Source organism: Physeter macrocephalus, chromosome 7 (genome assembly GCF_002837175.3).
Source record: "Physeter macrocephalus isolate SW-GA chromosome 7, ASM283717v5, whole genome shotgun sequence".
In the NCBI taxonomy this organism is placed as follows: Eukaryota; Metazoa; Chordata; class Mammalia; order Artiodactyla; family Physeteridae; genus Physeter; species Physeter macrocephalus.
In genome coordinates, this window is record NC_041220.1 from 77,964,759 (window position 1) to 78,028,853 (window position 64,095).

General features: G+C 40.8%; 1 protein-coding gene, 1 long non-coding RNA gene and 1 pseudogene across 3 annotated transcripts; 1 reads left to right on the top strand and 2 right to left on the bottom strand.

Annotated features, from left to right (window-relative positions):
* Positions 1 to 11,013: 11,013 nt before the first annotated feature.
* Positions 11,014 to 12,652, bottom strand: LOC112067370 (DNA polymerase epsilon subunit 4-like; annotated as a pseudogene).
* Positions 12,653 to 13,383: 731 nt separating this feature from the next.
* UCHL1 (ubiquitin C-terminal hydrolase L1) lies at positions 13,384 to 24,997 on the bottom strand. Its single transcript, XM_024117960.3, has 8 exons — positions 24,622 to 24,997; positions 24,377 to 24,505; positions 21,436 to 21,586; positions 19,118 to 19,203; positions 18,992 to 19,039; positions 18,064 to 18,130; positions 17,112 to 17,170; positions 13,384 to 13,802 (listed from the first exon to the last, which is right to left on the bottom strand). Exons 1-8 carry the CDS (start codon positions 24,832 to 24,834, stop codon positions 13,716 to 13,718), a joined length of 840 nt encoding a protein of 279 aa, XP_023973728.1. The 5' UTR covers positions 24,835 to 24,997; the 3' UTR covers positions 13,384 to 13,715.
* Positions 24,998 to 25,191: 194 nt separating this feature from the next.
* On the top strand, positions 25,192 to 54,500 carry LOC114486592 (uncharacterized). Of its 2 annotated transcripts, none has more exons than XR_003680595.2 (3): positions 25,192 to 25,368; positions 51,203 to 51,291; positions 52,806 to 54,500. It is a non-coding gene; the product is annotated as an uncharacterized lncRNA (long non-coding RNA). The 2 variants fall into 2 exon arrangements; XR_003680594.2 differs by lacking the exon at positions 25,192 to 25,368 and adding an exon at positions 35,940 to 36,051.
* Positions 54,501 to 64,095: the final 9,595 nt, after the last annotated feature.

Below are 64,095 nucleotides of genomic sequence, written 5' to 3' on the forward strand. Positions count from 1 at the left end.
TCTCTCTCTGTCTGTCTCTGTCTCTCTCTGTCTCTGTCTCTCTCTGTCTCTGTCTGTCTCTCTCTGTCTCTGTCTCTGTCTCTCTCTGTCTGTCTCTGTCTCTCTCTGTCTCTGTCTCTCTCTGTCTGTCTCTGTCTCTCTCTGTCTCTGTCTCTCTCTGTCTCTGTCTGTCTCTCTCTGCTCTGTCTCTGTCTCTCTCTGTCTGTCTCTGTCTCTGTCTCTCTCTGTCTGTCTCTGTCTCTGTCTCTCTCTGTCTGTCTCTGTCTCTGTCTCTCTCTGTCTGTCTCTGTCTCTGTCTCTCTCTGTCTGTCTCTGTCTCTGTCTCTCTCTGTCTGTCTCTGTCTCTGTCTCTCTCTGTCTGTCTCTGTCTCTGTCTCTCTCTGTCTGTCTCTGTCTCTGTCTCTCTCTCTCTGTCTCTGTCTCTGTCTCTCTCTGTCTGTCTCTGTCTCTGTCTCTCTCTGTCTCTCTCAGGGCCTGTGTGCTGCTATGTCTGTGCCTCCAGAACCAGCCCCATGTCCATGCATGATTTTACTGGAGATAAGAAAATCAGAACCGGGAGGTGGGCTTCCCATCACAATCCCAACTACACTACCACTCCTATCTGATGGGGTGTGTATATTGAGGTGTGTTTGTATTTTGTAAAAAGGGCAAGGAAAAGAGGCAGATGTGAGAGGGGAAGTGGGCAAGGACAGTACTGTAAACTCTCCATTCTCCCATCATTCAAACCTGGACAGTATTCACTTTGTACCTCTATTCTGTTTCTCTCTCATTTCCCTATAATCCATTTTCCACCCAGCAGCCAGGGGGATTGTTTTAAAACAAAAATCATGTCATGTCACCCCTTTGCTTAAAATCCTGGAATGGCTTTCCCATCAATCGTCTCACACAGAATAAAGCCAACGTCCTTACAGCAGCCCGCGAGGTCTCCTATGACCTGCCCCCGCCCACGACATCTCTGCTCTCAGCTCTTACTTTTCTCCCCTTTCATTCACTCCTACCCTACTGGCCTCTCAGCACCAGCTCTTCCCCCTGTGGGGAATCCTCTTCCCCAGATGCATCAGTTTTGCTCAGAGTCATTTCCTCAATGAGATTGACCTTGACTGCCTCATTCAATACATTCAAGATTGACCTTGACGTTTCCATTCAACCACTTGCCTCTCCTCCACTTCCTTACCTTGCTCTGCTGTTTTATTTTTTCTTTTTTCCATAGCTTTCATCACCTCCTACCATACCAGATACTTTACTTATATATTTATTGTTTACCCAGAGATTTTTGTCTACTTTGTGGTTATATAGATGTCTTTCCCCTACTTTCCCCTAGTCAGTTATATTGTTTCCTTTTTCACTACTATAATATTGTTAAGAACAACATCTTACTACACACATCTTCACATAGGCCTTTGATTATTTCTAAGAATTCGAGTCACTTGATCAGATGCTACATACTTATAAGACTTTTGAAACCGATTACAAAGTTGATTTCCCACCATACTTTTTGAGTAGTATGTACTTGTTGAGAAGGAATGTTACCCTGTGTTGGGGGCAGTCTGTAAACTTAATTATGTGCCCCAGCAATTCCACTCTAGGAGTCTGCCCACAAGAAATGAAAACACATCCACACAAACACATGTATATGACTGTTCAGAGCAGCATTGTTCATCATAGCCCCAAACTGGGAATGATACAGATGTCTATCAGCTGATGAATGGATAAAAAAGATGAGGTATTTTCATACCATGCAATACTACTCAGCAATAAAAAGGACAGAACAATTGGTACATGCTACAATATGAACAAGCTTGTGTGAAGCATATATTTGTATGCTTCTATTTATATGAAATGTCCAGAAAAAGCACATTGGTAGAGACAAAAAGCAGATCAGTCATTACCTGGGGCTGGGGTGGGAGCAGGAATTAACTGTAAACAGAAACAAGAAACTTTGGGGGATGATGGAAATGTTCTAAAACTGGATTTGTGGGGATGATTTTACAACTCTATTTACTAAAATAATAGAACACTTACAATGGGTGGATTTTATAGTACATAAAACTACACCTTAATAAAGTCATTAAGTGAATTGGGAATAAATGTAATCTGAGGGAAAGATTAGGAAGAAAATTCATATACAATGCACGCTGTGATTTTAAAAGTTTGAGGAATAAAAAGTATAGCATAAGGCAGAAAGAAAGGAAGGGGGGCAGGGAGGAAAAAAAGAGAAGGAGAGAAAGAAAGAAAGAAGGAAGGAAAAGGGAGAGAGAAATGTCATATATATATATGAGGGCCCCTTTTGTGATGGCTCAAGACTATCAGAAGAGACCCCCCCCCCACGGAAAATCCATGAAGTGAGTCGACTTGGCACAAATAATAATGAACTTATGGCCTCTATACTGTCAGCACGTGTCTTTAAAGAAGGGACATGGGCCCATAGCATCCCACAGAAGCAAATAAAGGCACGGAGGTAAAAAAACAAAACAAAACAAAACAAAAAACACACACAAGACTAGGCCTGGTCTCTGAGCCAATTGTTATTCTTCATTTATTTCAAAGAAGATTTTATGGGTCTTAAATGTTTAAATAATAATTATTATAAAGCTCTCAAATGTAGCATCATGTTTTCAAAAGGAATAAAAAAGGGAGCCTTCCAGAGTGATGTGGCTCTGTTGGTGGCCTTTCTGAGCAGTACTGCGGTGGGGAGGGGACTACAGGAGGAGCTATAGAAAAAACAGTCCCAGAGAGAAGCAGGCAGCAGCTCATACCTGAAGGCCTGGAATTCTTCACTACACACAAAATATGACTTTTCAGAATTTCAGTTCCCTGACCAGGGACTGAACCCGGGCCACGGCAGTGAAAGTACCAAATTCTAACCAGTAGACCACCAAGGAACTCCCAAGTACCATGCATCTTAAAGCCTTTCTTTTTAAAATTATATTCATACAGTTTGGATTTATGTGACCTTCCGTAGCAATGCAGTCAAATGTGCAGGCCAGATTTCAGTAAGTGATTAAGGTTACGCATCACCTTACTTGTTTACGCGTCACCCAACTGGTGCCTGCTGAGGACAAGCACCGCAGAGCTGGGAGGGTGCTCGTGAGGCAAGCTCGGGCTGCGGGCTGGACCAGGGCGCCAAGTGGCCTCACACACCCCAGCGGGAGACGCAGACTATAAGGGAGGGCTGTCCTCGCCCGGAATGTCAGCAGATTCTTCACGCCCTCTCGCTCCGAGACGTGGGGAGGGCTAAAGGACTGAGAAGAACCAATGTGACTTGTTCCCGGGGCAGCCACGGGGGTCAGTGGTGGGGACCACGTAGGGGTGGTTTAGAGAGGACGGTCAGGGCAGTCCAGTGACTCTCGAACATGTTGCATCGGCTTATTATGTCTGAGTTTCCTTTTGCCGCATAACAAATTACCACAAACTTAGAGGCTTGAATCAGTACCCGTTTCTTAGCGCACGGTGCTGTAGGCCAGAAGTCCAGCTTGGCCTGGCTGGGTTGTCTTACAAGGCTGAAATTAAGGTGTCAGCTGTGTTTCTTTCTGGAGGCTCTGGGGAAGAATCTGCTTCCGGTTGTCGGCCAGATTCAGTTCCTTCAGGCTCTAGAACTGAGACCATCATTTCCCTGCTGTCAGCCGGGGGCCACTCTCACCTCCTAGAGGCTGCCCACATTCCTTTGCCAAGAAAAGCCTAGTCCTTTCTGAGGGCTAGGTCAGGCCAACTGAGGATAATCTATCTTAATGCCAATTTATTGGGGAACTTAATTACATCTGCAAACTCCCTTTAGTGTTTGATTGAGTGCCCAAGAGAAGGTGTTTACACACCAGGACCTGGGAGGCTTGGGGGCCACTCTGGAATTCTACCTGTGACAAGTTGTTTAGGAAAGCTTCTCCAGTGCAGCTAAGTGATCCTCAGGGTGGGTGGTACCAAGCGCTAATGGATGTTTTGGAAATTCATGGGCAAATATTTTGTTGTGGTAACGGGGATATGTTCCACTGGCATTTCGTATTCGGGGCCAAGTCATAAGAAGACAGCCTCACACAGTGAGGAATTGTGCTGTATGTTACACAGCTTTCAAAGGTCCCTCGAGGCATTCGTGTCCATGAAAAATCTGTGCATAATTGTCTGAAACTCTATTTTGTTTGCATGCTGTTTGCACTGAAGTTTCCATAAATACAATAGCGGATAAGTCAGGGGAAGAATGTAATTACTTTGTTTGGGACTTTACCAAGATTTTCACCATTTGGGGAAAATTGCATGACCGATAACAAGGCTGCTCGTGGAATCTGAACTGTCAACGCACCACCCCCTGCTCCATATGCAGCTGTCCCTGACTTCGTGATTCTAAGTACAAGCCTCACCTCACTTTATGTCTTCTCATATGATGATACCTGAGCACTTACCATTGAAACATATTTTCTTTAAATTGATTTCTTAAGATTATATATATAGGTAGGTTATATTAGCTATGAACTCTTTCAGGATTGTAAAGGGGGCATTTCAACATAGTCCTTATAATAAGGGGCCATGGATCTGAAGAGCTGAGAATCAAAGGTCTACTGCATGCACCTCCTGAAGCTGGGATTGGCCAAGAGTGAGAATGGTGGAGCTTGTGGTATGTAAACTCGTGGAGATGAGGCACTTCAATGAGCTTTGAGTCGATTTAATTATTTTATTTAAAAAAGAGGAAACTGAGGCCAGAAAAGAGAATTGGTTAATGTCACCCTACTACTTATATGTTAATACTGGACCAGATCCAGTTTTCTTGGTGGTAAAGGTCAAATCCATCCATATGAAACTACTTGAAAGGGAATTCCCTGGTGGTCCAGTGGTTAGGACTTGGCGCTTTTACTGTGGTGACCCAGGTTCAATCCCTGGTTGGGGAGCTAAGATGTCATAAGCGGCCTGGTGCAGTCTTTAAAAAAAAAAAAAAAAGAAGAAAGAATCTACTTGAAAATAAAATTAACATTGTGTAACTGAAGTGTTGAGAAAAATATTATCCTAAAGATCTGTTATAACAATTTAATATTATACAATTAAATCTACTATTTTCTAATGTTAAGATGTTGAAAGCCAGATTCTACTAATGTAGAGTTGATTATAGAATTGATTATATCAAATCAATTGTATTTGGGATAATAGCTAACTCAACATCAGCAGAGGAAGCATTTATTTAATGAACTTGTGATTTGAAATTATTCCTGCTCATTTCTATTTATTTTTCTGATAAAATAAATAGAACCTGGGCAAATTTTTGAATAGCCCAACAAGCAATTCACAAGGCTGATTTTAGCCAATCTACACTAGGACTGGTTAGTCCAGTCCAAAACAGTGGGCCAAAATGAAGGCCCGAGCACTATCATACTTCTCCATCTTGCCCAGAAGGGCCAGTCACCAAAAGCTACTGGTTTTTCCTTCCTGGCTCAACTTTGTTCACACCTACTTAGCTTCGAAGTTGCCATAAGCTTTCCTTTGCTGCCACCTACTGGATGTAGTGAGTATAGTTAAATAAAGCTTTTGTCTTCCTATGGATTGTATTTTAATGTGAAATAGGGAATTCAGGTATTGGCCACTGAATTTGGACTCAAACATTGGACATTTAAAGTTGTTTCCTCTAATGACTAGAGCAACTTTAATGTCAAGCAAAGCAAATAAACCTATGAATCTCCGTTTTCAAAGCCCCTCTTCTGTCCTGATAAAGTTATACTTTAAAGTTCAATCATATGATTCCCTTCTTAAAAATCAGTGGTCTACAAGAGGGTAAATATACTTGTATTACTCATGTGTTAATGTGAAACAGAATGTACCCTACTCACTGCAAAGAATGAGGCACTGGGCTTCCCTGGTGGCGCAGTGGTTGAGAATCCGCCTGCCGATGCAGGGGACATGGGTTCATGGCCCGGTCCAGGAAGGTCCCACATGCCGCGGAGCGGCTGGGCCCGTGAGCCATGGCCGCTGAGCCTGCGCATCCGGAGCCTGTGCTCTGCAACGGGAGAGGCCACAACAGTGAGAGGCCCGCGTACCGCAGAAAATAAATTTTAAAAAATGAGGCACTGACGGACTGGGAGCCATGAATTCGGATAATAACTTTTAGGAAAAGTTGCTTTGGAAATGGGCCCTTATCCCAGAAAATGGGGGACATTTGGTAGCTTGGAATTTCAGTTGGATAAAAAGGAGAGATGGATGCAAAGAAGAGGTGGTGATGAAAATTAAAACCATAGCACTTGCTATATTCTAGCACACCCCAAAGCACTTCACAAGCATTCTCATGTGCTTTCACAACAACCCTACGAGGCAGATACTGAACCACTTTACAGATGAGGAAATCGAGGCTTAGGAGGGGTTAAGTTGGCCAAGGCGCCCATCTGGTAAGGGGCAGAGATGATGGCACAACCCTCAGGTCTCAACCGCAAGCTGTGCTGCCTGCACTGGCCCCAGGAGATGACAAACAGTGGAATTGTCAAGAGCCAGAGCCAAAGCAGCACCTTGGATCAACGTAATTGGTTTTAGTTCAATAAATCACAGCCAAGAGGAGCCTAGGGAGACAGGACAACTACATATCATGGGGTATCCTAGATGGGATTCCGGAACAGAAAAAGGACATTAGGGGAAAACTAAAGAAATAAAGTCTGGACTTAAGTTAATAATAACGTATCATTGTTAGTTCATTCATTGTGACAAATGTACTACCATACTAAGGTAAGATTAAAAAAATAAAAAAGCCTGTTTTTTAGAGAATGATGAACACTGTGGAAAGCATCTGATTCCTAAGAGTGAAGAGATGCATTACTATAAAATTTGATTTTGAATCAGGTTAAGGCTATTAACATGACCAGGGAAAGGAAACCATCAAGTGACTTAAATTGTCCAAATCCAGGTATTTTGTACTAGGAGGGAACATTATCCATACTATTTCATCTGCTGAGACTTCTCTACTTCTCTTTCTCTTTTGTTCATAAATATTCACACACACACACACACACACACACACACACACTCAATTCCTACAACAGTTTATGTTACATTAATAAAAATGCTCAAGGCGTGGTCACGATGTGCTGAGCTCTACGTGCCTTATCTTAGCTCCAACCTCCTAATCCTGGGAGAGGTCCTGTAATTCCCATTCTACAGGATTATACCAGACAACCCAACCACATAGGCAATCCACAGCACCCCACTCCTCGCCGCTACCCCAAGCCAGGTCAAGAATGAAAAGGATGAACAACTTAACACTATAATACAAATGAATTAATAAGATCACATCATTCAAGGGACACAGAAAGTAACTCCCAAATGTCAAGTCATTATTGAACATGTCAGGATGTGCAGGAAACTGAACAAGTAACTTGGGGTTTAGGAGAACATAAAGATGATCATTTAAAGTTCTAAAGTAGCCTTGTAATGAAGCCCATTTCATCTTAGAAGACTAAGTTGCACGGACTTCAGTTATAAACTGAAGAAACTTGGGAGGTAAAGCTAAACTAACCAGCAGCAGCTCAGACAGAATTCATTCCGTAACTCATTCATTACAGTCCTAGAGAAAAACTTAAGCTTTTTTACTATAAAAGTAATACAGCAATTTTAGAAAGCTTGGAAAAGGAGGATATAAAGTTAAAATCACTCATAATCTCAACATCCAGAGGCAGGAGCAGACCCACGTGTTTTAAGGATTTGTAAATTTCACAAGGACACAAAAGCCAGGATGCTGGAAGGAGCCATTAAAGTGTGAGGCCCTAAAGCTTAAACGTCATTCACCTTAAGGTAGGTCCACCTCTGCCCAGCAATGATCATTAATATCGTGGGCTCCTAGGGCCAGTCTGCTTGGGTTTGAATGTCAGCAACATCCCTCACTAGCTGAGTAAGATTGGGCAAGTTGCTTAAGCTTTGCTGTGACTAAGTTTAACCTAGAATAGAGTAAACATCTAGCTATTATGGTCCTGTCTTTTCTAAACACATATGCATACACATTTTACAAAACTATCTCACTAGTTTCATGCTTAAACATTTTTTCATGATCATGGGTCTTTAAGACAGACCATATTATACTGAATAGATGTGTAACCTAAATATTCCTCAATTGGACATTCTGGGTATTAGTTAAAAAGGGGGGATACTTAGCATCAGGTGGCTTTATCTATTGAAAGCGCAAGTCACCTTCATTACATTCTCTAACACCATATACAAAAATAAACTCAAAATGGATTAAAGACCTCAGTGCAAGACTGGATACTATAAAACTCCTGGAGGAAAACATAGGCATAACACTCTTCAACATAAATCACAGCATTTTTTTTTATCCGTCTCCTAAAGCAAAGGAAATAAAAGCAAAAATAAACAAATGGAACCTAATTAAACTTAAAAGCTTTAGCACAGCAAAGAAAACCATCCACAAAACAAAAAGACAACCTACTGAATGGGAGAAAATATTTGCAAACAATGACCAATAAGGGATTAACATCCAACATATATAAACAGCTCATATAACTCGACATCAAAAAAAAAACCCGATTAAAAAGCAGGCAGAAGAAATGAATAGACATTTTTCCAGAGAGGAAATGCAGATGGCCAACAGGCACATGAAATGATGCTCAACATCGCTAATCATCAGGGAAATGCAAATCAAAACCACAATGAGATATCACCTCACACCTGTCAAAATGGCTATCATCAAAAAGAACACAAATAACAAATGCTGGCAAGGATGTGGAGAAAAGAGAACCTTCGTACACCGCTGGTGAGAACGTAAATTGGTGTAGCCACTATGGAAAACAATATGGAGGTTTCTCAAAAAACTAAAATTAGAACTACCATATGACCCAACAATTCCACTCCTGGGTATATATATGGCGAAAAAAAAAAACCACACTAATTCAAAAAGATATATGCACCCCAATGTTCATTAGCAGCATTATTTACAATTGCCTAAGTATGGAAGCAACCTAGGTGTCCAGCAGATGAATGGATAAAGAAGATGTGGTACATATATATATTTATACAATGGAATATTACTCAGGCATTAAAAAAATGAAATTCTGCCATCTGCAACAACATGGATGAACCTAGAGTGTATTATGCTGAGTGAAATAAGTCAGACAGAGAAAGACAAATACTGTATGATATCATTTATATGCGGAATCTAAAAAAGTACGACAAACTAGTAACTATAACTAAAAAGCAGCAGACTCACAGATATAGAGAACAAACTAGTGGTTACCACTGGGGAGAGGAAAGCGGGGGACAATATAGGGGTAGGGGCTTAAGTGGTACAAACTATTAGGTATAAAATAAGCTACAAGGCTGTGTTGTAGGGACTTCCCTGGTGGCACAGTGGTTAAGAATCCACCTGCCGATGCAGGGGACAGGGGTTCAAGCCCTGGTCCGGGAAGATCCCACGTGCCGCGAAGCAACTAAGCCCATGCACCACAACTACTGAGCCTGTGCTCCAAAGCCTGTGGAGCCACAACTACTGAGCCCACGTGCCACAACTACTGAAGCCCGTGCACACAGAGCCCACGCTCTGCAACGAGAAGCCACTGCAGTGAGAAGCCCACGCACTGCAACGAAGAGTAGCCCCTGCTCGCCACAACTAGAGAAAGCCCACACACAGCAATGAAGACCCAACACAGCCAAAAATAAATAAATAAAAGGATATGTTGTACAAGGGGAATGTAGGCAATATTTTATAATAACTATAAATGGAATATAACCTTTAAAAATTATGAATCACTATATTGTACACCTGTACTTACATAATATCATACAGCAAACTATACTTCAATTTAAAAAAACAAAATTACTTTCATTGCCAAAGATTAGTAACATTCTAAAGAATACGCCAACTGGACATGATCTTTGATAAATCCAAGATGTCAATTAATAGGGTTTATTGGAGAAACAAGAACCTCTTGAGTTGCACAACTCCAGGGGGTACTGCCCTCACTTAGAATACAAAGTTGATGTTACCCCATGGGGTTACACATGGCTGAGGTCTCAGGAAGAGCAGTAGAGAAGATGCTGGTACTAGAGGGAAACTTCTAGAAGCCAGGCCCTTCCCAGACATCTTCACTCTGTTGTCCATTTTAACGTGAAACAATGAAGACGTGGGAGAGGGTAATTAATTTGCCCAAAGTTACCGAGACGCAGAGTGGAGGTCAAAGACATTTGATAAGCCCTGAAGTCTATAATATTGACTCCCAACCGAGGACAGCTACCTCTAGGTGGTCAGTCCACGGTCTAAACCCTGATTTCCCTAGTAATTAGCAGTGAGAATTGGGGCATGTAAACTAACCTCTGTGCTTCCTCAGTAAAACTGAAATTTCTCTGCACCTCCAGGGTTGCAATCACCCACATACAACAGCTATTACATGACCCTCCATGGTGTGACATGCTTAGGTGTGTTACAGTTTTGAGCATTTTAATAATGCTTCTCATGCATAAAGTCTTACAGCTACATTTAGTGGTATAATTGTACTCCTGAGACCAAAAGCTGTATTTTCACCAGCTATTAGCAGGAAGATCTCCAAGGTGACTGCATGAAAGTCACACACCAAATTAGAACTGAAAATGCATCCCTCTGGCTTCAACTCCAAGCAATTAGAATCACCTGAGTCACCATGTATTTAGTTTTCTACATTAGAAGGAATAGTAGTGATCACTTTCCCCCTAGGAACCAAAATATCCTTCACTTAGAAGTTGGAATCAGAAGTATTATCACCATAGAATAATCAGAGTTGAAAACGTTAAGGCAGCTGAAACCCAAGCTACCTGGGCTCCTGGCAACAGACAGGATAAAGCTCTTCTGTGATGATCACACTAAAAGCAGGAGGTCTGGGGGTTTCTTCCCCACAGTGCTTAATCCCTGTAACTAGAGAGTAACTTATATTCAAGTATCAATTGTTGAGAACAAATGTCATTTAACATTTAATGCAAGCCTATAAGTTACATATTAGTGTATTCTAATCTATAAAATAGTTAAGGTTTAACAAATGGCAAAGACATTTCTTTTTTTGAGGTTGATCAGAAACTTTTATTTGGTCCTTATCATTTATTAAGCAACCTACAAAATCATTTTCTATATCTCTACCGCAAGCAGCAGCAGCTGCATCCAGGCCAGAAATGGAAGACACAAGTAGTGGAAGCCCTTACAGAGAAAAGCTAACAGGTGAGATCTCTGCTTATCCAGGCTTAGGTGAAGGTAGAACAGGAAAAGTGTTTAAGTTCAACATTCCAAAGACTCTTCTTCAAAGCTGAGGCCTGCAGAGGGCCTAGCTGAAGGATGCAGGTACAGGCTCACAAAACTGCCCAGCTCAGCAATCAATCCCAAGTACCTTCCAGAAGAGCAAATTCATCCACAGCTTCTATTGCATTACCCAAATCTCTCCTCTGAAGGGTTTTCCTCTTCCCTTGTTGAGCACAACAGTAAGCATCTTTTGCTACGGTTTCCACAAACTGTTCCACGGCTCGTGCCAAAATGAAGCTGGCTTCCTGTCCCGCGAGCGTCACGGCGAGGTCCGCCTTCACCAAGGCCTTCACTCCCACCAGAGGCAGCCTCAAGACGGGCCCCAGGCGCTCTCTTCGGGAATTGGGGCTGTGGAGCTGCTGCATCCCCACCGGTGCCCTCCTCCTCCCAGGAAGCCCCGTTTCCAGCCACCATCCGGGCCCCCACTGACAATGATTTTTAAAAAACGAATTTCTGGGGCTTCCCTGGTGGCGCAGTGGTTGAGAGTCTGCCTGCCGATGCAGGGGATGCGGGTTCGTGCCCCGGTCCGGGAAGATCCCACATGCTGCGGAGCGGCTGGGCCCGTGAGCCATGGCCGCTGAGCCTGTGCGTCCGGAGCCTGTGCTCTGCAACGGGAGAGGCCACGGCAGTGAGAGGCCCGCGTACCACAAAAAAAAAAAAACAAACAACAACAACAAAAAAACAAAACTAATTTCTGGAAAGTACAGTTAAAAAAAAAATGCAAAACCCACATTGATTGGGGTATGTCAAAGGGACACAGGAGCCAACTGAAATAGCTCTCAATGGCCAAAGCTAGAACAATTTGAACAAAATGTAGTACTGGATTATAACCCAGAGTATAAAATAGCCATGAGTTCATACTGATATAAATGAATAAATAGGGGATAAGAGACAAATCTCCCTTGCAAAAGATTTCCAAATAATTTATATAGATACTCCACCTTCAAGAAGGTAGAGCTTAAATCAACCTCCTACTCCTATAAGAATGGGGAGTCTTAAGTGTGCATAGACTTCTTTCCAGTATATAATAGAGGGCTGTAGGATGGAGAACGTAGCTTTACTCGGAGAAACCTGACAAACGCCATCCAGCCAGGTGATCAAGATTAACATTAAACGTAAGGAACGTTGACGCTATGTACCCTGATATGACGTGATGACACCAGCACTTTACCTATGGTCCTCCTCCCCCAAAACTCATAACACTAGTCTAATTATGAGAAAACATTAGGCAAATCCCAAGAGAGGGGCATCCTACAAAATACTTGATCAGTACTCCTTGAAACTGTCAAAATCACCAAAAGAAAAGCCTGAGAAACTGTCACAGCCAAGAAGAGCCTAAAGAGTATTCTGGATGGGATCCTGCAAAAGAAAAAAGACATTAGGTAATAACCAAGGTAATCTGAATAAGGTATGGACTTTACTCAATAGAATTGTCAATAATGGTTCATCAATTGTTACAAATGTATCATACTAATGTAAGATGTAATGCGGGAAATGAATGAAAGGTATATGGGAACTCTAATATCTTCTCAATTTTTCTGTAAATCTAAAATTTTTTTTTTTTTTTTTTTTTTTGCAGTACACGGGCCTCTCACTGCTGTGGCCTCTCCTGTTGTGGAGCACAGGCTCGGGACGCGCAGGCTCAGCAGCCATGGCTCACAGGCCCAGCCGCTCCGCGGCATGTGGGATCCTCCCAGACCGGGGCGCGAACCCGTGTCCCCTGCATCGGCAGGCGGACTCTCAACCACTGCGCCACCAGGGAAGCCCTAAAATCATGCTTATAGCATAAGGAATATGGTCACTAATACTGTGATAACTTTGTAAGGGGACAGATGGTTACTAGCCTTATCGTGGTGATCATTTCATGATGTACTTAACTGTCGAATCACTATGTTGTACACCTGAAACTAATATTTATTATCAACTATATTTCAATAAAAATAATTGTTCCAAAAAATATTTTTTTAAGTCTACAAGGTACATACAGTAACATAAATGTATAGAAAAAAGTGTAGAAACACACTAAACCGATAATATTTTTATTGTAATTTTCTTACCTGTACTGTATAAGTTCTTACATGGAAGATATATATGTAATTACTATGATAATTTGGGATATATTGGGGGGAAGGAAAAATGAAAACCAGTTGAGGCTCTTCTCTTATCAGCAGAAAAACTTTATTCCTTTTAAGGACAAACCACATCCAAGGCCTTAGCTTACAGATACAAACCAAAGTAGCCATTAAAGCATTAGATACTGAGGTATAAGACATACAATGAGGGGAATGCTTTGCCATCAGAGGCTGACACCAAACTTGCTGGATGGAGCTCTGCTAGTGCGTGGGCGAAGTTGCGGGTAAGTGCGTATCTGCAGAACTGAAGGAGAACAGCTGTGCTCCACCAGTACTGAAGCACTTAGACCACATAGGTAGGGATACACTTTCACGATGAAGGAAAGGGGGAAAAAGCGAGGCGCCCCCACGAGGCACTAGGCTGCCTTGCAGAGGGCCACGGCGGAGAAGCGGACCTCCCCTTGCTCACGCTCGGTGAATTCTCTGCAGACCTTGGCAGCGTCCTGAGGAGGAATGCCACGAATTAAGGTCTAAACAGCAACAGCTCAAAATGAAAGCTTCAAGGGCAAAGTATTAGTAAGGTCTATTAATGCCCAACGTTCACCCTGACCAACTTTAAACCTCCCAGTAAACTTGAAAACCAGAGATTAAGAGGAAAAAAAAATCAGGTGATGGGAAAGACAAGGACCCACATCACAAATCCAGCTCCAGAAGCTTTGATTCCTTTATTCTTTCTACCAAATGCTCTGTGCTTCTGCCACCTTGTGCCTGGTTTTGACAAGAACACTATACTCTTGGTGCTCTTTCCCTCAAATCCAAAGATAGATAATTGATTTCTCTTCCTTAAGGAAAAAGTTCTAACTCAGAAATTCCCAGAGTAAAGACGGACTTATTTCAAGTAAACATTTTACAAAACAGGCTTAAAGTTTAAATATCTGGTATTCCAAGTACACGTAAGTGATGGATTCCTACATATTTAGGGAATGACATGTGTTACTAATTCTAAGACCTAGATTACAAAGATTGGGAATAGAAAACTGACCCCAATGTTACTTGAGAAATAATGGGGTTTAAATGCTTGGGATCAGAATATCAATCACTGTTCAATTTGTAAAAAGTCCAGTGGAAAGAAAGCCCCACCAACAATGTTAAATACGAGACCTTCAAGAGGACAGTGGACATGCTATGACAGAGTACAGTCATGGAACATCAGCTCTCAAGGCCTAAAAATCACCAACCTGATAATGAGTTCTGGCCCTGAAAAAGCATCAACCCCACCCCGGTTTTGTTTCTGCTTTGGAACCACTTAGAAAAACTGAAGAGGATCTAGAGTAACGTCTACACTTTGTTCTATCAGAATTTTTAATATATTGATATCCCAGACCTGCCTTCCCCAAAGCCACTTTCCTTTAGGACCCATGCTGTTGATTAATGCTAAGGGTGTGCCTGTAAAGACAACAGCTATCTCCTACAGAGACAATAAGCAGTGACCTAATTCACTCAAGTTTAGGATACTTGGGTTAAGTTTACGGATTTTCTCACCAATTTAACACGTTAATTCGGGGTATAGTTTAGACAACCTAAAACATCTCTAACCATATAGAACCAGCCTTACTTAGGATAAGAATTTCCACTAATTAAGATGCTATTTTCTAGTCAATTAGTTTAAAATGAGATTGTTTTGTTTTGTTTTTTAAACAAAAAAAGTTTTACCTTCCCCACACCTCATAAATTCTACTCACATAACAGTTTTAAGTATCCTATGCAGAGCACATTTTATGGGACAGGCATACCTCATTTTACTGCACTTCACTTTATTGTGCTTTGCAGATACTGCATTTTTTTTTTTTTGGCAAATTGAAGGTTTGTGGCAATCCTGCATGGAGCAAGTCTATCAGCATCACTTTTCCAGCAGCACTGGCTCACTTCATGTCTCTTTGCCACATTTTGGTAATTCTCATAATATTCCAAACTTTTCATTATTATTATATTTGTTATGGTGATCTGTGATCAGTGATGTTACTGTTGCAAAAAGACTGACTCACTGAACACTCAGATGATGGTTAGCATTGTTTTAACAATATTTTAAATTAAGATACGTACATTGGTTTTTTACACATAATGCTATTGCACACTTAACAGAATACAGTAAACATAACTTTTATATGCAGTAGGAAGCAAAAAAACCTCAAAACTTCTCTTTATTGTGATATATGCTTTACGGCGGTGGTCTGGAACTAAACCCCCAATGTGAGGTGTGCCTGTATTAGGATAGTGTTAGATAGGAGTTGGTAGTACCTAGGAAGCTTTATTAGATGGACCAGAATCTTTCCTCCAAATAGGTCCTAACCAGAAATTCTGCCCCTGTTCTTATTCTCTCCCATAAGTGAATCCTGACTCTCATGCAAATCCCCATTGTTTCTCTAGGTCTAGTTCTCATTCCATATCACTATTCTCATTTACCCCTGGTATATCCAATAATTAGCTCTGACTGATCTCAGGTGTATATGACAGCAGGCTAGAGAAAGTGACTGTCCCTCTTAGGACTGCATAATCTGGTCCACTAGTACCTTGAGGTCATCAGGTCTATGACGTTCCAAAGACAGGTCTACTACAAAGGTAGTATTGTACAGTGGCTAAGAGCACAGACTCTAGAGACGGACTGTCTAGATTTGAACCATGATTCTGTAGTTTGCCATTGACCTTGGGCATCACTTACCTCTGCTCCTCCGTTTCCTCATTTGTAAAACGTGAGTAATGCTAACTACCTCAGAGCATCATTCATTAAAAGGAGTCCGTAAAAGAGGTAACTAACTTAGAACAGCATCTAGCATGGAGTCAGCAAACTGCAGTCTGTGGGCCAAATCCAGCCTGCTGCCTGCTTTTCTTAATAAAGTTTTAGTGGAACACAGCCATACACATTCATTTAGACACTGCCTATGGGGTTGCTTTGGAGCTGTCACAGCAGAAATGAACACCTGCAACAGAGCCCATATTCTACACAAAGCCTAAAATATTTCCTGGCTCTTCACAGAAAAAGTTCACCAACCCCCGGTCTACACACAAGAAGCACGCAAAAAAGTTTAGCTGTTATTACGACAAATGAAATAATTATACCTTAGCATCATTTTTAATTTTATCACAATTAAGCCATTTTCCTTTCTAACAGCAAATTGACTAAACTCTAGAGATTCATTTTTATAGGGAAGAGGACCAGTCTACCAGCTCGTGTTCAGAATTAAGAGATTTCTGCTGTCACTTTTACCAGGACGGTTACACAGTGACCCTGGATCTTAAAGTTCTGGTCAGGCATGTTTTGAATTTGCTTCCTTTGACCTGTTAACAGTGGGCCGACCGTGTGGGAAGAAAACAATCACAGAGGTAACTGCCTAACCAGAATCCATAGTATGCTACCTATAAGACTGACCCAAATCCAGCAGTCAGAGAGGGATTAGGAAAGGCCTGGGTTGCTGTTCCATGAGTCTGAGTCATTGGCTATGATGTAATCTCACAAGAGGACAAGAGTCACCTTAATCCCACAAGGAAATAAACAATGGCTTTCAGGCTAAATCTAACTGTGGGCTAAAGACAGCAGGCGATACAGATTAGGCAGGGCTGCTCTAAAGGATGCTGTTTAAAACTATTTGCTATAAAATAAAGCAGACAGAATTACTGAGATGATCTTTAAGCCCTAAAGACTGCTCTTATTCCAGATGATTGATGCTGCCTGTACCGAAAAAGGTTTGCACTTTAGAATAGACAAACTGGCTAAAGAAATATGGGCCCTAGTGGAAATGGATTCCAAAGACTACCTGCAGCAGTGAGCCCTCTGAACTGGTGCCATGGTTCACCGGAAAAGGCATCCGTCCATCTGTAAAGAAAAAGCCAAGCATGTCAATTTTCTCTGCACGTTTTCTGTCTACTGTGCTTGTCCAGCTTAAAGGCAGGTTTTAGATTCTTCCAAATACCACTGCCACTCCCACGAAGGTTAGGCTGGTTATGAAGCAACAGGCTGGAAATGAGGTTCAAGTGTTCCTCGATACCCGTCCCAGGCAATTCTAATCTAAAGCACCAAGACCACAAGATCACACAAGGCCAAACTAGCTACCCTACTAGGAGGGCTTGTGCCCATCTCTTGGGAAGGACCACAAAGCAAAAGTCAGAAGCAGTCTGTGAGGTACAGGGAAGGTGGAGGGAAGAAAAAGAATCCTTGAGATTTCATTTGCCCCTCAATGACTGCTGATCGGCCCCAAGTTTTCTTTGCCCTTGCCTGCCATAGGTAGTATCTTGGCTTGAGATGACACAGCTGCAAGTCTTTCTCCATTAATACAAAGGAGATGACTCTTCTTAATACAGAGATGGACATGTCTGAATTCTTTTTACACAAACCAGGCTGTGTTTAGGCATTTACCTCCTTCCAAAAGTATCCCTTGCCTGGAAAGGATGGCAGTGGAGACCTTATACTGGTGATGCTATAGTGGAAGGTGGAAAGAGAAAATCTGAACGTGTATACTTTGAACTGGCTGATCAGTTCTCTTTACTGGTTTGTGACTAAAGCCATTCATCAGCAGGCCAGGTTCCTGAGGGAGGTGCTCTGCGTATGATAAAGGGTTAAGTGCCCCCATGAGAATACCTCGGTGTTCTGGCTTCATAAACGGATATACTAAGTGCCGCCATAAAGTCACACACCAGTACTGTAAGAGGAATTATGTCTGAGAGAATGCATGCATCTATGTTAGATTCCAAAACTGGAGTGAAACGTACCAAGTTCATAGAGGTGGCCATCCACGTTGTTAAACAGAATAAAATGAAAGTTCACTTTGTCATCTACCTGCGGAGAGTCAAGATATTTTTTCGAAAATGAGTATTTTTTATTGTATTATAAACTGCATTTAAAAATAAAGCTGAAAGAAAAAAATTAAGATATAAATGACATAACATCGTGTAAGTTTAAGGTCTACAACCTGTTGATTTGATACACATATTTTGCAATATGATTATTTTATAAGCAGAACTTAATTTGTTAAAAATAAATTTTCTAAGTAGAATATGCTTGAACCAACCTGCCTACATATTATTTTAAATGATTATAGCTAATATTTATTTCTTATATATAGGTACTATTCTAAGACCATTAAAGTAGATATACTGTAACTCTCAGAACTCTAAGACTTGCTTTTTACTGAGGAGGAAATTAAGGCTTAGGAAGGATAAGTACTTCACCCAAGGTCAAGACTAGAATGTGAGAGTCAACTGCAGTTATACAGACACTATCACTGACTTAAATCTAATCAACAGTTGACTTGAAGGCTGTGTTCAGATTAATGGTACATTTAAGTCATCTAGAAACTTTTAGTCCTTGTTGGTCCAGCTTGCTCTCCAATAGACTGTGAGAAGAGTATGTGAAATGTTCAGTTATTAAGAGGGGTGCTACTCACTCTATTAGACCCATTTGGATCTATATAAAACACTACCAGCCTGAATGTACTCAAGACTGTGTCAACTGCCAATTAGATATTTTGAAGAGCCACTTTTATGAACAGGTCTGGTCAAGGCATTATTCTGGTAGAATTTTCTGGCAATCATCAGCCTTGGGTGGAAACATGTGCTGTGTTACAGTAAGAGGTTCTTGCACATATTTCTGGGGAAACATAGGTGACACCTGGACAGCCTGGCTCTAACTCGTATTTACCCGACATTGGCCTTCCTGTGCCACAGCATCATGGGCTGCCTGGATGGCCTGCAGAAAACAGAGAACAGTTAGCACGAAAACCTCCAGAGTTATTGAAAATCGATGCTCTAGAAGTTCTCTTCCTACCTCATTCTTTTCAAAGCATTTTGCTCTGTCTTCAGGGGACAACTTCTCTGTTTCAGAAAGAAACTGTTTCAGAACTGACCCATCCTCTTTAAAAAAAAAAAAAAAAAAAGAGAGAGAAAAGGAAAAAAAAAAAGCGTTATGTTAGTACCGGTATAATGCAAATGGCTGCACATTTATTGCTGACTTAAGCCACCGCATAGTCTGTCACGTTTGGCAACCTGACTTTTTACCATGGCCTCTGAGGATATGGATGAGCGGTGCCTCTTCCCCAGCCTCTTTTTCCAACCACTCCCCTCTCACTGCATTCAAGCCAGAGAACTCTCAGTTCCTCCAGCATGCCAAGCTCTTCCTCACATCCTCCCTGTCCCCCGACCCCTCCACCTTCCACCTCACCCTCACCCCTCAGATCTCTTACCACCTCTGTTACAGCACTGATCCACTGGTAACATGTATTTGTGAGACTTTCAGTGCCATAAAGGCAGGAACTGTCTTGTCTACTGCTCTTATCTACAGCACTTAGCAATGCACAATTAATGTTTATTGCATACATGATGTAACAATAACATTCTAATCTATCAATATCAACAGTTCTCAAACCAAGACTTTCATTTCAGGGTAGAAAATGCAATCTTAGTAATATGGTTATCCAGAGAGACATCAACCTACAGATCTTAAATAGAAATACAAAGACCCTAACAGTCTGGCCTAGAGACAGCTAACTAGCTGATGGCTGGCATAAGCATTTTGTCATTGCTCAGGTGGATGAGTCTAGGACACAAGAGCAACCTGTATTTCAAAAGACCTCAATTTGAACTTTCGGCTCTAAACTTAAACAAATTTGTTAAATGGGGACCATTTAAAGATTGGAAATTATAGGAATCCTCTCAACTTGATGAGGAGGGCTGTGACTCAGATTAAGCCAATGGCACCGTCATGACCATGTTTATGGAAGAGTTAGTACCTGTGACCTCAGGAACACAGTATTCTAAAACAGGGCTTCCCTGGTGGCGCAGTGGTTGCGCGTCCGCCTGCCAATGCAGGGGAACCGGGTTCGCGCCCCGGTATGGGAGGATCCCACATGCCGCGGAGCGGCTGGGCCCGTGAGCCATGGCCGCTGGGCCTGCGCGTCCAGAGCCTGTGCTCCGCAGCGGGAGAGGCCACAACAGAGGGAGGCCCGCGTACCGCAAAAAAAATAAAAAATAAAAAAAAATTAAAAAAAATAAAATAAATGATACTTACTGCATAAGAAATAAAAAGGATCAAACTATGACTTTTTAATGACTCACTCAAGTCAATATTTGAAAAAGCAACTTCTTTAAGATCTGGACCTTTGTGGCCAGACAAGCCTTCTTTTTTTTTTTTTTTTAAATTTCAGAAGTATACCAGGAGTAGAATCTTGGCCACAATTCCCTTGTTTAAATTAAAAATTAAAAAAAAAAAGTATTTGACCTGCTACAAGCAACAGCATGGACTGTTAGTTGAACTTATTCAATTCTCAGCCACCCTCATCCATTGTCTAAATCAGGAGTTGGCAGACTACTGCCACCTAATAAGGTTTTATTGGAACACAGTCACATCCACTGCTCTACATCTTGTCTATGCCTGCTCTTGCACTACAAGGGCAGAGATTATACGGCCCTCAAAGCCTAAAAGATTTACTCTCTGGCCTTTTAAGAAAGTTTGCTGACCCTTGGCCAAAATCATACACAATGCCGTGTATTTTAACATATTTCAATGCAGTTACTTGCGCTTCTGACAACTTAAGGATTGAGACTCATCTCTTCTCTACCCTCCATGGCATCCACTGGAGGCGAGCTAAAATTCCTGACCAAGCTTTGTTCACAGATGGATCTCTCAAGGTGCAAGCCTGCGGCTATGCCTCCCTGTGGGACCTGTGTCCTGCTGCTTTAGGCTGTTTTGGTTCCCCTGTTGCTTATGAGACACAGCACCATTAAAGAAAGGTCCTAAAGGTTGGCATTTTATGCCTTAACAGCATCTCTAATTCTTTAGAATTGTCAAGACTGTAGCAGGAGGATCTGCACATGAAGAGCCCAGGCGGAGAGGCAAGTACAAAACTGCACTGTCACCCGCCCCGCCTCTCCAGGCAGAGGACACCACACTATGCTTCTTGGATGCGCTTCCCTTCCTCAAAAGGGAGGAACAATGAGAATTCACCCACTGATTCTAACTGCATAAGTAGATTTTCAAAAAAATTTAAGGCAATGGTTTTGCCAAACAGAGGCTTGGGGGTGTTGGAAGGAAGCATTACAGTTAATTAAAGGTCAACCAGAGGATGACTGGCCTCAAAACCCACTCACCAAACTCCAGTTTGTCCTGATTATTGGCCACTGCATGAATGAGTCCGATGGTTCCACAGGAGTTGCCAATGGTCTGCTTCATGAAGTACACCTTAGGACTTACTTCTTGTCCCTTCAGCTCTTCAATCTGTTTTTTCCTGAAGTTCTCATGCTGCGAGTACAAAAAAACATTTTTACATCTCAAAATGAAAATGCAAAGAACAGACAGCAGCACAGTGAGTTCTAGCACCTAAATGGAAACAGAAGTGGGATATGTGACCAGGAGCCTTGGTTCTAGGTGCTGGCTGGCGCCCAGAGAATGGCCCGTCTGCCACCCACGCCCACGCCAGCCCGTGGGGTTCTGAGAGGTTCTGACACTCCACCCTGATGCTGCAGTGCGGTAGCGGCCTTGGATACTGCCCAAGCCTTTGTCTAGACACCACTGCAACCTTTTAGCTTGAAATGGATGGCGTGCTGAAGTCAGAAAAACAGACAAGTTCGTTATTTTCTTCCTTTAACACTAACGACTTTCACACAGGCATCCCAATCAAGCGCTGGTCAGATGAATGCCCCAAAACACCAGCTAGTTTATACCTCACTATTCTCTGAAGTTCTCTTCTCCCCAAATACATGCCTCTTCAAAAACAAAACAAGACAAAACTTAACTAAAGAAAGGAGCAATTTAAAGAAATTAACTATTCCCTCATCCTTTTTTAGGAAGGAAAGACAACTGGTCTGGGGTGCTGGGCTGTGATTTCACAAAACCTTCTCATCCTACAAGAGGAAGATGTAACTCTTGCTTGTCCTTGACAACTATACAATTTGAGGAGACTAGTTTCTTCAAAGCATTACCTCTTTGTACAGTAATATAGGGGGCTTGTCTGGCTCTTTCACTAACAAGTTCTAAAGACCTTAAAGGCATGACTGCTCAGTTAAAAGCAGGGTGCTGATGCTATAGAAACACTAATTTCTTACTATTGGTATAAACCGTACGGAACCCGAGAAGTACATATATTTCTAATTCTAGCAGCCTTGCATTACTGTACACGGAACTGAAGTAAGCCTTGTCTGTGGTACCATCAGAAGAATAAGCTCTCTTGTCCCACAAGATCAACTTAAACTCCAACTAGTAGGAAGTTCTAGCATCATGTACCTACCTACTGGATCCTTGAATTGAGCTACTCATTGACTGTTAAGGATTTTCACTTTTCTAAAAAGGTTTAATTTTTTTTGTAATGGGATAGCATCATCCTTTAGGGTTGTTTGAGCCCTTGCATGCAGACATTTCTGTAAATATTTCATCATCCCTTAAAATGTGTTAAAAGTAGTCCATTTAGGATTTCATAATATTCTTAGACAAAATTAGATGCTTTCTAAATTAACATCAGCTTGTTTGGAAGTCAACCTATAAACCTCGACTTTTCTTTCAATTTGCTTCAGGATTTAGCCCAATAGGTGTTTTGTGCCACATAGTAGGCATTCAGTAAATCTGACAGAACTGGAGCAAAAAGACAAAGCATCGAGCTCTTTCAAACATAAAACATTCTACCCAGAATGTTCTACTAACCAAGATCTGCTTGATCCAGCAAAATGAGAGCAGTGGGCTTCTCCAAGACAAACACGCTGCACCACTGCCTCCCAAAGGCCTTGCCTTTGAGTGCTGCCGCTCAAAAACCTCCGAGTCATCATGGTTCCTCTAATAAGAAACCTCTGGGAGAGGCTCAAATGAGAGAGAGAAGATTGCATTTGATTTGATCAATGGGGAAGCTAATTTGACTTGCAATTATTTGGGAACTCCATTTTCACCTAAATAAAGGCTTTTGGCAATAACAAACCTGTCAGTGGGACTATCCTAATAGCTTTAGTAAGTGTTTTTAACCCACAATACTTAGCCCATTTATTAGGAGGAACGCCTGGAACTTCCCATAGGGCTTAGTTTATGCTGAGGATGCTTCTAGAACACCCGGAATTAGGATGGTGCTTCAGTTTAGCTCACTCTGTTTGGAACCATGCCGTATATGCTAATGCCCCAAGTTTCACTAAAGCAAAATTCAACCACTCCTCAATCAGGGGTCCAGTGGCAGCAACAGGAGATAGACAAAACCATGCTAATTAGTGGGATTCCATACAACCAAGACAACAATTACCCCAGCTACTTTTTTATATCTGATGCTCAAATCTTTGAGGTACATATATATATACTTGCACACTTGCAGGCGGAAGACCATCTGAAGGGAAATGAAAAAGCATTTCCAAGACTGGTCTAATGCCCACCTATTCAGTTAACTACAAGGTCAGAGAGGAAAGAGGTCGAGAGAGAGAAGGAGGTTCTCACACAGGAACCACACACAAATGATTAAGCTTTAGAAAAACACATTGGAGAAAGTAAAAACCAAGTGTGTACGTTGTAGGGAGTGGAGAGTTGGGAAGAAACCCCTGAATCCACTGAAGACCCAGGCAGCAGAGGGAAAATTAAAGAACCTATTGTTTTCTTGTGGTTTAGGCAAGCCCATCCCCCTCCATTTTACAGCAAAGGTGGAAGTCTTGAGAATCAAACAATAAAACGACACGTCACAGCCGTTAAAGGAGAACAACCAGCCAGCCATTCCTTGGCTCAAACTGCCAAAAAGCCTTGGCTCAAACTGCACTCAAGAGTAGGGTGAACTGTCTTCCTGGATAATTGGGATGATGGAACTGAGATACTGCTTCTCCTCCAAATTCAAGGCAATACTGGATGGATGACTGACCAGGCAATAAACTCTGTTACAACAGAAGCCCAGTGAGTAGGTACCATAAAAGTGCGAGTTCCTCCCTCCATCCGCCACAAAGAAGGGGCAGTGTGCCAGTTCTGGGCGCCCAGGCCAGGACGGGAGGAGAGCCTGAACCGTCCTCAACGCCTCACTCCGGTCTAGGGGCAGCGCGCACAGCACAGCGCCTGCGCACCCCGGGCCCCACGCCCTACCTGGGCCGTGAGAGGAAAGAGCAGCAGCAGCGCGCAGGCAGGCGCCGGCACCGAGCCCAGAGACTCCTCTTCCAGTCCCAGCACGTCCTCGAAGCGCCACTGGCCGGCGACCCCCAGCCGGGCCAGCACCTGCGGAGCAGCAGCAGCGCGCAGGCAGGCGCCGGCACCGAGCCCAGAGACTCCTCTTCCAGTCCCAGCACGTCCTCGAAGCGCCACTGGCCGGCGACCCCCAGCCGGGCCAGCACCTGCGGGGAAAAAACATGGCGGCCAGGCACGGAGACAGGCAAGTGGCGGGCACCTACCGAGAGGCGGGGGAGGCGGGGCGGGCTCTGCATCCTCACACCTCTCCCCGGGCCTGGGAGGAGCCCGGCCCCGCACCGCCCCCACCCGAGCCGAGCGCAATGACACAGCACAAAGCGCGGCCCACACGTGGCTACCGCGACGCCCGGGGCTAGCATCTGGGCGCAGCCTCCTCCATCCCACCTCTGACCGGTTTCGCAGTCACCGCCGCCCCCGAGGCAGGGGCAGAGGGGAGGGTACCCCGGCCGCGCCCCAGCCCCGCCGCCTCCAGAGCGCGCAGGGCGCCGCTCGGTCCCTGAGAAACAGCCGGAGCCGGTGGGCGCCTCCGCCTCGGTGCTCCCGGGGGAGGGGCACAGAGGCAGCCCGAGACGTCACTCACTTTGTTCAGCATCTAGAAGGCAAATGCAAAGAAAAAAAAAATGCAAAGATAAAAGCAGTCATTGATACCGCAATCTGGTGAGGGCTGACCCTCGGCCCTGCGCTCCCCGAGTAACAGTGCACCTGATGCTCACCTCCGGGTTAATCTCCATCGGCTTGAGCTGCATCTTCGCGAAGAACGGCAGGAAGCACAAGCCAGAGAAGAGGAAAAACAGAGAGCGGAGCCGCCCAGGCTGCAGCTATAAAGCACCGGCCTGACGCACTATGGGTGCTTGCGCAGGGGGAGCAGAGGCAAAACCAAGCGAGGAGAAACGGTCAGTCGCAGCCAAATGGGCACGAACCCCCCCCCTTGCGCAGCGCGGAGTGGTACGGCCAAGCCCCCAAACCTTGCAGTCTCACTTGCTGGTGAGATAATCTGGTGGTAGTGGAGATGGGTTTTGTTGCTGGGTGTTCCTTGAGCGTGTGGAGCAGTCCTTTTGATGGAGTCTGATTTTTTGCGAAGTTTCTGGAAACCCACACTTTCGACCATCCCAGTTACCTGAAAGCTTAGAGTCTCTGAAGCACTGAGAAAAAGCCCAAATTCAACAGGTATATATTTAATATGAATATAAATCTAGCAGCAGTTTGCATTTGACCTTAGATAATTCATCCTCCATGTTAAAGCAAACCAGCACCGAGGTTCGTTTTTAATTGACCGCCTAGAATAAAACATTGTCTGTAATATAGCACATATTGCATTAGTGATGCTGATGTAATGTGACTCCCAGGGAAGAATTGGTTGGTCTTGGGGAAGCGGTAGAGACCTGGGGGATGTGGCTGTAATACGACACACCGAGAAGGCAGGCTGTCGGAGACTTTAAGAAACATATCCAGGGAAGAAGACAGGTATAATTTCAAGATGAGAGGCTGTAAAAGGAAACGCATTTTTTTCAAGGAATGGGAGGCTTTGAAAAATAAAACGTTAAGTTCACAATAGAATACTCCCAGTGAAGAAGAAAGGTAATGGCAACTTTAAAAACCACTGTTCTCTAATGATCTCAGGTGGGGTTTGGGTTTTTTTCTACCAGCATATTCAAAAGATAGAGACAAATAGCATATGCCTGAGAATGAATAAAAAGTGGAACAAAATCTGTAAGAATAGTGCAGGAAAACAAAACCTCAGAATGAAGTGGGGCTTGCTGAATCCTAAGAAAAGAAGAAGGTTGGGTATTTTTTCACTTATGCTCAGAATAAGATAATGATGATGGTGAAAGAATAGACCTACTGTTTAGGGGATCCAAGGTTAAAAGATGACAGAGAGAAGGGATCTGCTGTTTTTGAGTTATTACATCTACTGTGGGTCAGATTTTTTGCATGTCATCTCACAACCCTTAGAGAAGCCAATGAAGAAACTCTTCGTAGTGCAGTTTTACAGCTCAGAATCCGTGGCTTAGAGAGGTTAATTTGCTTTAAGATCACAACCGAAAAGTAAAACTGAGAAGTAAACCCTGGTAAATTGGGCTCAAGAAGCCCATTCTCTATCCAAAATTCCACTACATTCCACTTCTATTTTCTTCCCATTTTTACCATCAGAAAAATGACCTTCACACGGAACATAAGAGAGGAAAAGACATTAGTAAGAAGAACTTAATGGATGAATTTTGTGGTATGTAAATTATGCCTCACTAAAGTTGTTTCTTTAAAAATAAAAGACTTGGGCTTCCCTGGTGGCGCAGTGGTTGAGAATCTGCCTGCCAATGCAAGGGACATGGGTTTGAGCCCTGGTCTGGGAAGATCCCACATGCCGCGGAGCAACTAGGCCCGTGAGCCACAACTACTGAGCGTGCACGTCTGGAGCCTGTGCTCCACAACAAGAGAGGCCATGATAGTGAGAGGCCCGCGCACCGTGATGAAGAGTGGCCCCCCCGCTTGGCACAACTAGAGAAGGCCCTCGCACAGAAACGAAGACCCAACACAGCCAAAAAATAAATAAATTAATTAATTTAAAAAAAATCCAAAGCATCGCTCTCTGAAAAAGAAAAATAGAAGACTTGAAAGTCTTGACAAGTGAATAGTAGTACAAGAATACCTGGCTATGTTAAATGAGTTCTTGCCTTTAAGACTGAGACCAATTACATCCTAATTTACTTCATTTTTTCAACAAGTACCGATTAAGCACCTACTGTGTAATGGGGATACAAAGGTGAACAAAGTAACTTCTGTCATCGAGCTCTTATCAGTAATAAGAGTGGTGTGAGAGGGAGTAGAGTTCGGGAACACTTAGCGTAGGGAATCGGGAGGGCTTCCCAAAGGAAGTGACATTTAATATAAGGCCTGATGGACCTGTAGAAGTTAACAGTTTACAGTTATTGCCAAAATAAATAGTAAAAGAAATAATGATAACTAACATAACATTGTAAATCAACTATACTTCAATAAAATTTTTAAAAAAGAAGTAATGAGGGACTTCCCTGGTGGCACAGTGGTTAGGAATCCACCTGCCAATGTAGGGGACACGGGTTCCAGCCCTGGTCTGGGAAGATCCCACATGCCGCGGAGCAACTAAGCCTGTGCGCCACAACTACTGTGCCTGCACTCTAGAGCCCGTGAGACACAACTACTGAGCCCGCATGCCACAACTACTGAAGCCCGCGTGCCTAGAGCCCATGCTCCGCAACAAGAGAAGCCACTGCAATGAGAAGCCTGCGCACCGCAAAGAAGAGTAGCCCCCGCTCGCCACAGCTAGAGAAAGCCCGTGCGCAGCCACAAAGACCCAATGTGGCCAAAGATTGATTAATTAATTAATTAATTAATTTAAAAAGAAGTAATGATAACAGTTTCAGAAATCTTCGTTAAAGGTAGTCGCTCATTCACTCAACTAATATATATATATTGAGGGCCTACTATGTGCCAGGAAGCATCAGAGCAATGAATAAAACAGCTCCCTGTTTAAAAGAAGATGCCAGAGACTAGACATGAACAAACTGTATCCTGATCTTTTTTTTAAAAAAGAGGGGAGAGCCAGGGAAGAATGTATCACTGAAACTGTAGACCAGGAGATTTGATATCAATCATTAGCCAAATTCTAGGACTCATAAATAGTGAATTCTTTGAAAAAATAGAATGCTTGCATTTTGAAGAAGTTATGTCTGCCAACCCTTATCTCCTTTTCTTTTGGGCTTACTAGCTAGATGGACTGGTAGAACACTTCTCATTGTATTCTTTCTTCATGCTGCCTGGGTTGACGTCAATTGATATTAAAGTTGAGGTGGTTTTATAGCTTATTTAAGTTACTCTACCTTTAAAAAAGAAGTGCTGCTGAATGAAGTAATCTCAACCTGTAGCCACCCAACAGTGGTTCTAATCCTGTCTTGTGCAGTTTTATTGGAGCAGAGAGAGAGGGAGAGAGCACATGCAAGCAAGAATAAGCAAACTAAATGGCAGAGTCATGAGATTCAGAAAAATGAGTTAAAAATAAAATGATGAAATTTAATAGAGATTTTGGTGATCGTTGTACACCCCTATGAATATACCAAAAAACTTTAAATGGGTGAATGTTATCTTAGCAAAGGTGTTAAAAATTCAGTAGGGATATGTATGAAGCTCTGCACATCAATTATCATAGTACAGTTGGTCTTTATAGTCACTTTTTTCTTGATTCTGTGGTTGTAGAGGTATGTAATAATGTGGAAAATACCAAGCGAAAAACAAGTCCACAACATTTTGTTTATAAACATTAAAAATGAATACACAAAGATCAGAAGGAAAACCATTTTTAAAAAAATCAAATACGCAGGGTAAATATGGAGTAGACCTGTTAGAGGTGGAAAAACAAAATCAATGAGTGGATAAGTTGTCCTTCATAAATAAAGATGCCATTTCTGATTCACCGGGAATAGGATTTTTATCATAAGTGGTTTTTTTGTTTTGTTTTTTAGCAATAAGATTTGGGATTGACCCTTTAAAAACCAACCTTTTTTTGATTCTGATAATTAATAAGACAGATATATTCAAACGTCCTTGGTAAGCAGCCGCATAGCACAGGGAGATCAGCTCGGTGCTTTGTGACCACCTAGAGGGGTGGGATAGGGAGGGTGGGAGGGAGGGAGACGCAAGAGGGAAGAGATATGGAAACATATGTATATGTATAACTGATTCACTTTGTTGTAAAGCAGAAACTAACACACCATTGTCAAACAGTTATACTCCAATAAAGATGTTAAAAAAAAAAAAAGTCCTTGGTAGAACAGTCCTACGGTATATGGGAGTCAATCCTGAAGGCTCAGCCCATAAAGTTTGTTCTCCAGCACTCCCAGTGGTTTTGTAAGCACCTAATTCCCTGTATTAAATTCCATTCTACTTAAAATGCCTAAAGTAGTTTTGGACTCCTGCATTGCTATACTGCAGGCATACCAGTAGAAGTACCTGAGATGATTTTAGGTGAATCACAAACATGTAATAGTTATTTGTTTTAATGAACATCATAAAAGCTGTGTGTTCTTGTACGTGTGTATAATTAGAACAAGTTTGTGATTTCACAGCTGTTAAATCTTTGGGCAAGTCTAACATATACACTAAGCAAATAGTATTATTGGTCTATAAGGATATTGCAAAAAAAAATAGGAGTCATTCATAAATCTCAAAGATAGGAAAACTCTAATGACAAAAGACTGTTACTAGTTGAAGGGGTAGAGTATACAGTGTCTTTGTGAAGACAGGCGACTCAAGCACTGAAGCAGTGCTCCCCAAATATTTTGAGAAGTGGGTATTTCTGCCTGAAATCAGAAGTTACGCAAGGAGGGAGATGAGGAAGGAAAGAGCACTAGCCTTCTTCGTTATACAAAGGACATTGTATTTGTCATCCCCATTGAATCCTCAGACCAATCCTCTGATATTCATACTTCTACCTGATTTTGCGGGTAAGTAAACTGAGGCCTCAGAGAGACTGTTTAAATTGCTAAAGTCACACAGCTACTAAGTGTCTGAGTCTGGGTTTCAACCCAAGTTTATTTGATTCAAAAACTTGTGCATGTTCAACTGTCCTGCCTACTTCCATCTAAGGGCCAGCCTTACAGCCTTAGTCATAGTAAGTCATAATAAGTATGAAGATCAACCTCTGAGAAAAAGGAACTTAAATGACTTCCCCAGTGTCCAGGGCCAGAGCAGGTCACCCAACTCTGATAAGCGTGGATCACTTTGAGGTCTGAGAGTCTAGTTTGAATTTATAATTAGCACATAAATTATTGACAGAGTACTTCCTCAACATTTTAAAAAATTACTTGGTAATTCCTCTGTCAATAATGTTTCCCCAGAAGCAAGGTTCTGACATCCAGATATTTTAAAGTTAAAAATAACACAATAAAAAATTACATATAATGCAGAGAAATTACCGCACTTAGTTCCCATGGTAAAGTCAATTTTCATCCTGTTTCCTAAAAGCTGTTCATTAACTGGGTATCCACAGATATGTCGGAAGGAAGAAAGATAAATGTGAGGGAGGAAAGTGCACGTCCTCATTGAATTATACCTTACTTCATACAGTCATGTATTTATTCAACACATATTTTTGAGCACCTACTATGTGTCAGACACTATACTACGCTTACCTGGGTTGGGGGTGAGGTTAGCAGATGACAGCTATAAGGCATAGACCGTGTTTCTTGGGCTTTTAAATGTCAATTTTAAGATAAATGATCAATTTAAGAGCTTCTTTTGTGGGGGGAAGGGGGCAGATCCAGTGCATCAAATGTATTTATCAGTTGTAAGGCATCTCTCTTTTCAAAAATGTTTAAACGTGAAAAACAGGTGCATCTTAGACACAAGGAAACACGGGTTCTGTTTTTTATCAAGCTCTTCACAATCAACTCGTGTTCAGGACAGCTAGCAGCATGCACTGTCCACAGTGAAAAATAAATGCCTTATGTTTCTAAGGTATAGAGAAAGGGCTTGAGGACATAGGAGAAATATGACACAGCTGGCAACTGGTAGCAGATAATGAGAGGTGTTCTCAGGACAGGTGAAATAGAGATCCTGCCCTACTGTCCCTCAGTTACTATTTCTTGTGGAGCTGTGAAATTGGAAATCAGAGGGCTTTGGTGGACCCAGATCAGCCATGCAAAATGTGAACACAGGCAGTTTAATTAACTTCTTTACATCCCAGTTTCCTCAACAGTAAAATGAGTGTTACAGGAACACTACAATTTCTCCCAATTCTAGCATCCCAAGGACCTTGAGCAGCAGAAAATAAAAGATATATAGACCAAATCATATAAAAATTTGGGTTAAGTCTAGTTTCATCTCTAATTCCTTAATTTTAGCCATTAGCCCTGTTTGATGTGACTAGGATATAATAAACAAGATTTATCAGTTAAAATTGGTTTCTGAAGTGTGCTTCTGAGCTGTTTGTTACATACATCCTTTTACCAGGAGATTAGTATATGAGGGATATAAGCAGAAAAAATTTAAATCTATAAATATACCAGGAAATGTCTTCTCGAGAACACTGCTGAGTTCTAAGACCTAACCAAGCATTTTTTCAGAATCCTTTGAGTAAATAGGTCAATTTATAGATGTCTAGTGTCTTGGTCTTACCTGGACATTTAGCTTCAGTGGCCTAAGAACATGAAGCAATTAAAAAACAAACTCAACCCATACATAAATTCACTACCCTAAGAAATCTACCTTTTCATTTCTCCACATATTCCTTCTAGTACTTGGCCATCTGTAGAGCAAACCCTGTTGCTGTCGACATTTATTATCCTCTTCCTTCTAACTTGGCTGCCCACTGTTCCAGTCCCAACTCCATACTGCTTTCTTAGACCCCAGCTCAAGTCTGTTTTCTTTTGGGGGATCGTTGAGGGCGAGGAGGAGGAAGGGAGGTTGTCACTGGAGAACTCCTTTGCTTCTTGTGAGACAGACAGTATTTCAAACAGTGTGTCCTATGCACTGTATTAGTAAACCTTCAGTGGAAGAGCCCCTTACAGCACTGGGTCAGCCATAATGCCAGAAGCAGATATCCTGTTTTTTTCTTTTTTCTTTTATATTGGAGTATAGTTGATATACAATGTTGTGTTAGTTTCCGGTATACAGCAAAGTGATTCAGTTATACATACACATATATCTATTCTTTTTCATATTCTTTTCCCATTTAGGTTATTACAGAATATTGAGTAGAGTTCCCTGTGCCATAGACTAGGTCCTTGTTGATTATCTATTTTATATATAGTAGTGTATATATGTTAATACCAAACTCCTAATTTATACCTCCTCCAACCTTTCCCCTTTGGTAACCATAAGTTTGTTTTCTAAGTCTGTGAGTCTGTTTTTGTTTTGTAAATTAGTTCATTTGTATCATCTTTTTAGACTTCACATATAAATGGTATCATATGATATTTGTCTTTATCTGATTTACTTCACTTAGTATGATAATCTCTAGGTCCATCCATGTTGCTGCAAATGGCATTATTTCATCCTTTTTATGGCTGAGTAATATTCCATTGTATATATATACCACATCTTCTTTATCCATTCATCTGTCAGTGGACATTTAGGTTGCTTCCATGTCTTGGCTATTGTAAATAGTGCTGCTATGAACATTGGGGTGTATGTATCTTTCCAAATTATGGTTTTCTCCAGATATATGCCCAGGAGTGGGATTGCTAGATCATATGGTAGCTCTATTTATAGGGTTTTTAAAAATATTCTATTTATTTATTTATTTGGCTGTGTTGGGTCTTAGTTGCTGCACGTGGGATCTTTCATTGCAGCGTGCAAGCTCTTCCTTGCAGCATGCAGGCTTCTCTAGTTGCAGTGCATGGGCTCTCCAGTTGTGGCACACGGGCTCCAGAGCACATGGGCTCAGTAGTTGTAGCGCACGGGCTTTCTAGTTGCGGCACGCAGGTTTAGTTGCCCCACCGCATGTGGGATCTTAGTACCCCGACCAGGGATCGAACCCACGTCCCCTGCATTGGAAGGTAGATTCTTAACCACTGGACCACCAGGGAAGTCCCCAAGCTCTATTTATAGTTTTTTAAGGAACCTCCATACTGTTCTCCATAGTGGCTGCACCAATTTACATTCCCACCAGCAGTGTAAGAGGGTTGGTTCCCTTTTTTCTACACCCTCTCCAGCATTTATTGTTTGTAGACTTTTTGATGATGGCTATTCTGACTGGTGTGAGGTGATACCTCATTGTAGCTTTGATTTGCATTTCTCTAATAATTAGTAATATTGAGCATCTTTTCATGTGCTTTTTGGCCATCTGTATGTCTTTTTGGAGAAATGTCTATTTAGATCTTCTGCCCAGTTTTTGATTGGGTTGTTTGTTTTCTGATATTGAGCTGCATGAGCTGTTTGTATATTTTGGAGATTAATCCCTTGTCGGTCAGATCATTAGCAAATATTTTCTCCCATTCTATGGGTTGTCTTTTCGTTTTGTGGATGGTTTCCTTTGCTGTGCAAAACCTTTTAAGTTTAATTAGGTCCCATTTGTTTGTTTTTGTTTTTATTTTCATTACTCTAGGAGGTGGATCCAAAAAGATAATTGCTGCGATTTATGTCAAAAAGTGTTCTACCCGTGTTTTCCTCTAAGAGTTTTATAGTATCTGGTCTTACATTTAGGTATTTAATCCAATTTGATTTATACCCTGTTTGTTTCTTTTTATCAGCTACCAAACTTTCACCAGCAGCCCACTACTCCTTAAAAACTGCCCTTGTGAAAACTGACCAGAACGGAGCCTTATGCCTATCTCAGTAAGAGGACCTCAATCATTTAAGGAGAGTGGGAAGTACATTGTATCTCAGAAAGGACAAATTAAAGACACACAATGTATCCCTAAAAGGAAAAATAAAAAGAAATCCATGCTTAGATATAAGTAGTGAAACTGCAGAACACGAAGAACAAAGAAAGATTTTAGAATCAGCCACAAAGAAAGCATAAATGAAAATGACATCAGTCTCCTCAATAGCAACTAAGGAAGCCAGGAGACAATGGAATAATACCTCCAATGTGTTGAGAGAAAATAACTGTCATCCTTGAATTTCGTATTCAGCAAAACTATCTTTCAAAAACAAAGGTGAAAAAAATTTACATATAAACATAAGCTGAGTTTACTACTTAGAGAGTTGTACAAAAGTAACTTCTAAAAGATGTAATTAAAGGGCTTCCCTGGTGGCGCAGTGTTTGAGAGTCCGCCTGCCGAGGCGGGGGACATGGGTTTGTGCCCCCGTCCGGGAAGATCCCACATGCCGCAGAGCGGCTGGGCCCGTGAGCCATGGCCGCTGAGCCTGCGCGTCCGGAGCCTGTGCTGCACAACGGGAGAGGCCGCAACAGTGAGAGGCCCATGTACCGCAAAAAACAAAAAAAATGTAAAAGATGTAATTAAAGAAGAAAGAAAATGATCCAGTCGATGGTCTGAGAAAAGGGATTAAAATAATATTCAGTGGAAGCATATATGTAAATCCAAATAAATAGAATAGTGCTAAAATACGATTTTGCATAATAATATATATGATATGAGGAGGTGCAAGGAGACTGAATGTATTCTCAGGTTCTTTATTGTTCTGGCAGAGGTTAAGAAATTATTTAACTTTAGGCTTTGTTAAGTTGTCTCAAGGGCAATTGATAAAGAAAAGAAAAAAAACATATAAATCCAAACAATTAGAGCTAAATAGGAGAAGGGAAGAAACACAATCAAACCCCCCAAAAGACAAGATAAGAGGAAAAAAAGCATAGAAAATCCAGGACAAATAGGAATAATAAGGTAAGAGAGAGAAAAGTAGAAAAAAGTCCAAATTTGAAAATCATATTAAATGTAAGTGGACTAAACTTACGTTTTATCAAATTAGATTCTTTAAATCTAGATACATGCTATTTTTTTTTTTTTTTTTTTTTTTTGTGGTATGCGGGCCTTCCTCCGCTGTGGCCTCTCCCGTTGCGGAGCACAGGCTCCGGACACGCAGGCCCAGCGGCCACGGCTCACGGGCCCAGCCGCTCCGCGGCATGTGGGATCCTCCCATACCGGGGCGCGAACCCGGTTCCCCTGCATCGGCAGGCGGACGCGCAACCACTGCGCCACCAGGGAAGCCCCTACATGCTATTTTTAAGAGACATGCCTAAGGCATAAGGATATGGCAAGATCAAAAGTAAAAGGAAAAAAAAAAAGTAAAAGGAAGGGGAAAAGTTTTCCAGCAAAATTATTAACCAAGGAAACCTAGTGTAACTATATTAATATCCACATAATGGATTGTTAAGCAAAAGCATGATTAGAGATAAGGGTATCATTATGATTATTTAATTCATCAGGAAGATACAACAATTCTAAAGTTGCATGCTCCTAATACAGTAGCCTCAAATGTGTAAAACAAAATTTGATAGGCCTGCAGGGGAAAATAGATAAATCCACCATTACCATGTACCCACCTTTCTTAATTATTTATAAGTCAAACTGACAATATAGTGAGGAGTATGGTACCTGGTTAAAACCTATGTGTGATTTTTTTCAGGCCTGATCACAGGCAGTTACAAAGGCTTTACCTGGGAGGCCTCTTGGGGAAGAGTCCTACATCAGATCTGGGGTAGAGCCAATGCACTGCAGCCTCTGGGAAGACTTGCAGGCAAGGACTCAGGCCCCTCTGGCCAATCATGCTCTTTGGCATACTAGCATTCCTACTCCCAGAACCTTTAATTCTAAGCTTTTATCTAAGCCTTGAGCAGATCTCTTCTTCAGGTGCCTGGGTTGAGGCCTCCTTATGGGGAGCAGAGGGGAACCCTGGAAGGCACCTTTGCCCAGGCTTACTCAGTACTTTTCCACGCCTCATCCTTCCCCCCTGCCCTTAGCCCCGACCCCAGGGGCCATAAAACTATTGGTGTCTTTTGTTCCAGTGCTCCCTCAACAGTGAGGTGATCCCCACATCTGCACTGATCCAGCTCTGGACCAGTGTGTACTTCCCTGGGGGAAAGCAGAACAGAAGGAGTCTCTGCACTTTCTGCAGTTTAGCTACTTGCTTGTTCCAAAGCGGTAAGTGGTTAAGCCCTTTCATTTTTGGCTTGTTTTCGTCAGCTACTCTGACACCTGGCAGCTCACTCCTCTCTCTCTCTAACTCTCTCTCTTTCTCTCTCTCTCTCTCTCTCTCTGTCTCCCCGAGCTCAGCTGGCTGAGCTTCTGACATATAGAAGATTAAAAAACAAAACTGAATACCACAATAAAACAGTCTTAATCTAATGGTCGTATATGAAACTCTGTAACCAACAATTTTAAAATGTGCATTCTTCTCAAGCATTCATGGAGCATTTATAAACATTGATTAAGTGCCTAGTCATGAAGCATGACTCAACACATCTTATAGAATCAGTATTATGCAGATGACATTTTCTAATTGCAATGCAGTTAATTCAAATACCAATAATAAAATGACAAGAGAGACTTTTTAAATTAACTTTGGAAATTAAATGCATACTCTTTAGTAAATCATGGGTCAAAGCCATAATTGAAATTTGAAAATATTTAGAACTAAGCAATAATAAAAGTTTAAATATCAAAACATATGAGATGCAATGAAAGTAATATTTGAGGGAAATTCATCACATTAAATGCTTCTTTTAGAAAAGAAGAAATGTGGAAAATTAGTGAGCTAAGCATCCAACCTGAAAGGTTAGCGAAAGAATAACAAAATAACCTCAAGGTTGGGCTTCCCTGGTGGCTTAGTGGTTGCGAGTCCGCCTGGCGATGCAGGGGACACGGGTTCGTGCCCTGGTCCGGGAAGATCCCACATGCCGTGGAGCGGCTGGGCCCGTGAGCCATGGCCGCTGAGCCTGTGCTTCTGGAGCCTGTGCTTCTGGAGCCTGTGCTTCTGGAGGCTGTGCTCCGCAACGGGAGAGGCCACAACAGTGAGAGGCCCGCGTACCGCAAAAAAAAAAAAAAAAAACCCTCAAGGCAAGTAGAAGAAAGTAGATAATAAGGAGCAGAAATAGATGATGTAGTAAAATGCAATAGAGATGACCAACAACAAAAGTTTTTAAAAAAAGATTAATAAAATAGACAATCATCTGGCAGGATTTATGGGGGGGCAAAAAGATAATGCACAAATAGATAATATTAAGGATGTAAAATGAGAATCACATATGCATTATAAATTTAAAAGACAGTAAGAGTATAATACTATGAACAAGTTTATGCCAGTGAATTTCAAAACTTAGAGAAAATTTTTAAATACCTAGAAAAAAAATAGAAAGCCTGCATTGTAAAACCAAATAAAGCAGTAATTTTAAATCTTTCCATGAAGAAATATCCAGACTTAAATTCTTTTATGGTGAGTCTTACCAAATATTCAAGGAACAGATCGTAAACATTCTTACATAAACTACTCCTGAGAAGGTAAAACAGGGAATGCTAACTGAGACATCAGGGAAAATGACAGTGCAAGAATCTCTAAAAATTTACCCCTTTATAAAAGCAATGCTCCATATCCTACCAACACTTATTTTCCTTTTGATTGTAGCCATCCTTACGGATGTGAGGTGGTATCTCATTGTCATTTTGATGTGTCTTTCCCTGAGAGCTACCAATGTTGAGCATCTTTTCATGTGCTTATTGGCCATTATCTTCCTTGGAGAAATTTCTATTTACGATAACCTTTTGAATCTATTCCAATAATAGTTTGGCTCACAGCACTCCACCAAAATTGCCCTTGATATAGCCACTCTTACTTAAATGACCAGCAGCATTCTCTCATATAAACATTGTGGACAGCCACCTCTTCTGGGATTTCCACTCTCCTGACACTCCTTTTCTGTCACCTTTGCTGATTCCTCTTCAGCTCCAGGATTGCTGACACTAGATGGCCCCCATGACTCAGCGGTTGAACCTCTTCTGTTTATTTATACTCACGCCCTTGAAGAACTCATCCAGCTCATGGTTTTAAATCCCATCTTCATATTGGAGACTCCCAAATTTTTATCTCCAGCCAGACCTTCTCTCTAATCTCAAGTCCAACTGCCTACTCCACATCTCAATGTTGATGTTTGATACCTAACTTGTACAAAACTAAATTCCTCATCCTCCCCTCCTAATCTGCCCTTTTCATACTCTTCCTCATCTCGAAAACTGTCCACTTTACTGAACTTCTAATTGCTCAGGCCAGAAACCTCAGCATCATCCCTGAGTCCTCTTTCTCTCATGCCCCAAATTCAATCTGTCAGCAAATCCTGGCAGCTCTATCTTTAAAATATATCCAGAATTCTTACCACTGAAAAAATTACAAGGTAGCCATTAAAAACAACATGCAAGACATTTTACTTAAAAACATGGAGTGGAAAGTGGCATGCAAGTCCAATGTGCAATGTGATTCCAACAATGAAAATATGCTTCTAATGAAGATTTGAAAGAAAGCCTCACAAATAACATCCTTAAAAAGCCACAGAGATATTTTCATATTGTCCCATATTTTTCTTTGAAAATATTTATCAAGCTATAAAACTTCTGGGAAGATTTCAGTGTTTGTAATACTGATGGATGTTTATGGAGCACAGTACCATTTTAAATAGCCCTTTGACGTCAGTGGGGAAAGGAACCCATATTTCTGGAGACTTTTACTTGTACCACATGCTGTGCTAATTGTTTTACACATACTATCTCATTTAATTCTCTCACCCTTTAAAAAAACAGCTTTATTGAGGCATAATTGACAAACAATAAATGTTTACAATGTTTAATGTATAATTTGATGTTTTGGCATACGTATACACCCGTGAAACAATCACCAAATCAAGATGGGGGCAGATCCACCACCTGAGAGGTCTCTTTGTTCCCCACCCCTCCCTGCTTCCCAGCTCCCCAAGCAACCATTGATCTACTCTCTGTCACTGTAGATCAGTTGGCATTTTCCACAGCTTTATATAAATAGAATCATACATTATGTCCCTTTTTTTTTTTTTGGTCAGGCTACTTCTGAATGATCTTTTTATGTCTTATTCACATCTTATAGCTGAAGAAATAAATTCATAGAAGTTATATAACTTTCCTAAAATCATACAGTAATGAGAGATGAACCTGGAATTTCACTCCATGTCTGCTTGTCACCTCTACATGTTAAAAGTGAAGCTCCAAATGGTTAAAGGAATTGCCAAAAGTTATAATACCAGTGACTGGCCAAAGTAAGACAGAAACCCACTGTGCCACATGCCTCTTGGTTATTTATGTGGCTGTTGGAAAGAGCATTAGGACTCCTTGTACATTTCACTAAGACCACATTTTTCAGAAGCCCAGCCATTAACCTGACCTTGATGATGGCCTTGGACAGAAAATCCAATGTGGTGTGCTTGGCAAAAGCTTCCTTCAACACTGTGTCTTTCAATTTGTCAGAACAAAGAAATCTATTTCTCTAGAAACTGCCTTTGATTTCCCTTGAATTGCTGTCCTCTTCAGAAGATACCTGAACCGAGAGTAAAGGGAACCGCTTGTAGTTTGGGTCCCTCCCCCTCCCTCCCTCCCCTCCCTCCCTTCTCTGCTCCTTACTTCTCCCTCCCTCTCCTCTTTCCTTTCCTTTTTTTTTTTTCCTCCATTTCTATTCTTCATAGTATTCATTTGCAGTGAATCTTCATCATTACTTTTGTTACCACTGCTTTATACTCTAGGTGGCCTAGACTGCCAGAGTAATGCATGGGATTGGAGCCAAAATGCTTGGTTTGTGATTCTCTAAAACTGGCACATTGTTACAGCCTGATTTCCAATTAATATATTTATATTTATTATTATTTACATATATTTATTAGGCTTATATGATGTCTTTGTATCTACAAGATCACATAAGTTTTAGTATCTGCGAAGCTTAATTAGTGGGTTAGGAGTTGTTTACATATCAAAAAACAAGCTTAAAAAGATGGAAAACAGTTTATATAATAAGCAGTAAGATGATACCCTGAAAAAGGTATTAAAATTATTGAATGCTTGTCAGAAAGGCCTTCATAGTGTTTCTTTTAAATTTTTTATTGTAGTATAATTGATTTACAATATCGTGTAAGTTTCAGGTGTATAGCACAGCAATTCAGTTATATGTGTATGTATATATATATTTTTCAGATTCTTTTCCCTTATAGTTATTACATAATATTGAGTATAGTTTCCTGTGCTGTACAGTAGGTCCTTGTTGGTTATCTGTTTTATACATAGTAGTGTGTATATTTTCATCCCGAACTCCCAGTTTATCCCTCCCCCTACCCCCTTTCCCCTTTGGTAACCATAAGTTTGTTTTCTGTGTCTGTGAGTATCTTTCTGTTTTGGAAATAAGTTCATTTGTGTCTTTTTTTTCTTTTAGATTCTACATATAAGCAATATCATATGATATCTGTCTTTCTCTGTCTGACTTCACTTAGTATGATAATTTCTAGGTTAATCCATGTTGCTGCAAATGGCATTATTTCATTCTTCTTTTTTTTTTTTTTTTTTTTTTTTTGTGGTATGCGGGCCTCCCTCTGTTGTGGCCTCTCCCGTTGCGGAGCACAGGCCCCGGACGCGCAGGCTCAGCAGCCATGGCTCACGGGCCCAGCCGCTCCGCGGCATGTGGGATCCTCCCAGACCGGGACGCGAACCCGGTTCCCCTGCATCGGCAGGCGGACGCGCAACCACTGTGCCACCAGGGAAGCCCCTATTTCATTCTTCTTTATGGCTGAGTATATTCCATTGTGTGTGTGTGTGTGTGTGTGTGTGTGTGTGTGTGTGTGTGTACACACACACACATCATTTTTTTGGCCGTGAGGACATGTGGGGTCTTAGCGTGGCACGTGGGATCTTAGTTCCCCGACCAGGGGTCGAACCGTGCCCTCTGCGTTGGAAGCTCGGAGTCTTAACCACTGGACTGCCAGGGAAGTTCCTACCACATCTTTATACATTCATCTGTCGATGGACATTTAGGTTGCTTCCATGTCTTGGCTGTTGTAAATAGTGCTGCAATGAATATGGGGGTGCATATATCTTTTCGAATTACAGTTTTCTCTGGATGTTTACCCAGGAGTGGGATTGCAGGATCATATGGTAGCTCTATTTTTAGTTCTTTAAGGAATACCTCCATACTGTTCTGCATAGTGGCTACACCAATTTACATTCCCACCAACAGTGTAGGAGGGTTCCCTTTCCTCCACACCCTCTCCAGCATTTATTGTTGTAGACTTTTTGATGATGGCCATTCTGACTGGTGTGGGGTGATACCTGGTTGTAGTTTTGTTTTGTTTTGTTTTTTCCTGTGTTGGGTCTTCGTTTCTGTACGAGGGCTTTCCCTAATTGTGGCAAGCGGGGGCCACTCTTCATCGCGGTGCACAGGCCTCTCACTATCGCGGCCTCTCTTGTTGTGGAGCACAGGCTCCAGACGCGCAGGCTCAGTAGTTGTGGCTCACGGGCCTAGTTGCTCCGCGGCATGTGGGATTCTCCCAGACCAGGGCTCGAACCCATGTCCCCTGCATTAGCAGGCAGATTCTCAACCACTGCGCCACCAGGGAAGCCCCCTGGTTGTAGTTTTGATTTGCATTTCTTTAATAATTAGCGATGTTGAGCATCTTTTCATGTGCCTTTTGGCCATCTGTACTTCACAGTGTTTTAAATCATCTGTTTAAAATTGATATTAAGGACTTCCCTGGTGGTGCAGTGGATAAAAATCTGCCTGCCAATGCAGGCGACACGGGTTCGATCCCTGGTCCAGGAAGATCCCACATGCCGCAGAGCAGCTAAGCCCATGCGCCACAACTACTGAGCCCGCGTGCCACAACTACTGAAGCCCTCGTGCCTAGAGCCCATGCTCTGCAACAAGAGAAGCCACCAAAATGAGAAGCCCGCACACCGCAACGAAGAGTAGCCCCCACTCGCCACGACTAGAGAAAAGCCCATGAGCAGCAACGAAGACCCAATGCAGCCAAAAATAAATAAAATAAAATTGATTTTAATTGTGTGTAACTATTGTACTCTGTGCATGTAAACTTAAATGTTAGAAACCATATGTTTTGACAAAATTTCTGAAGCTCTTGGCTAACTCACCTATGAAAAATAATGTTCTATATCCACCAGGGCAAAGTTTTTAAGGAGATAACAACAAACTGTGACAGCAGCTGCCCTATCACAAATGCAAGCTAGAATACTCTGGGGAAATATATCAATATGAATGTTAATTGATACATGAGACTGACTTATAAAACTGCAAGCCGGAAAGGGATAGAAATCATCTTTAGAGTCTGGCTATATATGCCTCATATTCCTGGATTTATGCCCAGCAACTCAGCAGAGTAGGAAGAAAGTACTAAAGCATTTGTTAAATGATGATATTAATGAGTGAGGGATAAGTCAACCTCCATCCTTTCTCATGAAAAACTCGAGGTTATAGGTTTGAGGTTGTATTTATGAGACCCTGAAACAGCATTTAAATCTTTTTTTTACAGGCAGATGAACAGTATACATTGAACCAGGCAAATTTTTAATAAAGAAGTAAAATGTTACCTTTACAAAGAGATTCTTTATGACTTCTAGACTTGTAAAACCTGCTTGTTCTTATCTCTAATATTTTCATACTTATCTGTTATTTGTTTTCATGTAGCATACCAGGCCTAGGAGGTTATATCCAGTGCAAAATTTATGTAGGTGATAAGACAGAACTAAATACAGCATGGTAAAATAAAGAGGTCAAAGTTTTTAATTTAAAATATCCAGCTGAAAAATATTAAATCAAGGGAACAAAAGTATCAAATGAACATTAGGGTAAAAGGTGGGAAATGAAATGTTCAAATTCAGGCAGGATTTCAGCTCTTTTTGACTTCAGTGACATTTAATTCTGGAGATAGCAAGTTCCTGGGTCTCTCTATTTTTATATGTCCCACATTCTCTGAGCACAAAGAGTAGAGAAGACATAGAATGTGGAGGTAGATGTGGATACCCACATATTTTCCAGTTCCCTTGGTGGTTATTTAACCTGCCTGAACTTTGCTTTTCCCACGTTAAGATGAGGCCTCTCACAGTACACACCTCACAGAGTGTTGCTGGCATTAAGTGAGTTCATGCATATAAAGTGCTTAGCAAATAAGCCCTCAAATATGTCAGACATTACAAAGGGAAGGTATAGAAATGTATTATAAATTGGTCTGGTGGAACTCCAGTTTCTTTCCTTTTCTTGCCTTGGTCTGAGGGTTGAAGGCTGTTTCCTCCTCTTGTTCAGAGCAAACATCACCAGCTCTGCTCATCAAACTCTCTGACGCACATCAAACTTTCCCACCTCAGCACCTCTTACAGAGAAGGAACTTGAACTCTGGGGACCCTCAGTTGCCTGCATCAGGAGAGACATGCCTTTTGAGATCATGTATTTCGTCTAAAATTTTTGCCCATCTTGTACCCTACTTCATGATACATGTGCATAATGTAACATATTTACCACAAATTTTCTGACACATTTGTCACTCCAGGAGGATGTGGGTTTATCCTATGATTTCCAATAACTCCTAGAATGTGGTTCCATGTTCCCAGAGTATAAAAACCCAGAGACTGACTCCCAGCCCTGAGGATCTGTTTAGTTAGGAAGAACTAATGAAGGCAAATCCTTTGTCCAAAGGAGGAATTTGGCCACTCTGAGGACCCGAGCAAGCATGGTTTCACGTTTCCTGATGCTGCCTCTCTCAGGGGCATTTTGCAGGGGGAGGCAGTTGCCTTAGGTTGGGTTCTAAACAAGCAGAGCCAGAAGAAGAATTCAGTGCACCATGATTTGTTGATGGAAAAGCATTTCTCCGGGAAAAGCCTTTAAAGGAGGGAAGGAAGCAAAATAAAAGGAAAGAGCCAGGCAGGGATGTGGTCTCAGGTAAAGTCTGACTTGGCCTGATCCACAGGGGAAAGCTGCGGAGCATGAACAGCCCTGCAGAACGTTTTTCCTCTGGGACAAGGGAGCAGCCTTTGTGCCTCTCAGTTGTTGGCTGTGCTGTCTTGCTGGGCTGTGTGAATGCTCCATCACGCCGGCAACTTCCAGCTTGTATGGTTGGGGACACAATCAGTGGATCCCTCAGTCTTGACCTCACTGCCACATTTTCTTTGCTATAAAGTGGGTCTTGGCCTGCTGTGTTCCCATGCCAGGAGGAATCAAACAATCCATAAGTCCTCAGATAGTGGTGTTGGATGAAGCCTTGCCAGCAGGAAAGGCAAAGCCATACCAATAATACATATGCCTGTTTCTATGAAAATGAACTGCTGGCACTCTCATGATGGAAGGAGTTCAATGTAGTCAACATGCTGCCACCACATGACTGGTTGGTCTCCTTGGGGAATGGCACCATGACAAGGGCTCACCAAAGCATTCAGTGTGCCAGCACCTCGTGGTCATCTGGCCTTATCAACATAATATTGTCACTGTAATGGGTCAGCATGACGTCCTCTGGGATGTCCAGAAAGTCTAGACCTCTTCACGCTGTGTTATGATGGAAGATGAGAAAAGGAGCGTAGCCCTGGGGCTAAACCATAAGTGTATATTGTTGCCAATTCTATGTGAATGCTAACTGTTTCTGCCCTTCTTTTTGGACTGGAATAGAAAAATACACATTTGTTAAATCAATGACTGCACACCATGTAACTGAGGCCATAATAATTTGTTCTAGCAGAGATACCACATCTGACAGGCAGCTACGGTAAAGCTACTACTTGTGGTCTACAATCATCTTCCAGGATCCATTTGGTTTTTGCAGGGGGTGGACCATTGAATTGGAGACATTATGGGGACCACCACTTCTACATTCTTTGGATCCTGAAGGGTGGTGCTAATCTCCACCATCACCCACTCTCAGACTATGATATTGTTTTTGATTTACTATCTTAGCCAAGGAATTATGGTTTCAGAGCTCTTAGCCCACAGGCCAAGGACCCAATGAGGGGATTGCATCAGCAGCCAGATATGTAAATTCCTATTTTACATTTGAGAATCAGAGAAATGATCACTGGGTGAGTTTGCAGACCTAGTGGACCCACTGTAAGCCAGGCCTTGGTCAGATCTCCTTTTATTACTCTAACAGGGGCTGTTATAAGGTAGCAATTCAATTCAGAGCCTGTGTCCAATAGTCCTTGAAAGGTCTGGGTATTACCTTTTCCCCAGTGTACATTTATGTAAGTAAATATCCATGGGTCCCTTTTAAGAGGGACCCAGGTTATCATTACCATGCATACTCACCATGGTGCTGCAGGATTCTTATTCCTGGGGACTCAGTCAGTGAGTCTAGGTCTGAAAACAATCTGATCCTGAAACCAGGCAAGGAATTGTAACTTCTTATTGGGGTACCCTCTCTTAGGCTTGTGGTCTCGTATACTTGATTTCTTCTACTAAAAAGTGCTACTTCCCTGCTTGCCCGGAGGTCCAATCCATGTGAAATCATATTCATACTCCCACTGCAGATTGGTAGAATCCAAACTTCCTTCACTTTCTGCACCTCCCCCACCAAACCCTAAGTTCCGGGAACACTGAACTTTTAGCATTCTCAAAATAGGCAATGCCCTTGCAGGTTTCCAGATACCAATTATACTCTCAATATTGGTTGTATCCTCCTAGTAAATTTCTACTCTTCCTTCAAGACAAAGACAAAATGTCTCTTCTGTGAAGCCTGTCCCTCACTCCCTTCCACTGTGCTCCTATAACACTCTTTTATTCCTTGATTGTACATTTATCACACTGTATGAGAATTATCTGCTTACATGTGAGGGCTTGATAGCAGAGTCTGCCTTACTTCTCTTCCTATTGTAACTGAGCAGGACCCTATAGGGGCTTCCCGGGACAGACCTCTACCCCATATCCTCTGCTTTAGCTCCTTTCTGAAGTACCTAGATAATAATATCTAATGCATATTTCTGGAGTTTTTCAGATGCTAAAACCACCACCAAATGGAAGAAATTAACTGCTTGATGATCTTGAGCTCGTACGTAGCCCCCAGACCTTCTGGCACCTAAGGATTGATCACCATCAACCAATCAGAGAATTGTGCAGGTGGTGATCACCTACCCTGGGATGCCCCTCCCTCACCTTGCCTTCAAAAATGCTTTGCTGTAACCCTTCAGGGTGTCGGAGGTTTTTGAACACCCGTTCTCCTCTCTCGTCCCTGCAATAATCCTTTCTCTGCTCCAAACTCCGTTTCAGTTTGTTTGGCCTCACTGTGTGTGGGACACACAAACTTGAGTTTGGTAACACTATCGCCTCATCTCGGCATGCTTCAGCACATGAGTTGGAGCTCAATAAATGTGTGCTGAATTAATTAAGCTTCCTTCTTAGCCAACTGTCTTCAAAGTGGCTGTGATTAGTACAGGGCAGTGTGAGTGGTCTTAATTAGCCCTATTTTGCAAAATTCATATGCTCAATTTTCTTCTTCTCATATGTTAATTTTATAATTGCACTTATTACATGTTTTATAGATGATACTTGGGAATGAGATCCCCATCGTCTCTATTCCCACAAAGATTTCAAAATAAAATTTTACCTGATATTTATTTTTATTTATTTTATTTTATTTTTTAAATTTATTTATTTTTTGGCTGTGTTGGGTCTTCGTTGCTATGCACGGGCTTTCTCTAGTTGCAGCAAATGGGGGCTATTCTTCATTGTGGTGCACGGGCTTCTCATTGTGGTGGCTTGTTTTGTTGTGGAGCACAGGCTCTAGGCGCACGGGCTTCAGTAGTTGTGGCGTGGGGGCTCAGTAGTTGTGGCTCGTGGGCTCATTAGTTGTCGCTTGCAGGCTCTAGAGCGCAGGCTCAGTAGTTGTGGCGCACGGGCTTAGTTGCTCCACGGCATGTGGGATCTTCCAGGACCAGGGCTTGAACCCGTGACCCCTGCATTGGCAGGCAGATTCCCAACCACTGCGCCACTAGGGAAGTCCTTACCTGATATTTAAACAAGAAAAACTCGACACATAATGGATATAATCCATCTTATGTTAGAAGAAGGCCAGATATTGTCTGTAAATGTGTGAATGAGGAATGGGTTTGCTCAGAACTTCAGTTTAGGTGGTCAGCAGGTCAAATGAAGGAGGGAGGACTGGAATTTGATTATGATTAATATGTTCCTAGTATTCTAATAAAATCAGTCTGAGAAAGCGTGGCCTGGCATAAACCAGGAAGCCCCAAAAGCCAGAAGGTGGCAGAATCCCTCCCAGCCCTGCCCATGCCTACAGCCTGACCCCTGAATTGGAGTTCTCCAGTGTCCGTGGCAGGGGTCCCCCTGCTACCATCTGATACAAGCAGAGGCTGTCGGAACCTCAGGTCATTAAGTTCTCACGTCATACCACTCTCATCCCTTCTTCTGATCCCACCAGACCTAGCAAATGACCTTCTGCTTGTATATAATTTGGTTTCTATCACATCGTACTGGGTGTGATAGTTGCACTTCTTACTATAAATTAAGTAATCTGCCAGTGTGGTGAATATGAAGTATTAACTATAAAGTATTCTGACCAAACTAAGTCTCTGTGACTAAAAGCTGGAACTCTGATCCAGGTTTAGCAGCCAGCCTGCCTCTACCCGGGGGAACCTTACCTTCTCTCAAACCACTACATATATGATGGTTTCCTAAGCAGTTGTATCTTCTTCTACGTGGGGTCCCTTAGGACTCATATATTTCCTTATTGTATTACTTTCTTTCTGAGTATACATCTTGTCTCTTCCTTTAGATAAGTGTTCTTCAAGTATTTTTGGCTAGCATGGACTACATTTATACACATTTATTACATGTATTAACAATGTACCCCCCTCACACATTTTTAAACTGACATCTAAAATTTTTTTTCTCAAGTTTAAAGCAATGCAAAGAATATAATTTCTGGTGCATTAGATATATTTATAAAGTATTATTTTAAATGTATTCAAAAGAATTAAATATCACAGCAATTTGATACTCACTATCATGTATTTTTATTATACTTAAGCCAGCTGTTCATTAATAGTTGGAAATCTTATATTGTCCCTTTTTGCTCTTTATTTCATATTTCCATTCCATTTCTCCCAGAAAATTTTCTCCTAATGTAATGTATTTTTGTCCCTAACAGTATTTCATGTATCATTCTAGCATAATTCTCTGCAATACAGAAATTAAATTTTATTTTTATTTCCTGTGACCTAAGTCTGTAAATATTTTAAAGTATCTCCTAGTTTGAGTTACTATTACTACCAGCAGATTATTAATTAAAGTACCATACATATGTTACAAATTTTATGAATAATTATTAAACATAAAAAGTAAAAATGTTTTTGGAAGTGCATCTCAATGAGATGAATGAGGCTACATTAAAAAAATTAATTTATGTATTTTAGATGAATAAAGGTACTACTATTGCTAGGAGGTTTAATAGTAATGATAGTAAAACTTTTTCTTCTACTATTGAGACAGGGCTTGACATCAATTCCATTCCTGTTTTTCAGTGTTACAGATATAGCTTGGAGAAACCTTGTTCACATGAAAAGAATAGATGGGAATGGAAGGAATTTTGCTGTACCAATGCCACTACAATTTTTTCACTTCATCTAAGTTATATGCCAAGATCATATAAAAATGATGTTCAGTCATCTATTAGCTGATGATTCATTCCTTCCATTTTAACTGCAAAGAATCAGAATCACAGGACTTGTACACCAACACAGCTTTTATAGTCTTTAACGACCTCAGCACTGCTGGCAGCATGTTGAACTGTACCTTTGCTTAGTTTTACACCTGAGGAAATACACCTGAGTTAGAATCAGGTTGGGACAGAGACGTGCCTTTCTTTTGTAAAGAAGATGAAGAGTGACCGAGGAAGGGAAGATAGGAAGGAGGACCAGCCTGACCCAGATACCTTCCCAGGCTGACTTTTGGGAAAGATCTTTCTCTCACTGAAGCAGTTGTGAGGATTGGGGACTAGAAGCTACTGTGCTCATCACAGAGTTTTTTAGCTACTTTATGTACAGACCCTGGTTAAAAGAACTTACCCACTTTAATTTTTTTTCTTTTTTTTACTTTTTGGGTTAATCTCTCCTAATTTCTATCTGTGTTTTCTCCAGTCTAAGATAATTGGACATATCTGTGGGTAATTATAACCAACTAGGAAGACATTTAGTAGCTTGAGGGTATACAGGCTGTTTCTACATGTTTGACAAATATAATTATCTGACATTACTTTTAGATGACATTCAATTGGTTCATGTAGTGGACATGTGTTATTTTTTCCCTACTTAGCATTCATTCCCCTTTTATTAACAACACATCCTTTTTAGGGGGAGGGGAAAGACACCCTCACTAGTTCCCAGCCGTTTGCTTTGGGGGGTCTGGACTCCCTCACTCCCTGACGTTTCTGGCTTCAAGATGGGCAGGAGCCTTAAGCCAGGCTCTCAATTCCAGGACTTTGGCCAGAACTGGTGGGATTACTGGCCAGGAGAGTGCAGTCTGGAGCAGCTGGACGCCGTAATGGGGAGAGGCCCTACCAGAGGGTGATTCAGCCCAGACAGAAGTAGGGAGGCAGGACGTGGAGCTGGAGAGAGACCCAGTTCTGATGATATCCTCGGAATCCACTGGTCCCAGTCATCACCAGCCTACACCCAAACTCTCTAGTTATATGTGCCAATGCATTCTCTCTTTTGCCCTAGTCTGCTCTGGCCCTATAACTCAAAGTACCCCGACCACTGTGGTGGTGGTCCTCTTCAATAAAAGTCTTTCTACTCTGCAACACCAATGAGAAAGTGGGAATTATTTTGTAAATATAGATTATTGTATGAGGTATATATCTACAGTCTTGAATACAGTAAAAAAGTATTATTTCTTTATTTTCAGTGTACTTACGTAAAATTTTTTTTTAAATTGTGGTACAATACGCATAACATGAAATTTTTCTTCTTAACCATTTTTAAGTGTATAGTTCAGTGGCATTAAGTACGTTCACACTGTTGTGCACCCATCACCACTGTCCATCTCTAGAACTCTTTTCAGCTTGCAAAAATGAAACTCTGAAAACATAGCTTCTTATTTCCCCCTCCCCTAAACCCCTGGCAGCAGCTTTAATTATATTGTACACATAGAAGACTGTGTGAGGCTAATACCTGAGGGAAATTGTACTCTAAAATGTGAGACATTTATTGTGCCTCTCTTGTTACTGCAAATGACATTTGGGGGATCCATTTATCAGATTTGCTGTTCGTTCTACATATTGTTGCAAAATCAATACTGAAATAAAATGGAGGTAAAATAACTCTGAACCTAGGGAGGTTTTTTTTTTAGTGTGTGTCATCAGTGTGTCACCTCAGAAAAAGACGATAATATTTTGCAAGAACGTTTTAGACTTTATTTTGTCTTTGATACCTTTGACAATCTCTAAAGTTTAGAGATATTAGTTTATGTTAATAAAAATTTTTCTGTATGCTGTTTATCTATTTTGAAAGATCTTTGTTTGGAGTCGATGGGTGTATTGGTTTCTTTGGGCTGCCGTAATGAAATACCACAAACTGGATGGCTCAAAACAACAAAAATTTATTCCTTCACAGTTCTGGAGGGTAGGTGTCAGCAGGGCTGGTTCGTTCTGAGGGCTCTGAGGGGGAATCTGTTCTACATTTCTCTCCTGGTGTTCCTGGCTTGATGCCATCTCTCCAATCTCTGTCAGGATTAGTTATTTTCTATTTTGTTGTTGTTGATGTTTTCAGGCCACCTTGTTTTACTAGGGTTATAAATTAGTACAAAAATGGATACTTTCAGGTAACCAACTGTGTCATCCCAGGATTACATTACAACATGGATATAGAGTTGACAGGTCTTACCCAACTTTGACATTCTTGTACCCTGGGGGTGAGTGGGTGTTTAACAAAGTTTTTCTTTTTTTATTGAAATATAGTTGATTTACAGTGTAGTATTAGTTTCAGGTATATAGCAAAGTAATTCAGATCTATCTATCTATCTATCTATCTATAGATATATCTATATCTATATCTATCTATCTATATATATATATTCTTTTTTAGATTCTTTTCCATTACAGGTTATTACAAGATATTGAGTATAGTTCCCTGTGCTATACTGTTGTTTTTTAAATGATGAAAACAGGAGCCAGTGTGTTTGTTTTCTGATGACTATAATCCAACAGGAACTTTACCACTCTAACATATATAATGTTTAGCGTTGGCTTTCTTTACTGTAAGCTCTGCTGACTTTTGATGGTTTATGTTGCAGGACCACTGACCCAGTGCAGAAGGGCCTTAAAAGCTAAGGAGCTGTCTCCTTCAGGACCGAGGATGGCTTCAGTTCCAGGGATGCTACAGGTCAGTTTATAAGCAGCTAAATACTAGCTGTAGGTACTTTTGGTACCTTATAAACTAGTAATAGAGTTCAACAAAATGTTTTCTGCACTAAAGTTTCGTAGATACTACAATTCTTAAAAAGAAGGTTTTGAAACCGTACATAATCATGGCAGAGTGGATGGGTTATCCTGGGGTAACAAACAACCCCTCAAATCCCAGTGGCTTAAGACAGCAGTGGTTTACTACCTGCTCACACTACATGTCCAAAGAAGGTCAGAGGAAGGCTCTGTTCACCATAGTCCCTAAAGGATCCGGGCTGAAGGAGGTATCACCTGGACATGAGCAAAAGGCATATTAGTTCTTAAAGTTTCCACTTGGCACCGACACACATCATTTCCACTCATGTTTCACTGGAAAAAGCAAGTCATACGGCAATACTTGATTTAAAAGGAGGGTGGAAAATGTAGTTCCACCATATTCCCAGGAGGAGGACAACTGGAATATTTGTGGACAGGCCTAATGTCTACCACACCCTGAGTGGCAGATGGGTATTTAAAGCAAAGCAATTCTGGTTATTGGAACCATTCCAACTTAGTAGCATAGAAAAGGGACCCCAATGTCAGTTGGTCAGACTTTGGAGATGGGTGGCAGGTTCTCAAATGTCTTTCCTCTGCTTCATTATATTCTTGCCAGGTTATCTACTATCTGATATTCTATGTTCACTTTTCCTGTAAGAACTATTTGGTGGTTTGACGGCACTCTAAAATTTCTTCTATTTCAATATTCTTTTACAATAACTTCTGAACAATTACAGCTGCTAATGAGTTCTCTAATCTCGATTCTACCTTCACTTTTGATCTCTTTCCACCCACATCTGGGACTTTTTATTTATTTATTTTAAGTAACCTCTGGCCGGAGAATTGCATAGAACTCAGTTCTGCCACTCATTTGTGTACATTTAGGTAAATTACTTAACCTACATCTCCAAGGCTCAACTGCCTTACCTATGAAGTCAAATAATAATTGTTCTTACCTCCTAGGGTATTTTGAGTATTAAGTGAGGTGACATTTGTAAATACTACCTAATATGGATATTAGCTAAATCTGACAAAATGCTTATTAGATGCCAGCACCTTAGTGACCCACTTAATTTTCATAACAACTCTATGAGGTAAATATTATTATTACCCTCATTTTATAGATGAGGAAATTGAGGCACAGAGAGTTAAATAACTTGCCCAGAGACACATAACCAGTAAGTGGTGGATCAGAAAGGCAACACCAGACAGTCTGTGCCAAAGACCATCATCTTAACCTCTGTGTTCAGTGGAGTGGGACATAGTAAATGCTCATTTTTATTTTATGAATATTATTATTATCGTTTGTCTAAAATGAAGCCCTATAGTTTTCTCATGGAACAAAGTTAAAACCTCTTCTTCTTGAAAAATATGATATTTGATAAAAATGCATGAATTCTTCTGTCTTGGCCTCTTTCTCTCTCCCTCCCGCCCTTTCTCTTGGATCACTTGCTCTAGGGGAATCCAGCGGCCATGTCCCATGTCATGAAGATACTCAGGCTGCTCACGTGAGGAGGAACTGAAGTCTCTGGCCAACTTCCAGGTAGACACTGAGGACTGCCAAAAATCACGTGATCAAGTGTGGAAGCAGATTTTCCCCAGTCCAGCTTTCAGATGACTGCAGTCCCAGCTAACAGCTTGACTGTGATCTCATGAGAGAATCCAGCTAAGACGCACCCAGATGCTTTCCCCAAAGAAGTGGTGAGACAATAAATGTTTGTGATTTTCAGCTGCAAGGGGTAATTTGTTACACAGCAATTCATAACTAAAACAGATATTGGTACCTGGAAATGGGGTGCTGCTATAATAAAAACTTAAAATGTGGGAGAGGCTTTTTAAAGAAATTGTTTTAAGTCCTTTACCTTTCTATATAAATTTCCTATTTGCTTGTCAATTTCTTCTTCTTTTTTAAAAAATTTATTTAGGCTGAACTGGGTCTTAGTTGCGGTGTGTGGGATATTTGGTTGCGGCATGTGAACTCTTAGTTGCGTCATGCATGAGGGATCTAGTTCCCCGACCAGGGATCAATCCCAGGCCCCCTGCGTTGGGAGTGCGAAGTCTTACCCACTAGACCACTAGGGAAGGCCCTTGTCAATTTCTTTATATAAGTATGCTAGGATTTTGGCTGGGATTGCATTGAATCTATAGAACAACATAGGGGCCATTGCCACCTTACCAAATTGATTCCTCCAATCCACAAATATGGTATATCTCTTCATTTAATTATAAGGTTTTCTTTAACTTTTCTTTGCAATATTTTGTAGTTTTAGGTATATAGCTTTTACACATCTCTCATCATTTTTATTCCTGATATTTTTATGCTATTATAAATGTTTTTAAAACTTTCAATCATCACCAGTAAATAGAAATACAATTTTTTTGATGCTACCATAATTTTTAAAAAATTTCAGTTGTTGGGCTTCCCTGGTGGCACAGTGGTTGAGAGTCCGCCTGCCGATGCAGGGGGCGCGGGTTCGTGCCCCGGTCCGGGAGGATCCCATGTGCCGCGGAGCGGCTGGGCCCGTAAGCCATGGCCGCTAGGCCTTCGCGTCCGGAGCCTGTGCTCTGCAACGGGAGAGGCCGCGGCAGTGAGGGGCCCATGTACCGCAAAAAAAAAAAAAAAAAAAAATTTCAGTTGTTCATTGCTTGTAAATAGAAATTCAGTTTCTGTGTGTGTGAGCATTGGCCTTGTATCCTGTGACCCTTTTACATTTCCTTTTTGGTTCTAGTAGCTTCATTATAGATTCAATTGGATTAGCTATATAAATCATCATATCATTTGAAAATAAAGACAGTTTTACTTCTTTCTAATCTGAATTCCTTTAATATGTTTAACACATACAAACACACACACAGGTACAACAACATGTGTATGTGCAGCTGGATGGAATTTGCTAAAATTTTGTTAAGAGATTTTATACCTATATTCTGTGTAGTTCTCTTTTCTTGTCTGTGTTTATCTGGTTTGGTATCAGAATGATTCTGGCTTCATAAAATGAGTTAGGAAGTTTTTCCTCCTTTTCTATTTTATGAAAAAGTTTATTTAGAAGGTTTACTATTTCTTCTTTTAAAGTTTCATAAAATTCATTAGTGGCTTGAAGTTTTCAATTTCTTTAATGTATATAGGGCTTTTCAAGTTTTCTTTTTCCTCTTTATTAGCATGAAGTTGTTAATATTCTTTTATTAACTTGATATTGGTAATTTATAAATTTTATTTTTCTTTGATCAGTCTAACTAGAGGCTTACCAATTTTATTGATTTATTTAAAGGAAACATCATTTATTTTCATTGATATTTTCTACTATTTTTTCAATTTCTATTTTATTAATACTGTTATTTCCTATCTCCTAGTTACCTTGGGCTTGTTGTTTTTTGTTGTTGTCATTTGTTTTGTTTTGTTTAGTTTTAGCATGAAAGCTTAGATTATTGGTTTGAGTATTTTCCTTTTAAAAGAAGTATTTAATGCTATAAATATTCCTCTAAACACTTAGCTGCATCCCACAAATTTTGATATTTTGTGTTTGCATTCAAACTATTTTCTAATTTTTCCTGTGGTTTCTCCTTTGACTAATGGATTACTTAGGAGTGCATTGTTTAATTTTCAAATATTTGGGGATTTTTCCAGATAGTCTATTAGTGATTTCTAGTTTAATTCTGTTATGATCAGAGAAAAAGCTTAGGATGATTTCAGTTTTTCCTGTGTACTTGAAACATTTGTGTATCTTGCTGTTGTTAGCCAGATAATTCTATAAATTTCAGTTAAGCCAAGTTGGTGGCTAGAGTATTCAAGTCTTTTTTTAAATAGAAGTAGAGTTGATTTACAATGTTGTGTTAATTTCCAGATCTTTTATATCCTTTCTGATTTTTTGTCTACTTGTTTTACTCACTACTGAGAGAGGAGTGTTGAAGACTCCATGTATAATTGTGTATTTATCTCTTTCTCTTTTCACTTCTATCAGTTTTTGCTTTGTGTATTTTTGGCCTTGGATTTTTAGGTGCACACACATCAAGATTGTTGTGTTACTGACAAATCAATCCATATCTCATTTTATATTGTCTGTCTTTAACCCTGGTAATTTTTCTTGTTCTGAAGTTACTTTATTTTACATAAATGTAACTAGTCCTTCTTCTGATGTCATAGACTGAATTGTGTCCCTACTCCCCAAATTTATATATTGAAGCACTAACCCCCAAGTACCTCAAAATGTGACTATATTTTGGAGATAGGGTCTTTAAAGAGGTAATTAAAGTTAAATGGAGTCATATGGTTGGGCTCCAATCTAACATGACTGGTGTTCTTATAAGAAGAGGAAGAGACACTAAGCAGGTACTTGCACAGAGGAAAGGTCATGTGAGGACAAAAGAGAGAAGGAAGCTGTAAGCCAAGGAGAGAGGCCTCAGGAGAAACCAACCCTGCTGACACCTTGATCTTGAACTTCCAGTCTCCGGAACTGTGAGGAAAATAAATTTCTGATGTTTAAGCCACCGAGTCTGTGGTATTTTGTTATGGCAGCTTTAGAAAAATAATAACATTTGATTAGTGTTTTCATCATATATTTTCCCCAATATTTTAATTCACCTATATAATTATATTTAAATTGGCTTTCTTGTAGATAGCATATAATTGGGTCATCTATTTCTATAGCCAATTTGAGAATCATTGTCTTTTAATTAGAGTGTTTAGACCACTTACATTTAATATAATTATTAATATGGCTAGACAGGTCCACAATTTTATTATTTTTTTTGCTTGTTTCCTATGTTTTGTTCTTCTCTTCTTTCCTATATTCTTTTGGATTATTTAAATACTTTCAGTATTCTCTCTTACTTTATGGATTGTATTTTTAGCCATGTCTCTCTTTCTTTTAGTGGTTACTCTAGGGACTATTAAATGTAAGCAGTGTAAAACACTGGTTAAAAGAAAGAAATCTGTTTATTTTTTCTTTGTGACTTCCCTTGCAAATCTTAGGAGATTAATATAAATGAGGCACTGTCATCTTAAACCTCATTGGAATTGAGGTTAATAATCCTAACCACACTGGATTTATATAAACACAAGTCACTTTGACAAAGGCAATGTGCTTGACTGATTTTCTGCATCTCACTGACTTTTTTCAAGATCAAATCCAGGAAAAATAAAGTGAGAACAATAGACTTCTGTGCAGGAGTTTTGTCTCAGCCAAAGTAGCATCAGATTTAAGACAATATAAAAAGTCAAGTCATCATACTAATATCATTCTCAAACTTGAAAAATTGCATGGGTTTTCCTGGGCTTAGAGTTTAGTAGATGTAGAGACTGTTAAAATAAGGAAGTCTTAAATAAATGGAAAGATGTTATACATTTATGTATGAGATTATTCAATAGAGCAAAAATGTCTGTCAGTTCTCAGATTAATCTATATGAAATATAATACTAATTAAAATTCTAAACCTATTTCATCAAAATGATATATTTACTATAAATTTTATAAGGAAGATATATTGTGAATGAAGGGTTATGGCAGATTTGATAAAGCAGAAGGAAGAAGAGAGGCTTACCCTAGCAGATATCAAGATATATAACACAGGTACATTTCTAATTTAGTTCTTTTCTTACAATAAATAACATGTACATGATGATATTGTCCCCATTTCCTCAAAACTATTATATGATTCAATAATACAAAATTTGGGGACTTTCCTGGTGACACAGTGGTTGAGAATCCACCTGCCAATGCAGGGGGCATGGGTTCGAGCCCTGTTCCAGGAAGATCCCAAATGCCACAGAGCAACTAAGCCCGTGCACCACAACTATTGAGCCTGCACTTTAGAGCCCGTGAGCCACAACTACTGAGCCCATGCACCACAACTACTGAAGCCCACGCACCTAGAGCCCATGCTCTGCAACAAGAGAAGCCACTGCAACGAGAAGCCCGCACACAGCAATGAAAAGTAGCCCCCGCTCGCTGCTACTAGAGAAAGCCCGCGCACAGCAATGAAGACCCAATGCAACCAAAAATAAATAAATAAAATAAATAAATAATAATACAAAATTTGATGTAATTTCAATGAAACTAAATGTTTTTCTCTCAGTGATAACCTTCTAGACAGGATATGAAGCTAGAACAAAAAAGTAAAAGTGGTAGAATATTTGCCTTCTCCACCTTTCCAGTTTTTGGACTCTATCCTATTCCTCCACTTCTTGGGAACTTTTTTATTGTTGTTGAACTATAGTTGATTTACAATGTTTCAGGTGTACAGCACAGTATATAGTAGTGTGTATCTGTTAACCCCAAATTTCTAATTTATCCCTCCCCCACATCTTGGGCACTTATTTCAAGATTATTGCTAGTGCACAGTGGAAGAAAATATATTGTATTTTATCATGTTTACTAATGTTGTGACTGATTTTTTTTTCCTTTTTAACTGAAGTATAGCTGACATACAATATTATGTTAGTTTCAGGTGTCTGTAACTTTGATTTTTAACTTCTATAATCTAAATAACAATTATTACTTGCAAAGTCATTGTCTTGAAAACTATTTTCACGAGAAATCATAACTCATTTCATTAAAATAAAGACAGAAAATTCATCCTCAAAGAAAACTCATTTGTCTTCTAAGAACAGCATTTCAGAGATTCAAAGAAATTAGAGGTGGAAAAATCAATTAGAGCTAATCTACCAGCTTGTCAGAAAGGATTGCTTTCTACAAAATATATTCTATTTCTTTGTCCAGGTTAATTTTTAAATGTCTCAAGGGATGAAGCACTTGTTATATCCCTCTGAAGTCTTTCCTTTTATATAATTGACCTTCCCAAGAATCTTGCTTTTTTCTAATATCTAACCTCCATGTTAGTTATTAATTCTGTGCTATTGCTTTTAATTATACTTCTTTTTCCTGTAGTAATTCCTCTTCTCCCAAATTCTGTTTTTATACTCTCAGATATTTGTAAGAAGCTAGGCTTCATTTAAATTAATTACATATGTTTACTTATAATACAAAATCTTTTACATCAAAGAGATCGTTAGGTCTTTTTTTCCATTTTCCCTTTTTGTCCTGTCTGTCTCTCTCTGACACTCTCCCCTCCTCCCTCCTTCCCTCCCTCCCTCCCTCCTTTCCTTCCTTTCTTCCTTCACTTACATTCTTTTTGTAGACAAGGCAATGGGGTGCTTAAAAGTGGAAGGTACTGGCAGGAACAAGTAGAGAAAGGAGAAGACAAATTTTTTGCTTGATCCAGAAGACTATCAGTTCCTTTGCAAATTAGCAATATAGTTCTTGTCTATCTCTGCTATGACTGAAGCATTCTTCTCTTGTTAATGATTTCTGGTTCTTTTATAACCCCTTTTGTCTTTCAGCCTTATTTCAGATTTCCCCCTTTCTATTTAATTATGTTTATATAAATTTAAAATTCAGTTATTTTTCCAGATTGGATGGTATTATTTGTTTTACCCTTTGACCATGAAGGTGATGGGTTTCCTCCATTTACAAGATTTAAATTCTTGCCCTTATCTGTGCAGATGATTAATAGTGAGATATCAGGTACACTGGTACTCTGGACTAAAATTTCTAGTGTCTGAAGATAAGCAAAACAAGGATTTTAGAAGGGGTGAGAGAATATCATATGGCCAGTGATAGAGATTGCTCTGAGCATAAGAACATAAATCCTTTGTAGCCAGGGTCAGTTCAATAAATGCCACAGTCTGCAGTAACAACTCTTGGTAACCTGGGGGAAAGGCAGACACAAAGAATGTGATGAATTTTATTGTGTGCTTATGTGCTAATAAATTGAGTTTCTATGAATTCCTGTATAAAGTCCATCCATTATCATTGTTCAAGAACCGTGGAATAAGTGTTTATAAAATTTACTAAATATATTTTTAATAGTGAAAATTTACAGAGAAATTTAATTAGCTTTCTCCTCTTACCAGGAAGCTGTCAGGGCTTTAAAACAAAAACAAAAACAAAACTTGTGGTGGAATTCCCTAGAAAAAGGACCATATACTACCTTTCACAGAGTCATAACATCTCATTAGGTAAGAGCCTAAGCTCTGGAAAAAGACTGCCTCGCTCAAATTCTGCCTCTGTCTTTCAATAGCTGTGTGACCTTGGAAAAGTAACTTAACACCTCGTGCCTGTTTCCCCTTATAAAATGGTGATACAGCCTGAGGAAGAATTGGAGTTATAAATTGAGAATAAACGGAGTTAAAATTGTAAAGTGCTTAGTACAGTACCTTAATAAAAGCTAATTTTCATTTTCTCTTTTCTTCATTCATTGAACAGATATTTATCAAGTGTCTTCTATGTGATAAGGCCAGAAATAGGAGTTCACAGTATAGCAACAAAGAATCATACAACATCTAACTGTATGTAGGGGGTGCTACAAAAACATGTCAGGCTCTGGAGTCAAGAAATGAGCGATTAACTGTTACTGAACCGAACTTGGGTCCACTCACCCACTGCACAGCAAAGCCAACTTACTGACACAAGGTTGTGTTAAAGGAAAGTACACCATTTATTTGTAGGGTGCCCAGCAAGGAGTGTGAGTGGCTCATGCTCAAAGGCCCTGAAACCCCCAGTGGCTTTCAGTGAGAGGTTCTTAAAGGCAAGGGGTGAGGGCTGCAGGGTGTGTGAGTTTTTTTCTATCTGGTTGGTGAAATAACAGGGTGAAGTTTCGGGAATCTTAATCATCAACCTTCTGGGTTCCAACCAGTCTGGGGTCTACATGCTTATAGTCACCATGCTCTACCTGGGTGGGTCGGGGGCAGGGGCCTTAGTTCCTGTAGAACAACTTAAAAGAGTGTCGGAGTGTTATGTATATCCCTTAAGGAGGAAGTAGGACTTTGTTTTCTTGATGAATTATTGTCATTATATGTCTTGTTTAACTACTTTTACTTTGTTTCTGCATTCTCTCAGTTCTCTAATTAGTAACTGCTTATGCCTATTCTTTGGAACTCAGGGAAGGCCTAGGAGACTAAAGCTTTTTTCTATAAACAAGAAACAGGTGACTCAGAGGGGCTTTTGTACCTGGGAGGGCCCTGCAGTGTCCTGCTCAGTTTCAGAACATGTGTAGTACATTCAAGGAGGAATCTTGGTCTTTAAAGAAGGAGTATGATTTTGAAAAGTGCAGAAGGTGAATGGATAAAGCAGGGAGTCTAAAGTAAATAGCATAAGCAAAGGCACAAAAGCATGGAAGTACATAATGTTTGCCAGTGAGTGATCAAGCATGGGTAACACATCAGGGGGTGGGAGAGTTGGGGAGGGGATAAGGCCCTCTTTCCATTTTTGGTGAATCCTCTACTGTATGAATTTGGGTTGTGGGAGGCCCTACCTCCCAGTAGGGAATCTGAAGGGAGGCAAACGTTCCCTCTCTCTGCCTTCTGGCTGCTGAGGCATGGGCGTGTGACCTTAGATATTTCCACCTGTGAACTTGAATAGGGAGACTGTGATGCTAAGTTGCCAAGGTACAGGAATAGTGGCCACAGCAAGTGACCAGTGGAGTGGGGCAATTGGTGACATAGTATGCCATAGTCTGGTCTGTGTTATTTGCTGCCAGCAAAAAATCCATAGATCCTGACCCTTTCCTGAACCAATTCTCCATCTATATGTTGATACAGTGGGCTACTTGACAACCCTCCAGTAATTTTTTCTGGATAAATTAACTACAGAGGGTTCCTTTTGTTTGCAACCAAGAAGTATCTCAAATAATAGAGAATTTCATCTTTTTTGTTTGTTATCAGTGTTTCCAAAATTTTGTTCAATGAATAACAACTACTTCTGTAATAAAACACTTTTTATTTAATGTAAAATCAAATATAAATGTAAAATATAAAAATCCTTGAAAGTAAAAAATTGAATTAAAATGTAAAAAGAGCCACCTAATGACAAAAGGATAAAATAGATAAATATTAATCATAATAGTAATAATTTTAAGGTAATATATATTGAATGCTTACCTCTGAGCCAGGTGCATTATTATGAGCTTTATGTGCATTATCTCAGTATATACTTTCAACAACACTGCATTGTACATACTATGATTACCAACCTTTTCAGATGAGGAAACTGAGGTTGGAGAGGGTAAGTCACGTTTCCAGAACCACCAGTGGCATGGTGGTGTAGCTAGGATTTAAACCTGGGTAGCCCGAACACAGCATCTGTCACGGATGAGCTGGTCATCACTTTTTCCTAGGAGAGTTGACTAAGATTTTGTACTAGAGGTAATAAGAAAGAAACAGTCGGATTTTGCCAGGTACAGAATACATAAAAGGGTCAGTTCAGCTTGGGAAGGGTGTGTGCAAGGGCAGAGACAAGAAAGGCCATTACCTATTCCAGGAATGCCTCATGGAGCATTGGTTGTTAGTGCAGGGGGTGTACTGGGGGCGTGGAGGTGGGGAACGGGTGGGCAAAAGGGAAGCTGGTAGTAGAGGAGTCCGAATATAGGTTTGAAATGGAATGGGGGTGGGGGGGGTCATGTGAGTCCTTAGGTTTAGTAGTTTTTATCCTTAAGCAACTGGAAGTCATCAGTAGTCTTAAGGAAAGGGAGTGACATCATCAGCATCGTTTTTTAGAAGGATCACTCTGGCAGTGCTTGGACTGGGAGTGATGAGTGTCCCTAAGGTCAGTCAGCAGGATACTGAAACAGTGCATGAAAAGCCAATGAGGACAGTGGGAGTGGGACAGAGAGGAAGGCCCAGATTTTTTTTTTTTTTTTTTTTTTTCGGTATGCGGGCCTCCCACTGTTGTGGCCTCTCCCGTTGCAGAGCACAGGCTCCGGACGCGCAGGCTCAGCGTCCATGGCTCACGGGCCCAGCCGCTCCGCGGCATGTGGGATCCTCCCAGACCGGGGGATGAACCCCTGTCCTCTGCATCGGCAGGTGGACTCTCAACCACTGTGCCACCAGGGAAGCCCATGGTCCAGATTTGAGAACTATCCCTGAGGTGGAAGCAACAGGGCCTGGTGACTAATTTGATGCGGGTGGTTAAGGAGGAAGGAAGAATTGAAGATGACTGAGAATTCTAGTTTGGAAACCTGAGTAATTGGTGATATCATTAACTGAAATAGGAATGGAAGGAAGGAAATCTCTGTGAGGCCTACCAGAAGATTTATATGTTATTTCATTTAACCCTAAACAAACTGATGATGAAAAGATTAAGATACCCATTTTGTAGATAAGAAAATCAAGGTTCAGTGAGGTTGAATAACTTGCCAAGATCACACAGATGATAAACAAAAGAGCTGAGATGTGAAATAAAGTTTTACTCCAAAGCCGGTATCTTTCCATGATGGTATTCTATACTCTGACAACAATTTTAGTTTGGAAAAATAGGACTAAAGCTCAGAGGAAAGCTAGATAGAGCTAAAAACATGGTTCCTTTCAGAGGAGGAAATGATTAAGAATGAGGAGAGATTAAAGTCTTACACTATTGGGATAAAGGACTAGAGCAGCACTGTCCAATAAAATTTTCTGCAGTGATGGAAGTATTTTATACTTGCACTGTCCAATATTGTAGCCATTAGCCCACACGACTATTGAACACTTGAAATGGGGCTAATATGACTGAGGAACTGAAATTTTAATTCTAATTATAATGAATATAAATTTAAAAACCATATGTGGCTAGTGACTATCACATTGGACAGTTTAGAACTAGAGAAACCAGCCAGACATGGAGACAGTCCATCAAGGAGAGGCCTTGTTGGTAACCCCAAAAATCACTAGGTATTTGATCATCCGCCTTATATCTGTGGGTAAGATTGGTCCTAAGTTTGGGGACTGTAATTCATTAATTAGGAAGGGGTTCTTTCCTACTGCAGACAACAAATTAATTTTACCAAGTCTTATTTTTGGAAGAAGAATAAGTACAGTACTCCACTCCTTTCTTTTCTTTTCCCTTCCCTTCCCTTTCCTTCTTTTTGCCGCACCGTGCAGCTTGTGGGATCTTAGTTCCCCAACCAGGGATTGAACCCACACCCTTGGCAGTTAAAGCGTGGAGTCCTAACCACTGGACTGCCAGGGAATTTCCCCCACTACCTTTCCTATATGAGACAAAATTCACAGTCATTTTCTCAGTATTTACATTTTTCTGTATAGAGTGTTACTTAAGAGCTCAGGCTCCAGGCAAACACCTGGGTTCAAATCCAAGTTCTGTCACTGAACCCGTTGGTTGTGCCTTGAGTTAAATTACTTCACGTTCTCAAACTTCACTTTTACTACCTGTAACATAGGGATAACAATAGTACTAACTCATAGGGTAATTGTGAAGATTAAGTTAAATAACCTATGTAAAAAGCTTAGCCAGTATCTGGTACTGGCTTAGCACCCACTAAAGGCTGGCTATTCTGTAAATAGTACCTTATTGTGATGTTTGCACTTTGCACCTCTGTGTTTTGACATTTACTTGACTCTGTTTTTGCATAAGTGAAGGTATTCTCCCAGATCTCTAAATGTCAGAACATTCCAAAAAAGAAATACACATTCATCAAGATAAAAAGGTGGGTAGGGTTCTGAAAATTCTTATTTGTAGTCATTTTTGTATTTCACATTGATTTGTTTTGATAAAGTACTTTAAATCAGTACAGTGGAAAATCTTAACCCAGATATTTTGTTGTGATCATTAAAATTCCCTTGGTTTAACCTCAGTTCATACACCACGTGATCAAGCAAAAATACTAGAAGCTCTAAATGTTGACTCAAAATATTTCTTTTTTTTTTTTTTTTTTTTTGTGGTATGCGGGCCTCCCTCCGTTGCGGCCTCTCCCGTTGCGG

Excerpts from the sequence above, each read along its gene's own strand:
- UCHL1 (XM_024117960.3), bottom strand. The coding sequence starts at position 24,834 with ATGCTAGCCCCGGGCGTCGCGGTAGCCACGTGTGGGCCGCGCTTTGTG. Across the intron at positions 19,040-19,117 it reads AATGCTTTGAAAAGAATGAG|GCCATCCAGGCAGCCCATGA; the intron begins GTAGGAAGAGAA and ends TGTTTTCTGCAG. Across the intron at positions 18,131-18,991 it reads CACAGGAAGGCCAATGTCGG|GTAGATGACAAAGTGAACTT; the intron begins GTAAATACGAGT and ends GACTCTCCGCAG.